This window comes from Oncorhynchus masou, chromosome 15 (genome assembly GCF_036934945.1).
Source record: "Oncorhynchus masou masou isolate Uvic2021 chromosome 15, UVic_Omas_1.1, whole genome shotgun sequence".
Taxonomy (NCBI): domain Eukaryota; kingdom Metazoa; phylum Chordata; class Actinopteri; order Salmoniformes; family Salmonidae; genus Oncorhynchus; species Oncorhynchus masou.
In genome coordinates, this window is record NC_088226.1 from 60,739,796 (window position 1) to 60,811,884 (window position 72,089).

A 72,089-nucleotide genomic window follows, 5' to 3' on the forward strand; every position below is an offset into this window, starting at 1 on the left:
GGCACAGATGCCATGGTTGCTCGCAAAAACTACAGTAGAAACAGCAGCTCATTTTATAGACAGAAGATGCTACACGGCAGACCAATCCAAAACTCATCTCTCGGCATGTCCAGCCCATTCATTATCTCAGTCAATCATGGCTAGCAGGAAGGTTATTTTTCTGTGGCTAAACCAACTAGGCTCGTAATTTATTTGTATTTACAGATGGCATACAAGTTTGTTATTAAGGCTCATGAAAGTTCAACTGTTCCAGAAGGCGTTTCTGCCAAAAAATGCATTTTGATAAAACATTTAAATAAAAGTGAAGTCATGACTTGTGACATACGCTTCGTTTCCTGAAACGAGTCACATATTGCATTAACAAACAGTTACATGATCTACAGCATGGTCAAGCAAGTTAATTTAGAACCATGGAGTTACCGCATGTAGAAAAAAACCCGGAGTTGCCTCCATTAACATCATTCCAGTACCATTTGAACTTCAACATTTCAACATCATCAAATCACTTGTGGTGAGTATAATACATGGACAACTTAAAGATAACAAAAACAATTTAGTTCAATCAACATAACCTAAATATCACGTGGCTGTCCATGGTAGTGATTTCTGTGTGTATGTGCGTAGAAAAACATGTTGACTCACTCTACTTGTAGAGGAATGCCAATACCATCCTCCTCACTTTCATGTTGCCAAAACAGTATATGACTGTCATACAGTAGCTTCTACGCTTTTAGTTTTTGTTGTCTTAGACTAGGCTACCTGACTAAAAGGCTGGTTAACTAGCCTAGCTTACTTTCATAGGGAACGATGAGCCAGCTAGCTAGTTAACATTGTACTACTACATCTAGCTACATATTGAACTTCCATCCTCTCAGGTAAGGAGCACAATCAAGGATTTTATGGTTGGATCAGAATCACCGTTAAAATCATTGGCCCGGAACAACAAGTCCAAATCCCTATCTCCATCCATGGCTTATTTAGGAAACGGATGATTTTAGAAAGTTAGCTAGCCACCGGAGGACAACGACACAACAAGATGCAACAATTCATGTTTTTTTCTGTTAATGACGTTTTGCTTTTGATGTCATGTGATTGGTGTGAAGCCAAATCCAAACAGGCTTCCCTTGACATTTTTTGGGGGGCGGACTAACACCATTCACAGTTGAGCTCATGCAGTTTAGCTCAATGCTGATTGGCTATTATTGTATTATTTTTTATCAAGAGAGGTCAAATGCTCACTGGCTTCCCTTGCTATTGAATTCAATGCAAAAATATCATACTCCTTTTAACCAGTGTCAGGTTCTAATTTTTCAGAGTAAATAACTCACAGACACTAGAGAAGCCTAACCAAGTTTAATTCTTCCCAAAGGCTCGTTACAGCTGTAATTCAGACAAAGACATGTTCCCATCATCACAAGTTTGCTCCATCTTAAGCAGAAATTGTGGCTATTGTTGTCTTTTGACAGTAAAAAAACGGGGATACTCAACTTTAGACACCCATTCTTCTCTCCAATCCTTACATCTTATGGTTCAAAATGAAGAGGGTAACAGGATAATAAACCATTATTTCTCCCTTCAGGGGATCTGATCTGACCTACTGACTTCAACCCCTCCTTTGCCTAATCCACAGATGTCCTCTCGTATCACCTATCGCAATCCCGTGACTCTCTCCCGTCCACCCAGCACATTCCACAGTGGCTGTGGAATGTGTCTTTCTACAGATCTCACTCCTTTTTATACTATGCGTCTGATCTATCATGTCTTTAATATCTCAATGTTCAAAGTTTACCCCGAATCCAACACCAGACAGCATCAGATAGATGGGCTCACTATGATGCTTTCTTCGGTGAGATACATTCAGCCACTTGCGAATTAAAAGACGATTATGAAACGCAGAGCGGTGAAAGGCAAATTATTTAATACATGTTAAATGTAAAGTTTGCTCCATCTTAAGCAGAAATTGTGGCTATTGTTGTCTTTTGACAGTAAAATATTATGTATTGTATTTCCGTATTGGGGTTTGTAGTGTTTGGGTTGGTAGTTTATTAGGGGTGTGTGTGTGTGTTAATTAGGTTGGCTGCCTGAGGCGGTTCTCAATCAGAGTCAGGTGCTTCTCGTTGTCGCTGATTGGGAACCGTATTTAGGTAGCCTGTTTTTCGCCTTGTATTTCGTGGGTGATTGTTCCTGTCTCTGTGTAGGTAGCACCAGTCAGGCTGTATTAGGTTTCGTTCTGTTTGTTGTTTTCTTGTATTTATTTAGTTATTCGTGTATAGTTCGTTCGTTTTGTCTTTATAATAAACATGAGTAACTTACACGCTGCATTTCGGTCCGACTCTCCTTCAACAACAAAAGAATGCCGTTACAGGCGGGTTGAATAAAGAGAAAACAATAACTTTTAAAAAAATCCATAAATGGATCATTCTTCTGCAATTTATATCTATAGGCTACATTGAAGTTTTTCCTTTAATTATTTTAGACTATTTGGCATTAGTCTGTAAGCCTAAACGTTAGGGCCTAACTGTACAAGCACCAAATAGCCTACACGTCAATAGCCAAATGCTTTTGAGAATGGGCAGAAAAAGAATTCCTTCCATCAATGGAGGCAAACAGGACAATGTCAACGTTTAATTCAATAAGAGAAATGCTTAAAAATTGAGAGTTGAAAATAAAGAGAAGGGACGGCCAGAAAAGTAATGTTTAGGAAAGATTTGGTTAAGTGGTAAAAGAGGATGATAGCAGTGACGGCTATGTTATGTGTGGTGATTGTGAAGCGCCATACAAATTCAACAGCCACAAGATGGGGACCTCAAATAGGCCTATGGCACATCAAGAGAACTGTACCCTACTGTTCAGAAGGGTTAAATGGAAACTGAAATCGGGACATTGACTCTATTCAGTCATTAGGTAGTATTGTTTTCTCTCACGTTCTGTACGCTTCTCATGTTTGTTCATCGTTATCGTTTCATTATTAAACTCCCCTACTGCACCTGCTTCCTGACTCCCAGTTTATATGTTACATTCATAAAGCTCTGTCATCTCTGCTTCTTTCACAGAGCAAAAATGTTTAGGGACCGGGGAGAAAATGCACAAAAAAAAGGGGGGAAACATATTATGAGCAAAATTTCCAAATGACATCTGTTTGACCAGTTGTCAGGAAATAGAAAGGTTTGGAAATTAACCAACATGTTTCTAATAAGATTTCAGTTCCACGCTTGGATTATTTTTTATGTGGTTGAAATAGGCTACAATCAGCTTTATGATGCTGATAAACATAAACTCAGCAAAAAAAGAAGGAACGTTCTCTCACTGTCAACTGCGTTTATTTTCAGCAAACTTAACGTGTAAATATTTGTATAAACATAACAAGATTCAACAACTGAGACATAAACTGAACAAGTTCCACAGACATCTGACTAACCGAAATGGAATAATGTGTCCCTGAACAAAGGGGGAGGGGGTCAAAATCATAAGTAACAGTCAGTATCTGGTGTGGCCACCAGCTGCATTAAGTACTGCAGTGCATCTCCTCCTCATGGACTGCACCAGATTTGCCAGTTCTTGCTGTGAGATGTTACCCCACTCTTCCACCAAGGCACCTGCAAGTTCCTGGACATTTCTGGGGGGAATGGCCCTAGCCCTCACCATCCGATCCAACAGGTCCCAGACGTGGTCAATGGGATTGAGATCTGAGCTCTTCGCTGGCCATGGCAGAACACTGACTTCCTGTCTTTCAGGAAATCACGCACAGAATGAGCAGTATGGCTGGTGGCATTGTCATGCTGGATGGTCATGTCAGGATGAGCCTGCAGGAACGGTAACACATGAGGGAGGAGGATGTCTTCCCTGTAACGCACAGCTTTGAGATTGCCTGCAATGACAACAAGCTCAGTCCAATGATGCTGTGACACACCGGCCCAGACCATGGTGGAGCCTCCACCTCCAAATTGATCCCGCTCCAGAGTACAAGCCTCGGTGTAATGCTCATTCATTCAACGATAAACACAAATCCGACCATCACCCCTGTTGAGACACTTTTTTCCAGTCCTGTCCAGCGACAGTGGGTTTGTGAGGACCTGACGTTGTTGCCGGTGATGTCTGGTGAGGACCTGGCTTACTACAACAGGCCTACAAGCCCTCAGTCCAGCCTCTCTCAGCCTATTGCGGACAGTCTGAGCACTGATGGAGGAATTGTGCGCTCCGGCCATCTCTGTCGGTACTTCCGGCGCCGACAGAGATGGCTGCCTCGCTTCGCATTCCTAGGAAGCTATGCAGTATTTTGTTTTTTTTACGTGTTATTTCTTACATTGGTACCCCAGGTAATCTTAGGTTTCATTACATACAGTCGGGAGGAACTACTGAATATAAGAGCAACGTCATCTCACCATCATTACGACCAGGAATATGACTCTCCCGAAGCGGATCCTGTGTTTTGCCTTCCACCCAGGACAATGGATCGGATCCCAGCCGGCGACCCAAAACAACGATGTCGTAAAAGGGGCAAACGAAGCGGTCTTCTGGTCAGGCTCCGGAGACGGGCACATTGCGCACCACTCCCTAGCATACTACTCGGCAATGTCCAGTCTCTTGACAACTAGGTAGATGAAATCCGAGCAAGGGTAGCATTCCAGAGAGACATCAGAGACTGTAACGTTCTTTGCTTCACGGAAACATGGCTCACTCGAGAGACTCTATCAGAGTCGGTGCAGCCAGCTGGTTTCCTCATGCATCGCACCGACAGGAACAAGCAACTTTCTACTAAGAAGAGGGGCGGGGCGTTTGCCTTATGATTAACAAGACGTGGTGTGATCATAACAACATGCAGGAACTCAAGTCCTTCTGTTCACCTGACTTCCTCACAATCAAATGTCGACCGCATTATCTACCAAGGAAATTCTCTTCGATTATAATCACAGCCGTATATATTCCCCCCCAAGCAGACACATCGATGAACAAACTTTATTTGACTCTATGTAAACTGGAAACCACATATCCTGAGGCTGCATTCATTGTAGCTGGGGATTTTAACAAGGCTCATCTGAAAACAAGACTCCCTAAATTCTATCAGCATATCGATTGTGTAGCAGGGCTGGTAAAACCCTGGATCATTGTTATTCTAACTTGATGGAAATTGATGTAAAAAATGTATCACTAGCCACTTTAAACAATGCCACTTAATATAATGTTTACATACCCTACATTACCCATCTCATATGTATATGTATATACTGTACTCTATATCATCTACTGCATCTTTAGGTAATACATGTATCACTAGCCACTTTAAACTATGCCACTTTGTTTACATAACCTACATTACTCATCTCATATGTATATACTGTACTTGATACCATCTACTGCGTCTTGTCTATGCCGTTCTGTACCATCACTCATTCATATATCTTTATGTACATATTCTTTATCCCTTTACACTTGTGTGTATAACGTAGTAGTTGTGGAATTGTTAGGTTAGATTACTCGTTGGTTATTACTGCATTGTCGGAACTAGAAGCACAAGCATTTCGCTACACTCGCATTAACATCTGCTAAATGTGACAAATAAAATTTGATTTGATTCCTTGTGTAACTCAGGCAGCTGTTGTTGCCATCCTGTACCTGTCCCGCAGGTGTGATGTTCGGATGTACCGATCCTGTGCAGGTGTTGTTACATGTTGCCTGCCACTGTGAGGACGATCAGCTGTCCGTCTTGTCTCCCTGTAGCACTGTTTTAGGCATCTCACTGTATGGACATTGCAATTTATTGCCCTGGCTACATCTGCAGTCCTCATGCCTCCTTGCAGCATGCCTAAAGCATGTTCACGCAGATGAGCAAGCAACCTGGGCATCTTTCTTTTGGTATTTTTCAGAGTCAGTAGAAAGGTCTCTTTAATGTCCTAAGTTTTCATAACTGTGACCTTAATTGCCTACCGTCTGTAAGCTGTTAGTGTCTTAACGACCGTTTCACAGGTGCATGTTCATTAATTGTTTATGGTTCATTGAACAAGCATGGGAATCAGTGTTTAAACCCTTTACAATGAAGTCATTGGTTTACATTGGTCAACATTGGTTTATGACTATACCACTCATCATGTGACATGTTGATAATGGGATATGTGGAAGGGTGAGCCGGTCAAGGATCGATTCAGACAAGGTGTTAAATTGTATGACAAGCGACAGTTTATTTAAGAGTAAAGATATCTGGTACAGCGTATACAGCGTTGGTCACAGTTGAGGTGTTGTCTTCTTGGATTGGTCTTGTTGAGCCGTTCGTCATCCTTCTGAGTCTCGTCGTGCCGTTCCCCGTCACACAATGTTCAGCTAAGAGGGAGATTATGTGTGTGTGCTTGTCTCTGCAAGTCAAGGCTGTGTGTCCTCCTCGCAATGTGTGGGTGTATGTGTTGTGCGCTCTTATCTGTGTGTCCTCGGCAGTTAGTGTGTGTATGTGTGTGTGCTCTTGCAGTCACGGGATGTTGTGGCCGAACTGACGGCTATCACCTGTGGCTAGGATGTATCCTGTTTCGACAGTGTTGTGGATGATTTAAATGAGTGTGTGTATGTGTAAGAGATATCCTGTATGAGGCCTACCATGATTTACTGTGAAAATACGTTGTTATGTGTTGTCTCAGTTATTGCAATGTAATAGCAGTAAGCTGGTAATTTGCATAAGAAATAGCACTTTCTTACAAATACCTGCTACCTGTAGTGTGTTTTGTATTTGCCATCTTTTTCGATCTTTCAAACTCTCTTCTTCAGACCTTAGTGAGTGAATGACATACATGTACATTCAATATGAAAATATATTCAGGTCAGTCTGGCTACAGTGAAACAAGTGATTTTAAGGATGTAAATTAAAAGTTTTTCTAACGTTCAAGAGTAATGGCATGGGAAAGTTCTGCAGGAGAACTTGGCACCAACTAGGCACCACCACCACATATCCACTAGTGATGAGAATTTCAGAATTTATACATACAGTGGGGGAAAAAAGTATTTAGTCAGCCAACAATTGTGCAAGTTATCCCACTTAAAAAGATGAGAGAGGCCTGTAATTTTCATCATAGGTACACTTCAACTATGACAGACAAAATGAGAAAAGTAAATCCAGAAAATCACATTGTAGGATTTTTAATGAATTTATTTGCAAATTATGGTGGAAAATAAATAATTGGTCAATAACAACAGAAGACAAAGTCTATATACAGTGAGTGCAAATTAGGTCAAATAAGGGAGTTAAGGCAATAAATAGGCCATGGTGGTGAAGTAATTACAATATGGCAATGAAATACTGGAATGGTATATGTGCAAAATATGGATGTGCAAGTAGAGATACTGTGGTGCAAAAGGAGCTAAATAAATAAAGTATGGGGATTAGGTAGATAGATGGGCTGTATACAGATGGGCTATGAACAGGTGCAGTGATCTGTGAGCTGGAATGACAATCAAATGGTACAGTTCAGTGGAATAATTTAAAGGAATATCTAACCTGAGCATCATCCACACCAAAAGTCCTCCAAGGTCCAGGGGACAAGATCCGAGCAATGTTTCTGTGAACACAGTGTATGTAAAAGTGAAGAAAAAGTACAATTCAACACCTTTTTATACTCCAGCAACATAGTTTTTAACACAGTTGGAACTGAATTAGCCCAAGTATTTTTCACACACATGTATGGGTGTTTCTGGACCAGAAAATGTATTTTCGACTGCAAACACACCATTTCTCACATCAATGCACTCACATGCCAAAGTTCTTTCCTTGGACTCTGTTTCAAAGCAATGTGTATGTTTTCTTCGTAAATGTGTTTTGAAGTTGTTCTTATTTCATAACTTCAGTTTGCAGTGTGGACAAGTTACAATGACTTTTCTTGACTTGCCATGTATGTTGGGAGAGACATGTATCTCAAATGTAAAATATTTTATTTTATTGTAATGAAACAGGCAGGGAGCAGGTCTCGAACCCTCGACCTTCTCGCCCGAGATCCGGCGCGCTATCGACTGTTCCGTAAAAGCATGCTCGAGCAGCAGAGTCGATTTCCGCGCTTATAAACCCAGGGTCGTTACATTATTTAACTCAGCAGGTCAATTAAGAACAAACCCGGAAGACGTTGGGCCAATTGTGCGCCGCCCTATGGGACACCCAATCACGGACAGTTGTGATACATCCTGGATTCTAACCAGGGTGCTTGTAAATGCCTAAAACCGCTGCCCCACTCGGGAGCCCACTAGTTTTATTGGTTGCATACAAGCGCAATGCTTGTTAGTATAGTCATAATATTTGGCTGTACTGAAAGACCAGTTGAAAAACGGGGAAGGTTTGGATCAAGCCACACATAGGCGGAAATCCTAGGGGGGACACGACCCCCCATCCTGGGAAAAATATGATTTTCCCCCCACAATATATCACTGTAAACATAACTATGTAATTTCAATAATATTAATAATACGCAATGAAGGCACTTGTGCTGATTATAGACACTTAATAGCGTGTTTTTATGTTTCAAAGGATTGCGTCCCCCCGCCCTTTGTCTCACAATGGTTTGATCCACTGCCAGTTCCTTATCTGGCAAGTAACAGAGAGTTCGTATCTTCTTTCTGAAAGGCTCCCAATGCACGTAGCTGACGTGAGGTTATTCCAGTCAATCGCGCCATAGCAATGTTTTTTTTTTATGTTGGCAGGGTTTACACACACACTAGCTGAATTTGCAGAGCTAGCGGGCAAACATGAACTATTAAACTAGCGAGTACCTTTTTAAGTTTATGTGGCGTCGTCAAAGATGGAATCACAGATACGGAATTGGTGCTCGCTAGCTTTGCAAATTCAGCTATTGTTGGAAGCCAGCCAATATGAAACAAACTATATTAAAATTACAAAAGGTAGCATATGTTGTGTAAATGGTGAACTCATACAGCTGTCAACTCTTGTCACTGCAATCCGTTTCACATTTGCTAGCGACCTTTTAGATCGAAGCCCATATAGAATGATAGAAGATAAGATGATATAAGCCCATCTCCTACTGTAAATAACCTACACACTGTGTGTGTTTGCGTAGATAGCCAGCCTGCCAGGTAGAGAAATGTCAGAAAAAAGTAAAAAGACAGACATCAGAGAATTTTTCAGTACACCAAAACGCAAAGCAAGAACCCTAGTAGCCTAAGACTAGTTGATAAACGTTTCACAATGATGTCATTAAGCAGATCAGGCAACAGAGGGCACACAGACAGCAGAGCTGGGGACAGATGGGCAGGGACAGACTGGCAGAGACAGGGAGTCTCAGGTAAGTTTGTTGAGTCTTTGTTTGGCAACATTATAAAAGGTTCTACCTTTTTTTTTACTTGTAAAATAGCGACATAATTGGAAAATGCCATGGATACCCCCACTCTCAACTTAAACTGGTGACTGAACTAAGATTTGTTTAAGGCAATTGTATTTCTGTTGTGATTAATTGTGCAGTTTTGGGTACTGGTAGTTAGGAGTACGGCAAACATCTTATTTATTTTCTAGGAGACAGACTGTGAGTCAGTGAGGGTGGTAAAGGGGAAAGAGCCAGGGAGAGAGACTTCAGAGGACAGTGTCACAGCCACGGCAGGACCAGGTGTCAACCTTGTTGCCTGCAGCACCAGTATAGGAGACAGTGTCACAGCCACGGCAGGACCAGGTGTCAACCTTGTTGCCAGCTGCACCAGTATAGGGGACAGTGTCGTGGCCACGGCAGGACCAGGTGTCAACCTTGTTGCCAGCTGCACCCGTATAGGAGACAGTGTCACAGCCACGGCAGGACCAGGTGTCAACCTTGTTGCCAGCTGCACCAGTATAGGGGACAGTGTCGTGGCCACGGCAGGACCAGGTGTCAACTTTGTTGCCTGCAGCACCAGTATAGGAGACAGTGTCACCGCCACGGCAGGACCAGGTGTCAACCTTGTTGCCAGCTGCACCCGTATAGGAGACAGTGTCACAGCCACGGCAGGACCAGGTGTCAACCTTGTTGCCAGCTGCACCCGTATAGGAGACAGTGTCACAGCCACGGCAGGACCAGGTGTCAACCTTGTTGCCTGCTGCACCCGTATAGGAGACAGTGTCACAGCCACGGCAGGACCAGGTGTCAACCTTGTTGCTAGCTGCACCAGTATAGGGGACAGTGGCACAGCATTGTCCAGTTACCTCAGTGATGGCACAAAACCATATAAGCCACACCCACAATTTATAGAACTGCAAACTCTTGCCAACAGAGTGTTGACGTTTCAAGAGAGATGGTTTCGCAATTTCCCCCGGCTACATTATAATCCATCAATAAAAGGAGTGTTGTTTTCACTGTAGCCAAGGGTTTTCAAGCCAGCCATCTTTTGGCCAAAGAGCAGATGCTGCCTTCATTAGTGCAGGATTTAGGAACTGTAGAAAAGCCATTGTAAAATTCACAGCACATCAAAACTGCCAAACCCACTGTGTAACTGTAACAGCACATCAGCTAAATCCAATCAGTGTCCAGTTATCCAGCGTGTGTGGTAAACAGCAGAAATGACAAAAGCTACCTTGCAATGTATGAGAAAGCACCAACACTGATTGAATCCATTGAGACACACTCAGGAAGATTTGCTGGCAAAGCAGTGGATCACTATAGGGCAGAATTTTTTAAAGTGCTGGATGGTGTGGAGGTTCATTTTGGCGACCGTTTTGACCAGGACAGTCTAAACATTCTGTAAAAGTTGGAAAGAGTGCTTCTCACGGGGGAGTTGGATGAGTCTCTAGATCAGTACCCTGAGCTGAACATAGATTCTCTTTCAGTGCAGTTGCCTCTCTTTTGCAACAAATACCCCGGTAGCAGCAGTTGAGAGGCAGCAGAGGTCCTCAGGAGGCTTCCACTGGAGGTGCGGGGGTTGGTTGACCAAGTTGAGGTGCTGATCAGAATTTTGTCTGTAATGTACATAAAGACAGGCTGGACAGTCTTGAAGGAAAATATCTGCCAGCAATTTGTTGGATCCATTGAAACCCTCAAACATAGGTTCAGTTCTTTTGTTCAGTGGTGTGTATAGCAGTGGTTCTCAACCTTTTTTGAGTACTGGAACCCCTGCATAATTTGAGGAAAGGCAGGCAAGGTTTTGATTGGTCCTCAGGGACCAAATTTACTGGAATCCTTGTTCTGCTCCTTGTTCTGCTAATACGTTCATTATACTTTTTTATTTCATGGACCCCTTGCAATTACACCAGGGACCCCTAGTGGTCCACCTACCCTGTTTGAGAACCCCTGGTGTATAGTATGATATTTGTTATTTTGTTTAGTTGTTTTTAGTACATGACAGTACACTTACTAATTATTTATTTTATTTTATTTAAAATTGCATACTTTGTGTGACATACTTGTCCATAGCTGTTGTTTGAAGAGTTGAGACACTGACTGAACAATAACTAAGTATTTCTGAAGGATATTTTGGTTGACTTGTTTGGGTTTTTCATTGAAGTAGTTATCTTGCTTTTAGAACTGTACTTATTCTGAGCGTTTTGTTCTTGTAAAGATGTTGTAATAGACTCAAACCAGTGGCACATATTTAATGACTATATAAATGAATCAGAAAAAGTTCAATAAAAAGGACAGTTCAGTGCGTAAACCAACTTTGTGATGGTTCTCAATGGAGATTCTTTGAGATGAGATCTCACCATGTTCATTGTATTTATGAAACCTGCACCCATACAGTGTATACAGTAGCATTACCCCCTACTGGCCTTGCTTGGTATTGCTGGTTGTAAATACAAATACCTACAAACATACTGGACTGATAAGGAACACTGCTATAATTATTATTATTATTATAATGATTTAAACAATTTAACAAGTTGGGACAACCCTTCATTTAACTACTGTACCTATCAATTATCCAGTAGTAGTAATTATGGTTCCTCAATATACATTTAACATATTACAACGTAGGCTATGTGTTACAGCACTACTTTTGGTGTCACCCTCAGGAATTGCTCTTGAGAAAATGTAATGTAATTGTCCCCTCCAAAGTTGATATCAGAGTTTCACCCTTGAAGCCACACCCACCAAATGGGAACAAACGTACCAAGAAAGAACGTTTTGGGGGAAACGTGTGGTTCAGTACAAACAGTTCCGCAACGTAGCAAACGTTGAAGCGAATTGAACGCACCTCAGAAAACAATTACCGTAGCAAACGTAGTTGGCGTGGTTGATGAAACGAGTCAAAGGAGCAATTTGAGGATTACGGGTTTTAACAGACAATGCGTTTTTAGGATAGGATAATCTGTAAATGCCTTTTCAGAAGAAGGTACCGTAGAAAACGTAGTTGGTGTGGCTGCTGAAGCTGGAGTAAAATGAGCAATTTGAGGATTACGGGTTTTAACGGACAAGGTGTCTTTAGAATAATCTGTAAGTACATTTTCTAAAACAATTTTAGGTCTATCTCTTACTAACATGAAGTAAATAGTTATCTGTCCCTGCTGGACAGCAGATAACTCAAACTACAGGCTAATATTTTCAGACTAAAGCAAGGCAATTCTGTAAGGCAGTGTTTATTTGACCGACTGAAAAGGAAGAAAGTAGGCTATATTAGGCTAAATGATCCTGCCTATGATATTGTGATTTATTAATACATTTTCGAATTCCAAAGCGCAGAGCAACTCTGACTAGCATGATACACACGTGACCCAGGGTGGTCCATCGTAGCTGACGAAACTCAACCCATCGTGAAGGAAGTTTCTGATTAACTTCAACGGAGTCGAGCAGAGAACAGGCTTTGTGGAATTAATCTCCGACTAAATAGATTCGCTCAAGGTCAATACTTAAAAAAAAAAGATTTAGTTCAGAAACGCATACCTTGAATCTCAGACGACAGGCCTAGGTCTCCAAATACTTATTGAGCATGCGCATTTTCGCTTTGTTGCCATCTTCGAGAAACATAAATGAGCATGCAGTCAATGGTATTTTATTAACTTTTGAAAACTTATAGATTTCAGCAAACAAAGGCACGCATCTACAGAGGACAAACATAGGTACAAGGTAAGCGTTTTATAATGTACATTAAAGTAGGCTATAGATCTTGGGTGAATGGAGTAGTCGCGCCCTTACAAAACATTGTAGTTTTGAAACTGCAGTATAACAAAAGTTATACAAAAGTTATACTGCACTATAACTGCAGTTACACTGCAAAATTACAACTGCGAAAAAAACGTTGTTTTGGACGAAGTATTTGCAGCATACTGTAGTTATATTGCACGCTGACTGCGATCTTTTTTTGTAAGGGCGTAACGTTAGCTGAACCCCACGAAGCCTGGGGCCTCATTTATCATTAACAGTGTTTACATTTTTGACGAAATTTTGACGTAAATGGAGATTTTAGGATTTTTGTGCGCCACAAATTATGGGGATTTAGAAAACTGTCACACACAACATAGCCTAGTATGTTTTTATTGATAAAACAGTGCCATGTTATATTTGTGCTTTGTGAACGAGCGCTAAAACCTGTGGAAGTTACTTACATAGAACAAAGACATGTATACATTAGACCACGAATTCAATAAAGGCTTTGAATAAAAAAAATATCAGTCCGCGGAACAACCAACTTCCTTAAAGAAAGCACAATGGCAAATTTCGGCAGGGGTGTGTGTAGAACGTTTCAGTGGTTTTTCCAAAATTGTTTTTCAATATTTTTTGATCTGTGAATGATTGGTTTCATCTCCTGGTTTCGAAATATGCGCCGACATTTAGAGGTGCTACATATAATATTTTAGCATTGTAGTTATATAAAAAATGTCTTTAATATATCTACAGTAGTAGAGGAATAATAGTGTTTAAATACATTTTCCCCCCAAATAATGCGTTTTAATGTTGCAGCCTTCTTATTGGTGAGCCGCCCGCTAACCGATTGTGCCACAGCTACATGCTGTGCCTATAGGGGATTTTCCATTACATGTGTTATGTATCTTAGAGTACTAAGAAGAATCAATATAGGCTTTACCGTATTTGTGTGTCTGGGTCATTAGGCTAAGGGAAGGTTCATTAGGCATTTCTTGTATCGTTGCTATGGTTACGCCACCAGTAGAATCTATGCTCGGAAGTCTGTGCCATTAAGAGGTGGGATATCCAAGTTAAGATGGGTGTAAACAAGGTAGAAGCAAGACGAAGAGATGAGCCAGCAGCATACCACCCCGCATCCTACTGCTGGCTTGCTTCTGAAGCTAAGCAGGGTTGGTCCTGGTCGGTCCCTAGATTGGAGACCAGATGCTGCTGGAAATGGTGTTGAAGGGCCAGTAGTAGGCACTCTTTCCTCAGGTCTAAAAAAAAATATCCGATTTCGGCTTGTTGCTTTGTAATAAAGTCTATTTGAATTCACAAGTTCCAGTATCTGAAAAATATTATTGGACCAATATTTCTACTACATGCCACAATTTGTTATGATGTGGTACTTCTACAAATCACTCAGCTCCAGTCAATTTGACAATAGATTTTCTGGCCACAAATATAACATGTAGCACCTTTTTTTTAAATGGGCTATGATGTTGAACACCTAATATTGTACAGCAATACTGTAGCCTACCCATACTGTCAAGGCTACCGATCTATTTACCTTTGAGAATGCTTGGCTATTGAATGAGTGATTTGATAAATGCTAGCCTACTATTTGTTGTGGGGTGGGAATAATTTATAACACTTATGTCAGAAAAGGAGAGATGTCCTGCAATAAGATTATTTAGGCCTATAAATGTCAAGGAAACATATTAGACGACATGCTGCTATCTCCTTACCAACGGCAAATGCATCTGTTTTATCATTAGGCCTACGTTTTTATTAGCCTACCATTATTAGAATTCCTGTGCATCAAACACCTCCCATTTCTCCAAATGAACAATATGCCTATATCAAATCAAAGTTTATCAAATCAAATTTATTTGTCACATACACATGGTTAGCAGATGTTAATGCGAGTGTAGCGAAATGCTTGTGTTTCTAGTTCCGACAATGCAGTAATAACCAACAAGTAATCTAACTAACAATTCCTAAACTACTGTCTTATACACAGTGTAAGGGGATAAAGAATATGTACATAAGGATATATGAATGAGTGATGGTACAGAGCAGCATAGGCAAGATACAGTAGATGGTATCGAGTACAGTATATACATATGAGATGAGTATGTAAACAAAGTGGCATAGTTAAAGTGGCTAGTGATACATGTATTACATAAGGATGCAGTCGATGATATAGAGTACAGTATATACGTATGCATATGAGATGAATAATGTAGGGTAAGTAACATTATATAAGGTAGCATTGTTTAAAGTGGCTAGTGATATATTTACATCATTTCCCATTATTAAAGTGGCTGGAGTTGAGTCAGTGTCAGTGTGTTGGCAGCAGCCACTCAATGTTAGTGGTGGCTGTTTAACATTCTGATGGCCTTGAGATAGAAGCTGTTTTTCAGTCTCTCGGTCCCTGCTTTGATGCACCTGTACTGACCTCGCCTTCTGGATGATAGCGGGGTGAACAGGCAGTGGCTCGGATGGTTGATGTCCTTGATGATCTTTATGGTCTTCCTGTAACATCGGGTGGTGTAGGTGTCCTGGAGGGCAGGTAGTTTGCCCCCGGTGATGCTTTGTGCAGACCTCACTACCCTCTGGAGAGCCTTACGGTTGAGGGCGGAGCAGTTGCCGTACCAGGCGGTGATACAGGCCGCCAGGATGCTCTCGATTGTGCATCTGTAGAAGTTTGTGAGTGCTTTTGGTGACAAGCCGAATTTCTTCAGCCTCCTGAGGTTGAAGAGGCGCTGCTGCGCCTTCACGATGCTGTCTGTGTGAGTGGACCAATTCAGTTTGTCTGTGATGTGTATGCCGAGGAACTTAAAACTTGCTACCCTCTCCACTACTGTTCCATCGATGTGGATAGGGGGGTGTTCCCTCTGCTGTTTCCTGAAGTCCACAATCATCTCCTTAGTTTTGTTGACGTTGAGTGTGAGGTTATTTTCCTGACACCACACTCCGAGGGCCCTCACCTCCTCCCTGTAGGCCGTCTCGTCGTTGTTGGTTATTTGTCACGTGCACCGAATACAACAGGTGTAGTAGACCTTACAGTGAAATGCTACCTTACTGGCCCTAACCAACAGTGCAATTTGAGTAAAAAAATGGGTATTGGGTGAATAATAAGTAAGGAACTAAAAAAACAGTAAAAAGACAGTGAATAATAACAGTAGTGAGGCTATATACAGGCACCGGTAAATCGGACTAATTGAGGCAGTATGTACATGAAGGTATGGTTAAAGTGACTACATATATGATAAACAGAGTAGCAGCAGTGTAAAGTGGGGGGGGCACAATACAAATAGTCCTGGTAGCCATTTGATTACCTGTTCAGGAGTCTTGTGGCTTGGGGTAAAATAAAAAGGCGTTTCCTGAGAGGGAATAGGCTTTGTCGTGTGCCCTCTCCACGACTGTCTTGGTGTGTTTGGACCATGTTTCTTTTTTGGTGATGTGGACACCAAAGAACTTGAAGCTCTCAACCTACTCCACTACAGCCCCGGTGATGAGAATGGGGGCATGCTGTGTCCTCCTTTTCCTGTAGTCCACAATCATCTCCTTAGTCTTGGTTACGTTGAGGGATAGTTTTTTATTCTGGCACCACCTGGCCAGGTCTTGACCTCCTCCCTATAGGCTGTCTCGTCATTGTCGGTGATCGGGCCTACCACTGTCTATATATTTGCAATACAGTTAATCAACCTTCTATACTGAACAAAAATATAAACGCAACCATTTCTAAGATTTTGCTGAGTTACAGTTCATATAAGGAAATCAGCCAATTGAAATAACCTTAACTTCTTATGTTATAGGGGATGCTTGCGTCCCACTTGGCCAAAGCCAGGAAAAATGCAGTGCAGCAAATTCAAATAAAATGATATAAAAATCTAACTTTCATAAATCACAAATGAAAATATACTCAATTAAAGCTACACTCGTTGTGAATCCAGCCAACATGTCATATTTTAAAAAGGCTTTTCGGCAAAAGCATAAGAAGCTATTATCTGATGATAGCACAACAGTAAACAAATTGGGTAGCATATTTCAACCCTGCAGGCGCTACACAAAACGCAGAAATAAAATATAAAACATGCCTTACCTTTGACATGCTTCTTTTGTTGGCACTCCCAATATGTCCCATAAACATCACAATTGGTCTCTTTGTTTGATTAATTCCGTCCATATATATCCAAAATGTCCATTTATTTGGCGCATTTGATCCAGAAAAAAACAGCTTCCAAATTGTGCAACGTCACTACAAACATTTCAAAAGTTGCCTGTAAACTTTGTCAAAACATTTCAAACCACTCGGCTACCCTGCCACCCCAAGACTGGTGACATCCAGTAAAAGCGGTAGGAACAGAAAACAAGTTCCTAAGAAATATAATTTCCCAATGAGAATTCACTGAACAGACAGAGACCTAAAAAAATCGGTTAGTCCTCTGGGTTTTGCCTGCTACATATGTTCTGTTATACTCACAGACATGATTCAAACAGTTTTAGAAACTTCAATGTTTTCTATCCAAATATGTATATTATTAGTATATCTTATATTCTTGGCATGAGTAGCAGGAAGTTGAAATTGGGCATGCTATTTATCCAAAAGTGAAAATGCTGCCCCCTATCCCAAAGAAGTTAAACGTTAACTTTTTTCATGGCACATATTGCACTTTTACTTTCTTCTCCAACACTTTGTTTTTGCATTATTTAAACCAAATTGAACATGTTTCATTATTTATTTGAGGCTAAATTGATTTAGTGTATTATATTAAGTTAAAATAAGTGTTCATTCAGTATTGTTGTAATTGTCATTATCACAAGTAAATAAATAAAAAAATTGGCAAATCGGTATCGGCTTTATTTGTTCCTCCAGTAATCGTTATCGGCGTTGAAAAATCATAACCGGTCAACCTCTAATTAGGAGCATAGGTTTGTTTTACTTTAGCACCATTAGACATGCATGTGCCTTGGGAGTCTGTTTATTTTTGGATCGTTGCTATGGTTACGCCACCAATAGAATCTATGCCCTAATGTCTGTGCCAATAAGAAAATGGAAACCAAGCTGAAGTGAGTGCAAGGCAAAAATATAATGGTGGCTAAAGGCCTGAGTCATTAACATAAAGAGGAGTTACTATGTGTGTGACGTAAGGATGAAAACTATAGAAAGTGTGTGCCGAGGCTGGAAAGTTGGTTGATCCATGAACCAGCTCGGCTTGTTACTTTGTAATAAATTCTATTTGTATTTACAAGTTCCGGTATCTGAGAAATGAAATAAAGCAAATATTTCTACAACACGTTGTAACTGACTAAAGTGGGCAAATGCCGTTGGCATGCTGGAGGAGTGTGCTCTTCATGAATGAATCCCGGTTTCAACTCTACTTGGCAGATGAGTGTGTATGACTTTATGTGGTGCGACCGGTTTGCGAACAGAGGTTGGGTTATGGATTAGACAGGCATAACCTACAGACCACGAACACAAGTGCAGTTTATTGATGGCAATTTGAATGCACAGAGATACTGTGACAAGATCCCGAGGCTCATTGTCGTGCCATTCATCAGCTGCTATCACCTCATGTTTCAGAATGATAAATGTCGCAAGGATCTGTTAAACAATTCCTGGAAGCTGAAAATGTCCTAGTTCTTCCATGGCCTACATACTCATCAGACATGTCACCCATTGAGCCTGTTTGGGGTGCTCTGGATCAATGTGTACGACAGTGTGTTGCAGTTCCCACCAATATTTCCAGACAACATTCCACAGGCCACAATCAACAGCCTGGTCAACTCTATGCAAAGGATATGTATGTGTCGTGCTGCATGAAGCAAATGGGGGTCACCAGATAGTGACTGGTTTTCAGATCCATATTCTCAGACACCGCCTTGCGTGTATGTCCTGCATGGCTGTGAGCTCCTCCCAGTGATGTGCTGGACAGTCGGCACCACCCTGTATAGGGCTTCCAGTTGAGGGTTGTGTACTTGCCATACCAGACGGATTTACAACCAGTCAGGATGCTCTCGATGGTGCAACTGTAAAAGTTCCTATGGATCTAATGGGCCATGCCACATTTTTTCAGCCTCTTCAGGCTTCTTTACGGCTGTGCTGGCATGAGAAGACCATGTTAAGTCCTAAGTGGTATGGACACAAGAAACTTGAAGCTCTTGACCCTCTCCACTGCGGCCCCGTGGATGGGGATGTGCACCCGCCCCTGTTTCCACGATTGGCACCTTGGTCTTACCTGTCGTTGCGGGAGAGGCTGTTGTCCTTGCACCACACTGCCAGGTCTCTGACCTCATCGCTGTTGGTGATCAGGCCTACCACTGTCGTGTCATCAGCAAACTTGTTGGAGTGGTGAGTGGAAACAGACATGGATGAACAGGGAGTACAGGGGGCTAAGCACACACCCCTTGGGGGGGGGGGGCAATGTTGAGGGTCAGAATGGCAGAGTTGTTGCCTACTCTTACTATCTGGCTTGTCAGAAAGTCCAGTTGCAGAGGGAGGTGTTGCAATGTATGTGGATCTATCTGTTGAGTCGGTATGCAAATTGGAGTGTGTACAGGGTGTCTGGGATGATAGAGTTCTGCCATGACCAGCCTTTCAAACCACTTCATTATTACAGATGTGTGCTACAAGGCGGTAGTCATTGTGGGAGGATGCCTCAAAGTTTTTGGGAACCGGAATGATGGTTGTCAGCTTGAAACATGGCATTACAGACTGGGACGAGGAGTGGTTGAAAATGCCTGTGAAGACGCCTGACAGCTGGTCTGCACATGCCCTGAGGACACGCCCTGGAACACCGTCCGGACTTTCTCACCGAGGCTGATGTGAGATCACCCTAACCTTATGCGTAATTCTCCTAACCTTGTGCGTAAGTTGACCTAGTTTCCCCTGCTAGTCAAAACCGTCAGACCTGCCCTGAAAGCAGTGAGTATCCACTGATAGTACAGTGTAGCCTAGCTGATGTGACTCACGTGGCACACAGCAAAGGGAGAGCTGTCTGGACAGTAGTTGTAAATGGGTATCTTTCCAGAGTTAGCGCACCTGATTCAACTTGTCTACTAATTATCAAGCCCTTGACTACTTGAATCAGGAGATCTTAAGGTAACTGCCAAAATAAAGGAAACACCGGAGTAATTGAGAGACAAAGTATATGCTTCCACACAGGTGTGGTTCCTGACTTAATTAAGCAATTAATTTGCTTAGGGTAATTTATAAAAATTCCAAGTTGCCCATTATTTTGGCCACCATGGCTAGAAGAGATCTGTGACTTTGAAAGAGGGGTCTGAAAGGAGCATAGAGGGCTTAAGGGGTGTGTGTGGCTGCATTTACACAGGGAGCCCAATTCTGATATTTCTCCGCCAATTGGTCTTTGGACGAGTCATATCAGATCTTTTCACAACAGATATTTTTCCGAGCTGAGCTGATTGGTAAAAAGACCAATAATATATATATTTTTTTTTAAAGTTCAGAATTGGGCAGCCTGTGTCTGTAACCAGGGCTGCATTCCAAACACTTAAAATACAAACCTTATTCTCTCAGCCCTCAAATTAAGTAGACACTTCTGATGACGTATCATGATGCCTGACTAGTGTTCACTTGCAGGGTGAGGGAGGAAGGAATTATTTTTAAATGGACCGCAATTGCACGGAAAGTCATCAGTCGTGCATCCCGCAATGATTGTGTTTTCAACAACCGGTAGCTTGTGGGTGCTTTTATATGCGCTACAGTAAATTATGATTGCATGTCTACTTATATTAGTTATATAATTATTAATGTATGGCTACTGTATGATAGCTAGCAAATGAATTAGCTAACTTACGTTAGATTGCCTAGCTGGAACTTCTGAAGAACTCAACAGCCTTGGTTTCTCATGACTGTCTCGCCTGGTTCACCAACTACTTTGCAGACAGAGTTCAGTGTGTCGAATCGGAGGGCCTATTGTCTGGACCTCTGGCAGTCTCTATGGGGGTACCACATGGTTCAATTCTCGGACCGACTCTTTTCTCTGTATATATCAATGATGTCGCTCTTGCTGCGGGTGATTCCCTGATCCACCTCAACACAGACAACCCCATTCTGTATACATCTGGCCCTTTTTTGGACACTGTGTTAACTAACCTCCAGATGAGCTTCAATGCCATACAACTCTCCTTCCGTGGCCTCCAACTGCTCTTAAACACTAGTAAAACCAAATACATGCTTTTCAACCGTTCGATGCCCGCACCCAGCATCACTACTCTGGACGGTTCTGACTTTGAATATGTGGACGACTACAAATACTTAGGTGTCTGGCTGGACTGTAAACTGTCCTTCCAGACTCATGTTAAACATCTCCAATCCGAAATTAAATCTAGAATCAGCTTCCTATTTCGCAACAAAGCCTCCTTCACTCACGCCGCCAAACACACCCTCGTAAAACTGACTATCCTACCGATCCTTGACTTAGGCAATGTCATTTACAAAATAACCTCCAACACTCTACTTAGACTACATCCAACTTGCTATCACAGTGCCATCTGTTTCGTCACCAAAGCCCCATATACCACCCAACACTGCGACATGTATGCTCTCGTCGGCTGGTCCTTGCTACATATTCGTCGTCAGACCCACTGGCTCCAGGTCATCTATACGTCTATGCTTGGTAAAGCTCCGCCTTATCTCGGCTCACTAGTCACGATAACAACACCCACCCGTAACACGCACTCCAACAGGTATATCTCACTGGTCATCCCCAAAGCCAACTCCTACTTTGGCTGCCTTTCCTTCCAGTTCTCTGCTGCCAATGACTGGAACGAATTGCAAAAATCGCTGAGGCTGGAGACTTATATTTCCCCCATTAACTTTAAACATTAGCTATCAGAGCAGCTTACCGTTCGCTGCAGCTGTACATAGGCCATCCAATCTACTTACCTCACCCCCATATTGTTTTTATTTACCTTTCTGCTCTTTTGCATACCAGTATTTCTACTTTTTATTTATTTTTATTTATTGGTGGTTTTCCACCACCATCAACAAAACATCAAATTATGGAATTTCTTGTGGAAAAATGGTGTCACATCCCCCCAATAGAGTTCTAAACACCTGTAGAACCTGTCCTAAGGTGCATTGAAGCTGTTCTGATGCCCTATTATACACTGTTAGCGTTTCCTTTATTTTTGCAGTTACCTGTAGTTCATGGCTACAACCAAACTTTGAAATGTCTGGGGTCTCCCAGGAGAGGTTTGAAAACCGCTGACCTATGACAGCTAACCGAAGTTTATTAGATATGAGGGACTGATCTGATAACACACCATGAATGACTGAGTAGGTTTACATGCACACTAATTTTGGCAATAAACAGATTATGCAATAGTCATAAATACCTTACTCGGCTTAAATTCAAAATCGAAGTAGGTGTACGCCGATTAAAAACACTTGGTTTTCTTAGCAATCATTCTAATCATTAGGACATGTAAACTAGGGATGTTAATGGTCCACCGTTAATCAGTTAGCTGCCGAAAAATTAATTTGACCGGTCACGCTTATCATTTTATAGGTTAATTTGCATAATTGTGTGGAATTACATTTGTGCATGTGTATTTTCATTAGTTGTCATGCATTTTATTTGTCACATGTGCGCAGCATACAGAGCCTAGTTTGAGGAGTGGAATAGCCTACCACCTGTCAGACAGCAATAGAGTATCTCCTCAAAAAGTCTGTAGGCTACTGGAGTGAAGCCTGCTTTTGTAATCCGTCATTGCACAACAAATAACAATTTGAAATACAATCATGTGTTAACTTTGGCCACAAAACAAAAAAATTATATTTTTATTCATCTGTTTGTAGCGCGCGCCTCTCATTTGCCAATCGGATGCATAGGCATGCCTACCATTGACTATCAGGGTGTCATCCAGGTAGAATAAGGAATTCCCAAGGGCAGGTGCAATGTTTTGAACTGTGCTAGAGGTGTTACTGCAGACCCGGGTTCATTCCCGGGCTGTGCCACAACCTGCCGTGGCCGGGAGTCCCATATGACGGTGCACAATTGGCCCAGCGTCGTCCGGGTTAGGGGAGGATTTGGCCGGGTGAGCTTTACTTGGCTCATTGTGCCCTAGCGACTCCATCGTGCATGATGACCGTTAACGGTTGACACAACAGTGCTAGGCCTGATCACTGACAACGGCAAGACAGCCTGTAGGGAGGAGTTCAGAGACCTAGCCATGCGGTGCCAGGAAAACAACCTCTCCTTCAATGTGATCAAGACTAAGGAGATGATTGTGGACTACAGGAAAAAGAGGACCGAGCACACCCCCATTCTCATCGACGAGGCTGCAGTGGAGCAGGTTGAGAGCTTCAAGTTCCTTGGTGTCCACATCACCAACAAACTAACATGGTCCAAGCACACCAAGACAGTTGTGAAGAGGACACGACCAAACCTATTCACCCTCATGAGACTGAAAAGATTTGGCATGGGTCCTCAGATCCTCAAAAGGTTCTACAGCTGTACCGTCAAGAGCATCCTGACTGGTGTCATCACTGCCTGGTATGGCAACTGCCTGGCCTCCGACCGCAAGGCACTTACAGAGGATGGTACATACGGCCTAATACATCACTGGGGAGACAGGCTTCCTGCCATCCAGGACCACTATAGCAGAAAAAGGCCCAAGAAATTGACAAAGACACCACCCACCCCAGTCATAGACTGTTCTTTCTGCTACCACACGGCAAGCGGTACCGGAGCACCAAGTCTAGGTCCAAGAGTCTTCTAAACAGCTTCTACCCCCAAGCCATAAAACTCCTGAACATCTAATCAAATGGCCACCCAGAATATTTGCACTGCCCCCCTTCTTTTACACCAATGCTACTCTCTTGTCATCTATGCATTGTCACTTTAATAACTCTACCTACATGTACATACTATCTTAAATAATCGGTGCCCCCCGACTCTGTACAGGTATCCCCCTGTATATAGTCTCGCTATCGTTATTTTACTGTTGCTCTTTAATTACTTGTTACTTTAATTTCTTATTCATATTTTTTTTAAACGGCATTGTTGGTTAGGGGCTCTTTTTAAGTAAGCATTTCACTGTAAGGTGACTAATGTGACAAATAAAGTTTGATTTGATTTGTGGCTGGCCTGGTTCCTCCAGGCTGACCTCGGTCATCAGCTGAACGATGTTTCCTCCAGCTGGCTTCCGGGTGAAGCTGGCCTGTGTTAACCCGCCGAACCACGCTCCTTATGTTTCGTGGGACGTATGACTTTGCCTCCTAAGCCTGTTTTGGGAGTTGCAGCGATGAGACAAGATCAAAATTGGGGATAAAAAGGGGGGTTAAAATATGTATATATTTTTTTTATATATACTGAAATAAAATGGTGTTTTTTGCGAATTGCATTTTGGGAAATATTTATTAGCTGCTTCATAACAGGAGTTGCATGTTCACTAATAGGCGATTTAGCCTTTTGTTCCATGTTTCCAGTCCTTGTATGCATGCATAGTATCAGAGGAAGAGACAAAGTAAGAGGTTTCACTCTCACCAAAAGTTCAATGTGATTCTTTGGGCTGAATTTGGGCATAAACTTGCCGCCTACCTTCCTGCCTTCCTTCCTGCCTTGGGACAACTCCCATCGTTATGGCGGAAACATAAGCATCTCGTCATTATATACACCTCTTTCATAGTATTTTTCTGTTGGTCACGTCATTTTACTGTTAGGAAAAAACGTTACCGTTTATTGACCGGTTAATGAGGCTCAGTTAGTCTGCAGCAAAATTGACAGACATTTGCATCCCCAATGTAAAGACCTTAATCTGCGTTCCGGTGGTGTATTTGATCTGTGCATGTGCTAGCACCAGCCGAGCGAGCCTCCCTCTAGCGTGATTGATGTGTGTTTGGAACAACTGAATGTATGCGTCTTTGAAGTAGGTTTCACATACAAGCTTTATATGTTCGAATTCAAATGTGCTTCCCAAAAATAACATTTAAGCTCTGATAGAACGTTTATTTTGATTGGCAATTTTCTGCATTGTAAACAGAATTATAAGGGACATCTTCTTGTAAAGCATGTCAAAGTTTTAATCAAACTATTATATTAATCTGACTAGCCACAATAATCACACTATTGTGTGCATTTAACCACACTCACTGACTGATGGAAAACAATGAATTGTGATTGATGCTACTAGCCTATAATAGTGATAACTAAGGATGGGCATTTGACATTATTTTACTATTTTGAATAATATGAGATTTTTTTCGGCTATATGGATAGTCGTTCCATTAAATGAATAATACTCTTGACCAATCAGAATGATGCAAATGCACATGAGGTAAACAGCGGATGGGCTCCTTCTCTCCTGTGTTTTTCCCCCCGCTAAGAGTAACAGTGAAAGAAGTCTGATTCAGTGATGGGTGGGAAACTGTACCCAAACCGATGCACATGTTCCATTCCATCTTGTGATCTAATATCCCTCTTATTAATGGCTCCCCCAACTAACTTTTGTCGTGGAAAATCGGTTCAAATATAACGCTTACAAGAACTTGTGAAATCAAATAGGCTTTCAATACAAAGTATAGCAAGCCGGAGTGGTCCGCGGAACACACACCGCTTCCCGGAGCCCCGGCTCCTGTATTTATGCACATATAGCATAGCAGATTATAATGGTGACAAGACCCTTGCTTTGTTACATTCCTCTATTCTATAGGCCTATGCTTTGGCCCTGCACTTAGCTTAATGCGTTCTTTTGTATGTGTGATCTTATCTAGGATCAGCAGACTTTGTCTCCTCTGTCTTTAGTGTGTCCAGCTGTACTAGGCGCCTATGTGTCACCTTCTCTTCGTGTGGTTATCTAGGATCAGCAGACTGTGTCTCCTTTCCTATATAATAGACAATGCATTTACCAGAATGGCAAATGCACTCTTAAGTGTATCTTTTTCTTGTGTTACAGTATCAAGTTCCTCCCTATATGTACATCTTTCTCCCACACTTTCTAGAGGGGCACGCACCCCTCGTGTTTGCCCAATCTATCAGTCGTTGGTTCACTTCCTCATTTCTTCCTGCGAATGCTTGTTAACGTAATTTAATTATGCCAATGTGCTTTCATTAATTGAAAACCCTTAATCTATTTTATGAGAATATGTAAGATTCTTGTTTGCATAAAACAGACGCAGACCTGTCTTTTCATAATAGGTAACAGAATTTATTCTCGGAGCGCGCTGCCACTTAACCACGAACAACAGTTTATATACAGATCATGACGTCATTTCATTGATTTAACAGAATCCCCTCCTCTCGACCGGGACAAAGTGAGGTGAAAAGATCATTCTAACTTACTAACACACTCCCAGGTAACTTTTGACCCCTCAACATTATCGATCACCACTGAGCTGACAGGTCTAATTAACAGAGAACTTAGGAATGCACTCACTGTCTTATCTAAAAACCCCAGAGCTAGTTTCTGTAGGTTCAACGCAAGGTTAACGACCTTGTGTTTACAAAGTCCCCAACCCATTAGTTTCTTCCTAGTTGGAATGGTGTTCATTAACTTGAATTACTCCTTGTCCGTGTCACACAATCCCTTCTTATGAACTCATATTGTTAATCAGATATAAAACACAGTATAAGTTTACTTAGTTACAATTCTATTTAAAATGGGGATATTGTTTATTCATTTATTCATAATAATTCCAACAATGCTGGAGCTACTCCCAACATTCCGGGCGAGGGATAATGCCCCCCTGTCCATCTATGAAAGTGGGGGATCCCTGACTCTTTTAGATTGCCATGGGCTGAAATACAATGATATCTCGCCCAGGCTTATTCGCGGGGGGTTTAACCCATTGGTCATAATAATGTTGTGCTGTTTTTCCTTTTTTCCTATGGAACATATTGTTTGGTTCTTGTCCCCAGTTCCATAGGGGAGCTTCAGCACACATTTCCTGCACCATCTCTAGACTAGGTTGATAATTTTCCTGCAAACTTCGAAGGTCTAGAGTGGTCCATGGGGTTGACCTAGGGTAGGCCATTCCCGGGTTTGAACTATTATGGGTCGTAAGACATACCCACCCTGTGGTAGAATATTTACTTGTTTTTTCTCCGGCTCTTGCGGAGTGGGGGATGTCATATCCTCACACTCCATACTCCATTCTGTGGAATCTATCCATAGGGCCGCTAATGAATCCTGGGTAGTTCAGTTCTGTTTTTCGCATACGGTAAAGTAATGCCACTGCTCCCTCCTAATATTCTGTTGTCCCATGAGGAGGCATTACCTGTGTGCAAATACAGTACTACATCTGTTAACCATTTAGTCTGAGGGTTTCCTGAGTTCCGTGCTCTATGGTTCATATTTCTTCGTATTCTATATTTTGCTTTGGTCTCGCTGCCTTTAACACATAACGCGTTCAATGTCTCTGTGATTTCCTGTTTTTGTGCCTCAGCTGATGTGTCCGTTGAGGTATTCACACTAGGCCTGTTTCCTGTGCTACTGTTTCCTGAAGCACTTGTGGTAACGGTCGTGCTTGCAGTTGGTGTGGTTAAATTAGTCATACTGCTCGTGTTATATTCCGAGACAGCTGGGCTCTAGGCTGTCATGGTAATAGACAGAGTTTTTGATGTCGGAGGCCAGTTCGTGGTGTTCATTGTGGCTTTAGGGCTGTGGCACTCCACCTCCGTCCATGGCTGACCATGAGTAGCTTGATCGTAGATAAATGTAATCTCAGTAGCAACGTAACAATCTCCCAGTTGCCCTTATATTGGCCATTTTCACAGGTTTGATTAACTAACACCACTCCTTGGGTTATGTTTTCTAGCCATCCTTGCAGGGTGTTAGTTATTGATTTCCATAGTACCACTAGATTGCTATTATCGTTCCAGGTATCGTTCCAGTTGGTATTATTCCATTTTTGTTTTAACTTTACCGATGGATATCCCGGACAATCTGTCCTATTTATTGGGGTGATGTATTGGTATTCCCCATCTTTTGGTAAAGGCTCTATACGTGGGGATGCTACTCTGGCATCTTTCTTGTTCTATTTCTATGCCTTTTTAATACTTCTCTTTCTTGTTTCTCATGAATAACCCCTAGGGTTAATCCAAATACTATAGCGCTTGGCACTATGATTATGGTGGAAAGAATACTTACCCACCAACACCATCCTACCTTACACTCCCTATGCCCGGTTCTATATTCCCCCAGCCTCATGCTTCCCTGTGGAGACAGAGTAGGAGTACATTCGTTTGTTATTTTTGGGGGACCTAGTATGGCCTGTGTCCCTTTGCCTTGATGTACCCTCTCCAGGGTCTTGCATGTCAGTGGTTGTTTTTCTTTTTAATAGGTTTATAAATTGTCTCAGTTTCCCCTGTGGCTCAGGAGGGGCAGTTTCATTTCTACCCCTTCCCTCTCCAGGAACTGTCTTCCTGTCCACCAGCATATGGCAGGAATATACACAGTCCAATTTGGTCTTTGGCAATATACAACTGCCACCCCAACTTGACCATGTGCCTCTTCCTTTTGTCTCCTTGCACCGGCTCAGTGTCTTCCACTTCCATGAACCTTGTAACACAAGGCACCACGCTCTGCCGTCCTTGGGTAGGCGGAGGGAGTCTGGAAGTTCATCTAGGAATTTTTGGGTTGCTTGAGAATTTATAGCACAACCTTTGATTTTTGGTTGGGGTCTGAGCAGATTATTTGTTGCGATTGCAAACGTAATAAAATGGTGGACCGATAGTCCAGGATTATGAGGACAAACATTAAGATCCACAACATTTATTCCACGGGACAAAACTAGGTCCAGAGTATGACTGTGGCAGTGAGTAGGTCCGGAGACATGTTGGACAAAACCCACTGAGTCGATGATGGCTCCGAAAGCCTTTTTGAGTGAGTCACAGAAAAGTCCACAGACCATCTGCCATGACCATAAGGTCTGATAGGAACTCAGTGAGGAATATGATATATATGGCCCAGGAGGCCTGTAAACAGTAGATATAAAAAGTGACTCAGTAAGTTGCATAGATTTCATGACTAGAAGCTCAAAAGACGAAAACGTCTTCTTTTTTTTTTGTAAATTGAAATGTTCTATCGTAAATGTTAGCAACACCTCTGCCTTTGTGGTATGCACGGGGAATATGGTCACTAGTGTAACCAGGAGGTGAGGCCCCATTTAACACAGTAAATTCATCAGGCTCCATCAGGCCTATCTAACTCTAACTCTTTCAAAAATGGCAGGAATGGAGGAGGTCTTTATTCTAGTGAGATTGCAAAGGCGAACACCGCCATGTTTAGTTTTGCCCAAACTAGATTGAGGCACAGACACTGTGTCAATGGGGATAGCTGAGCTGACTACACTGACTGTGCTAGTGGCAGGCTCCACTAAGCTGGCAGGCTGGCTCTCATTGTAGAGCCAGGGGAGTTAGAGCCCTGTCTATGTTCATAGATAAGATGAGAGGACCCCTCCAGTTAGGATGGTCCTGTTTGTGGGTCAGTCCCAGAAAGAGGGCCAATTATCTACAAATTCTATCTTTTGGGAGGGGCAGATCGCTCTGGCCCCCCTCCCAGATGTTTCCTTACTCTTCAACTATTGTTGGCTGTTGAGTTCCACCACCTTCTCGGCCAAGTTTCACAAGAACTAGCTTTGCTTAACAGGAACTGAGACCCAACTGTTGCTCTTTTACATACTTCCTTAACCTGTAGTGACACCCCATCCCGTGAACGGGACCGTTGTCATCATCTGACACTAATTAGCATAACGCAACGGACATAAATCTTCCTAGAAAATCTTCCTATTTATGAAAATCACAAGTGAAATATATTGGAACACAGCTTAGTCTTTTGTTAATCACCCTGTCATCTCAGATTTTCAAAATATGCTTTACAGCCAATGCTAGACAAGCATTTGTGTAAGTTTATCATAGCCTAGCATAGCATTATGCCTTGCTAGCAGCAGGCAACCTTGTCACAGAAATCAGAAAAGCAATCAAATTAAATCGTTTACCTTTGAACTTCGGATGTTTTCAATCACGAGACTCCCAGACTCATTTTTTCCCAAAATATTATTTTTGTAGGCGAAATAGCTCCGTTTGTTCTTCACGTTTGGCTGAGAAATCGCCTGGAAATTGCGGTCACCACAACGCCGAAAAATATTCCAAATTAGCTCCATTGTATCGACAGAAACATGGCGAACGTTGTTTAGAATCCATCCTCAAGGTGTTTTTCTAATATCTATTCGATAATATATCCGTCTGGACAATTCGTTTTTCACTAGGACCGATTGGAATAATGGCTACCTCTGTATTTTACACGAGAATCTCTCTCGGAGCCACCATGTGACCACTTATGCAATGTGGCTGCCTACGGCTATTCTTCAACAGAAATGCGTAAAACTACGTCACAATGCTGTAGACACCTTGGGGAATACGTAAAAAGCGTAAGTTCGTTGATGGTACATTCACAGCTGAATAGGGAGTCATTGGATGGAATGCAGCGCTTTCAAAACCTGGGGCACTTGGATTTTTCTCAGCCTTTCGCCTGCAACATCAGTGCTGTTATAATCACAGACTATATCTTTACAGTTTTGGAAACATTAGTGTTTTCTATCCAAACTGTCAATTATATGCATATTCTTGCATCTTTTCCTGACAAAATATTCTGTTTAAAACGGGAACGTTTTTTTTTTTTTTTTATGAAAATACTGCCCCCTAACACCAAGAGGTTCATCTTAATATACAGAACTAAAATTGTCTGACCTGAAACCGACACTTTCTGTACTTACACTTTTTGCTAAAATAACACACACAAGCTCCAACAACCTAACACATACTCATGAGCTAATTTATACAATAAAAAGGTGCGCAAGTCATAGTCTCCATCATAGGAAACAATACAGCACAGATTGAAAATGTACCGTAAATAAAGAAAATTAAGCTCTGTGATAAATCCATCTCCTGTGACAAACTCATGTTTTATGAGAGACATGACATAGTCATGAGAATGTAGTGATGAATGTATCATTAATTATGTCAATGTATAACCTTGAGTTCGAGAGAGGGTTCAATTTATAGTAGCTGTTTTATCTTGACGTGACGCTTGTACTTCTACTGGACTCAAGTCTCCTTCTTTACCTTGAGTACATCTGATGATTTTTGTCTTCAGTTCCCATCAGTGCATTCTCACGGGGAGTAAACCAATGTACCGTTCCAGACACCTCAACCTCGGATGTGTGTATGAGTTTATCTGTTGCTTACCCTAAGTCATGGGTGTAGTGCTGATGCAATGTGCCCACATCTTGGGTGTCTCCAGTCGAGCGACCCACCTCCGTTTAGATTAGTGGTGAAAAAATAGCAGCTAGCCTACCGATCACTTCTATGCTTTCAAAGAATATGATGGCTTTCTGGCACCAGATTGCCGTACCCTAAATTTTTACTATTGGATTCGAGCTATATTTGTTACTGTGTGTTTTGTTGGGCTAATCCTGGTTTTTCATTTCAGAAATGGTTACGTTCTGCCATACCACATGGCAGAAGGTGAGACTGAGAAGCCAAGGAGAATGCAGACCTCTACCTGGCCCCAAAGTGGACCGGATCGATCAGTCACTGGACAATCCTCAAGTCCTCAAGTCACCAGTGGTCAGCTGAGTGGGAATGGGAATCCGAGCACCTGTTCTCATCAATATGGGATGGTCAGACCATCGGTGGCGTATACACTAGGTAGGGAAGTCGGACCAGTGGTCCCATATACTCAAGGTGGTGAATGCTTACCGCACAGCAGTCAAGTAACCAGTGTAGGTTACTTGAGTAGACAGACCCAGAATCAACAGGCACCCACAAAAGAGCAGACCCTAATGGCCACTAGTCCCCTTTTGACATCACTCTTGACTAACAATGCAGCTGCACAATCAACTGGTGTTACATCACAAAGTGGATACCATCACACCCTGCCTGGAAGGGTTAACGATGCTTTTCAAACCACTTTCCAGCAGGGGCATAGGTCTTTGGGTGTTAATGGTAACAATTCACAGAGGTTGGTACAGGATGGTCAGGGTGCAACCATTCACTGCCCCTCTGATATTAATGCATCACTGAATACAAATTGTATTTATCTCCAAAGCCCAGCAAGTGGCAGTCAGCAGCTGGTACTTGGCAGACAAGAGGGGACCTCCAGTGGTACCTCTGCTGCTCTTGCAATGGGTAGGAGTCCCAATCATGTCAATCATCAATGGACTGTAGTAAGTGGAAAAGATTCAAGTAGGATGGCGGTTCAAGCTCTTCATCAGGGATATCCACAAACACCAAACTCTTTGCAAATTGCACAGGTGACAAGTAGTGTGCCATCAATGACATCTCCACAGTCTCCCACAGCATATAAACAACTGTATTTGATTCTAAATCAAAACAATAACAACAGGACTGAGATGAACAGGGTTCAACATGGCACACCTGTCCAAACTGACCCATCAAACCACAGTCAAATGTATCCCTTCCAACCTCTCACGGACAGCAACAACCAGGTCAATCTACCAAATGCTACAGTGGGGCAGTCAATGCCAATGCATAACATTAGCCAGAATCCTCAATACAATGTTATGCATAACCCTTCTCTTGATAATTTTCAAAGATATCGCCCTGCAGGCCTTACCAACCCACCACAACAGAACAGACTTGTGTCAAATTGTGCAAATATGAACAGTCAGGCAGGGGCCATTAAAAATAATGCACGCCACGCCCCATATCCTAGGCCCCATATCGAAGGCGTATCCAACCTACATTACAAGGCAGATGTTCTGGTGTCCAACACTGGACCATTTTCATCTGTGCCAAACAATAGTATACGGTCTTCAGTCGAGCACACCCGTGAGTCCGCTCCTCCACCATACCCAGGCCAGCACTCACATGGACCCGTGCTGAACAAGACTGGACATGTGGTTGGGGCAGGAGCACATTCTCTGCAATACATACCAAACCGAGGCTCAGCCCATACTCTACATTACAAGCCAAAAAACACCTATGTTCTGATATCCAACACTGGACCATCTTCATCTGTGCTAAACCATGGTATGCAGTTTTCAGGCCAGAAAAACTGTGAGTCTGTGCCACCGTCATACCCCATAAGACAGGGCTATTACGTAACGGTAACAGAGGACAAAAGTGGAAATGGATTTAGAGCAGAAGAGGTTATTTTGATAGGAGATAAACCCAAAGAAAGTGCTCTGGTACGGCAAGGATCATCTGCAAGTAATGCCCCCCCTGTTCCTACGGTGCAGAAGGCCATCGCCGTTGTACAACCACTATCGCAGTGTATGCAGACAAACACATCTCTCAACGTGGCTGATGGAATGCCCTTGACTACCCAAGGTATGTCGTTATCAACTAGTGGTGAAAATGTGAGCAACCCTGGGGAAGAATCTTGTGACCAGAGTCCATCACAAGCCCAAACAACCCTTACTGTATCTGCTTCTTTGACAAATGAATTTGGACAAAAGGTCCCCAAGGTCAGACCAGAAGCTACATTAGAATTGGGTGCTGGAGGAACAGTGACTCAGCATTCAGAAACTTCAGTTGTTGAACTGGCCAAGACATATTCATATTTTGAGTCTGAACCGTCACTATCGAACTGCTTACATGTAGAGAAAGTGGATTCTCAACCATTATCTAATTTGAAATGTCAAGCCGCTCAGAGAAAAGAGTTAGCTGGCACAGAAATGACCACTCATGTGCATGTGAACCGATTGAGTGAGGAAACAAATGAAAAAGTAGTTTCAGATGAGGACATTTTTGAATTGTCCTCAGTTCCTGTAATCAAATGGAGACTTGGTAAATTGAAGGAGTTGGTAGACACTGTGCAACATCCAAAATGCTCGGAGACACTGGTTGAAAGCAAGCTACTAAGCCTCTATTGGGATGGAGATGGGCAGAAGCTTATAGATGCTGTAAGATCTGGTATCTTCCAGAATATAATGCGAGAGGTTAGATCTGTGTGTGGCAAAGATATGTCATCACAGTCTGTCATATTTTCACAAGTCAGGCGCAAAAACTGGGCTCAAGTTGAAGAGAAGTGTGTCATTCTTAAACATGATTCTGTTTACCCTGTGGTCCCGGGTCAAGAGTCCTCATGGCTGAACACCAATAAGCAGCTTGATGACATAGACAGGGAGTTTGGATTCCCTTCGTCACTAATATATCACCAACAGACTTTTCGAAGAGGAGATGAACAACCAAAACGGAATTGTACCGAAAATGAAAATTCTGTAGAAAATGAAGACTCTGCCAGTGACATGCAGACTGAGGTGATTCAGACAGAGAGACCAGCACCCTCTGAATCTGATCCTAAAGAAATTCAAGGGTCAAGTTTGGCACACAGCTCTACACACACCCTCTCACCAGTTAAGAAAAAAAGTGAAAACACCATTTTATGTGACCCATTTTCCTCCTTGGAGATCAACGTTCTCACACCAGAAGAGGCTATGCGGTTTTTCAATGGCCAGCTACTGCAAGACAAAGTGGGAGAAGACCAGTTGAAATTGCCAGTGGATGTGGAGCTGAATGAGTTGAAAGATTACTCCGTGGAGGATAAATCATCTGAGAGAGTAGATGTAAAGTTGACGACTGTAAAATATGAAGTGGATGTCCAATCGGAAGATTACTGTTGTCTCTCACGTTGGAAGGCAGTGTTCAGTGGGTCCACCAATTCTGTGTCCTGCAAATGCCAGTACAAGACTGAATTGGGTTTGACAAAGGCCACTGTGAATGCAAAGATGTTTGTCGAGGGAACTGTAGCTGTTGAACCGAGCACCACAAATGCAGAACAAAGGGAAAGCCTGGATTTATGGAAATCAAATGGCACAGCAGAAAGAAAGAGGGAAGGGAATCCTGGTAAAAATGGGAATCCCCAATCAGGGAAATCTACAGGCATTGAATGCCAAACTATTTTCTTGTCTGATACTGAATCTGAGACTGATCGCCCATACACTAATGGGGCGAAGAGTTTGCCATTGTCAGAACCCCCATCACTGTGCCTGCCCAGCAAGTGCCCAAACATTGTTGAAGTTGAAATTGAAGATGTCTTCTCGAGCTATGAAGACTTTCTCAAAGTATCCACCCCAATGTCTGAGCTAGTGTGGGACAATGTACAGCCAAAGCAGCAACTACCAGGTCCACACCAGAAACAAATGGAATGTGTACAAACACTTTGTGTCTCTTTGGAAGAAAGGAATCTTGGGGGTAGTGAAGTCATTCCTACAGTTACCATTCCTAATTCTAATCTGCTACGCCAACCAGCAGAGAAAATCAGTTTTCTAACATCACTCTCCTTGGCACAAAGATGTCACAAGCATCTATCACCTAAATTAAATTGTAGCTGGAAGGTTAAACAAAAAGGGGTTGGACACAAGAGATGTGTTGAAGGTCCTCATTCTGTCCCAAGAAAGCGAAGGAAAATAAGGCAAGGTTTGGGTCCCTTCATTCAACTTGTTCCTGAGGTCAACTTGACTGACACAGATGACGATTTGGAGTTCCCCAATACACGTGCTTCTAAGTCTTTGGAAGGAAATGGTCGCAATCTCCAGAAGCCAGCAGAACCTGGAATTGGGACCAAGATTTCAAGGGTCACAACAGTAAGTCTGGCCTTGTTTGGTTCCTTGCCCCAGAGGACAAATGGGACTGTAGTAACTGGCCATCGCAAGGACCATAATTCTTCTCGACCTAGACCTTTTGCAGACAAAGCTCCAGCACCTCCTTTAACCCTCAGTGTAAATGTCAAGTCCTGGAGGATCGAGCCCTCCGAGACCTGCCCGCCAGTGGAAAGCCCAGTCAGACAACGGCTCTTCAATGAGTGGGAGAACAGTTTTGTGCCAACAAAGAAGACAAAGTCCAGGGGCAGACCAAGACTACGAAACAGAAGAGGCTTTGCTCCGAAGATTGTTTGTGCTGAAGTTGCCAAAAAGACTGTTACTGTCACAGATGGTAGTGCATTATCCTCTGAAAGACGAGCCACACCAGAAAGAACCGTAAGGGTCAAGCAGACTTTACGGCACTTTGAAAGAGAGAGAATCTTAAATGGCTTGAAACTCAGACTGAAGAAATCTAGGATCAAGGCAGTGCCATCCAGCAAACCTGTTTCAGTGGAAAAAAGTACAATTAAGATCAGGAGCCCTGCTCTTTTGCCCCTTGAGGAGAACAGTGTTCTGAGGTTCAGTGTGCTGCCAGAGTCGTTCAACTTCAAAGATGGACAAGAACCCATGGACACTCGGACACAGACTGGTTCAATGAAGGGTAAGGAGTACCAAAACATATATCCTTGCTCTGTCTTACATAGGGCTGGGCGGTATAGCATATTTGACTGGGTCCCGGTATTGATGCAAGGACCAGTTTGGGTTTTAACTTTACATTCTAAAACTATATTTCAGTGTTTGGTTTGTTAAATGTGATATGCAACTCTGGCGTGTGAAGTGTCTTTTTCTTTTTTTTTACTCCGTTTGATTGTTTAGCAACACAACCGATGCATGCGTAACTGTAAAACATTTGTTTAGTTGTTGACATGTAAACTATATTTCTTCAATGTTTATTGAAACATCTTCAAGGAATACCTAGGATAGGATAAAGTAATCCTTCTCACCCCCCCCCCCCCTTAAATGATTTAGATGCACTATTGTAAAGTGGCTGTTCCACTGGATGTCAGAAGGTGAATTCACCAATTTGTAAGTCGCTCTGGATAAGAGCTTCTGCTAAATGACTTAAATGTAATGTAAATGTAAAACAAATACATTTGCTCAATGAGCACTTGTCTCTCAAATACATTGTTACAGTTGTTGGTAAGCTAGCTAGTGATATTTTTGCCATATTAGCATTGACATGAAATCAGTCAAAACACCTCAAGACATTTGTATCAAGAAAAATATTATACTAACTGAAACAAGTCCTTTACGATTCCCCACATGACAGTTTCTTGTATTGTTGGTAGATATCTGGCTATCCAGAATCACAACAACTCAGACTTCTGTCCCATTTGATGCGTGCGGATCTTTTTCGTGATGTCAGCTAACCCATCTTTAGGCGAAGCATGATTTCGAGCAAGCTACATGATGTAAGAGAATACACACATAACGTTGTATAGGGTCCCCTAGGAAACACTGAACAACACGTTCCTATCCTGTCAAAATAATTCCTCCCTGGCTTATTAATTTGTTGACAATGTAACAATGCATTCAAAGTGATGCCCTCTATATTCCAACTACTGAATTACAATAATCATTATACTTCCACGATTTCAACACTTCACCAATAAACTACTGTAGGCCTAGATTTTTTTTCTCCCTTATCTATCATGCAGCCCTACGGGACAGTGTGAAAATGATACAAAAAGTGAAGGAATGCAGAACATTATTTTTTTTGGTTGAAGTTGTTTTATACTGTTCAATCAGAATCTAGAATGCCACATTGAAATCACATAATGTATGTGTTGCCACCCTAGGCTCCTGAATATTTAGAACTTGTATTATTCAAAAACATAAAATGCTGTCATATCGTCAAAAATGTGAACAATATTGTTATATGAGATGTTGGCCATATCGCCCAGCCCTAGTCTTACTCCAATTATGGTTACTCCAATTACGATTACCTGTAATTAGACATTTATACCTACCCTTTTCATATTGAAACACTTTTTCCCATAAGAAATGGCTGGTGCTGGTGCTGTTGCTGAGACGACTGAGAGTACTAAAACAATAGTCCGGAAATCCCAAGGTAATAGCATGCTCTATCCAACCACATGTTGAAAATGTATGTATTATGGCTTCCAACATTGCTTGTTTTTTGTAAGGAAAGTGTTTTTTTTTTGTACACTACTGTTCAAAAGTTTGGGATTACTTAGAAATGTCCTTGTTTTTGAAAGAAAAGCACAAAAATATATATATTTTAAAATAACATAAAATTGATCAGATATACAGTGTTAGACATTGTTAATGTTGTAAATTACTATTGTAGCTGGAAACGCTGATTTTTAATGGAATATCGACATAGGCGTACAGAGGCCCATTATCTGCAACTATCATTCCTGTGTTCCAATGGCATGTTTTCTTGATAAACTTGTATTAGCTAATTGATCATTAGAAAACCCATTTGCAATTATGATAGCACAAATGAAAACTGTTGTGCTGATTTAACCTCTCTGGGATGTGTGGGACGGTGTCCCACCTGGCCAAAAGCCAGGGAAAATGCAGAGCGCCAAATTCAGATAAATTACTATAAAAATTAAAGTTTCATTAAATCACACATGCAAGAGAGCAAATTAAAGCTACACTTGTTGTGAATCCAGCCAACATGTCAGATTTCAAAAAGGCTTTTCGGCGAAAGCAAACGATGCTATTATCTGAGGATAGCACCTCCGTAAACAAGAGAGAAACCATATTTCAACCCTGCAGGCGCGACACAAGACGCAGAAATAAAAATATAATTCATGCCTTACCTTTGACCAGCTTTTTTTGTTGGCACTCCAATATTTGGGGCGGCAGGGTAGCCTAGTGGTTAGAGCGTTGGACTAGTAACCGGAAGGTTTCAAGTTCAAATCCCCGAGCTGACAAAGTACAAATCTGTCGTTCTGCCCCTGAACAGGCAGTTAACCCACTGTTCCCATGCCGTCATTGAAAATAAGAATTTGCTCTTAAATAGCACCCGCAAAACACCAGTCTCAACGTCAACAGTGAAGAAGCAATCCTGGGATGCTGGCCTTCAAGGCAGAGTTGCAAATTTAAAAAAACATACCTCAGACTGGCCAATAAAAGATTAAGATGGGCAAAAGAACACAGACACTGGACAGAGGAACTCTGCCTAGAAGGCCAGCATCCAGGAGTCGCCTCTTCACTGTTTACTTTGAGACCAGTATTTTGTGGGTATTATTTAATGAAGCTGCCAGTTGACGACTTGTGAGGCGTCTTTTTCTCAAACTAGACACTCTAATGTTCTTGCTCAGTTGTGCACCTGGCCACCCACTCCTCTTTCTATACTGGTTAGAGCCAGTTTGGGCTTCTCGGTGAAGGGAGCCTTGTTCCAGATCTTCAGTTTCTTGGTAATTTCTCGCATGGAATAGCCTTGATTTCTCAGAACAAGTATAGACTGACGAGTTTCCGAAGAAAATGCTTTGTTTCTGGCCATTTTGAGCCTGTAATTGAACCCACAAATGCTGATGCTCAAGATATTCAACTAGTCTAAAGATGGCCAGTTTTATTGCATCTTTAATCAGCACAACAGTTTTCAGCTGTACTAACATAATTGCAAAAGGGTTTTCTAATGAACAATTAGCCTTTTTTTTTAATGATAAACTTGGATTAGCTAACACAATGTGCCATTGGAACACAGGCGTGGGACGGAGTGTTCCAATGATGATTGGTGATGGTGATGGTTGCACATAATGGGCCTCTGTACACCTATGTAAATAATCCATTGAAAATCAGTTTCCAGCTACAATAGTCATTTACAACATTAACAATGTCTACACTGTATTTCTGATCAATTTGATGTTATTTTAATGCTCAAAATGTGCCTTTCTTTCAAAAACAAGGACATTTATAAGTGACCCCCAACTTTTGAACGGTAGTGTATCTATGCAGTTCCCGATCTCTATTTATTCCTTTCTGTCAAATGTGAGGTGTTTTTTGTTGTTTTATTTATTGTAACAAATGAACTATTACACTCCCAGTAGGTTTATGGTCTGCTGGCCCTCAGAAGAGATATTGTCCTCTCACCTCTTCGCCCACTAAAATCCCCAAGTCTTCCGCCACTGCCTTCCAGGAGTTTCAGAGGAAATTCAAGCGGCTATCCCAAGACTAGTTTGTATTGCCTCCAGTTAAGGAATGGAGGAGTGGAGTGAGGACTGTTGACAATCTGATTCTTGTAACTTGTTTCCCATGGAAATATAGTCTGTGTACAATTTCATTTTGTTTTGTTTATGATAACCTTTTTCATAACAAAATTGTTATTTTCGAATGCAGAATTTGACCTTATTGTGGTAAGGTTGGGCAGTTCATAATATGGTTATTTTTTTATCGTAGTTATTGTTTATATTCTTAAATGACTGAGCCAATATATCTGACAGTATCCTCCTCTACCTCAGGCCTGACGGTCAACATTGCAAGACTTTGTCATTAAAAAAAACATTAAATGAAGTTGTGTGGCCAATTGGATGGCTATTTTCTTGTCACTGTCATTTCAGACTTTTTAAAACAAAGTTTGGGGTTAACAATATTTTACGCAATCCTCATGTTTGTTTGCATGGATCACATAATTTGGACTATGTAAAATGTACTGCAGTTTATTTGAATTTGTAGGCTACATAATTTCACTTCTTGACTCTTACCTTCTACATTCTCATATCTTATCAATAGTTTCATTCTCAATAGTTATTTTGCTGGAATTCAAACCGATTCCTTTTGTTGACACAGGACTGTATGGTTCAAGATACCGAGACAGCTTAAACAATGTTGCATTGCAGTAGTTAGACCTTTTTGTATTCTGGTTCTGTATTTTAGTATTAAACTTTTATACTTCGTAGTTATAGATTCACATTTGTGACAGACAACTGAGCGTGTGGCAGACAAAAACAATCAACACTGTCAGGGAACGTGAGTCATTAGTAACCTGGTGCATTGATGTATATATATTTTTTGTAAACTTTTTTTTGTACCTAGTGTTATTTCTTTATGTTGATTTATTTTGTCATTTGTTTCTAAATAAATATTTTACATACTTACATTGATATTTATCTCTAGAGCATCCTTCACTTGGATATTCTTGTTGACTTTAGAGTGCACTTGCAGGCTGGGTACATTCTATTGCCAGAGCCAGGTGTGTCTATTGGTTAGGGGTGAATGCTAATCCAGAGCAATTAGCACTAGTCTGTGACACTTGGGTGTCAATTGGTTAGGCTCCCAGAGTTGTTCTGGATTCCAAACAAAAGTTGTTCTCACATAAAACCCTTTGAATTCTTAGGATGTTTTTTTGATGGCCTCTTTCAAACCACTTTTGTTTACCTCCACCTTTGTTCAGACACTCAGAATGTGGAGGTCGTTGCAGAATGTCCAGAACACTCTAGCTCTGTGTTCTAGCTCCAACAATGCAGCAACATCTAGCAATACAATAACACACATCTCTTGTTTTTTAACTTTTGGATTAAGATTTATCAGAAGAGCAAGGTCAGAGTCTGGAATATAAATGTACAGTATATGTATGTGAATGTTGTGTATAGACAGTATATGGATAGAACATGTGTGTACAGCAGTAGTTTATATTGCATTAGCCAGAATACACTATATACAGTTGAAGTCGGAAGTTTACATACGCCTTATCCAAATACATTTAAACTCAGTTTTTCACAATTCCTGACTTTTAATCCAAGTAAGAATTCCCTGTCCTAGGTCAGTTAGGATCACCACTTTATTTTATGAATGTGAAATAGTCGAGACTTTATTTCAGCTTCTATTTCTTTCATCACATTCCCAGTGGGTCAGAAGTTTACACACACTCAATTAGTATTTGGTAGCATTGCCTTTAAATTGTTTAACTTGGGTCAAATGTTTCGAGTAGCCTTCCACAAGCTTCCCACAATAAGTTGGGTGAATTTTGGCCCATTCCTCCTGACAGAGCTGGTGTCAGGTTTTAGGCCTCCTTACTCACGCACACTTTTTCAATTCTGCCCACAAATGTTCTATAGGATTGAGGTCAGGGCTTTGTGATGGCCACTCCAATACCTTGACTTTGTTGTCCTTAAGCCATTTTGCCACAACTTTGGAAGTATGGTTGGGGTCATTGTCCATTTGAAAGACCCATTTGCGACCCAAGCTTTAACTTCCTGACTGATGTCTTGATGTTGCTTCAATATATCCACATAATTTCCCTTTCTCATGACGCTATCTATTTTGTAAAGTGCACCAGTCCCTCCTGCAGGAAAGCACCCAAACAACATGATGCTGCCACCCCCGTGCTTCACGGTTGGACTGGTGTTCTTCGGCTTGCAAGCCTCCCCCTTTTTCCTCCAAACATAACGGTCATTATGGCCAAACAGTTCTATTTTTGTTTCATCAGACCAGAGTGCATTTCTCCAAAAAGTAGGATCTTTGTCCCCATGTGCAGTTGCAAACCGTAGTCTGGATTTTTTTATGGCGGTTTTGGAGCAGTGGCTTCTTTGCTGAGCGGTCTTTCAGGTTATGTATATATAGGAACTGTTTTACCGTGGCTATATATACTTTGGTACCTGTTTCCTCCAGCATCTTCACAAGATCCTTTGCTGTTGTTCTGGGATTCATTTGCACTTTTCGCACAAAGGTACATTCATCTCTAGGAGACAGAACGCGGCTGCGTGGTCCCACTGTGTTTATACCTGCATACTATTGTTTGTACAGATGAACGTGGTACCTTCAGGCATTTGGAAGAAAATGTCTGAGGTCTTGGCTGATTTCTTTTGATTTTCCCATTATGTCAAGCAACGAGGCACTGAGTTTGAAGGTAGGCCTTGAAATACATCCACAGGTACACCTCAAATGATGTCAATTAGCCTATCAGAATCTTCTAAAGCCATGACATTTTCTGGAATATTCCAAGCTGTTTAAAAGGCACAGTCAACTTTGTGTATGTAAACTTCTGACATTGAATTATAAATGAAATAAATCTATAAATAATTGTTGGAAAAATTACTAGTGTCATGCACAAAGTAGATGCCCTAGCCGACTTGCCAAAACTATAGTTTGTTAACAAAAAAATTGTGGAGTGGTTAAACTATTTTTAATGACTCCAACCTAAGTGCATGTAAACTTCCGACTTCAACTTGTACATAGATTGGGTAGAACAGTATGTAGTGGACATTTTGTGTCCTGTATCTGCAAATGTGTGATATTTAGCGTGTTGTTTCCCGACTGTTAGGATGCTCTGTGACTCTGCTCTCAGGGAGGGAACTGATAGAAGAGCAGAAAGAATGGGACCCATTTGTACTTTTGCCCAACGCCTAGAAGCTGTGTACAAGGTCATTATCAGTTTATTGCACCCTAAGAGCAGAGGCCTAGTTTGTAAATGAGTATAAAGAGTGCTGAAGGGGAAGCACCCCATCAGAGCTTCTGACAGACTTGTGCTTTAAGTATTGTTTGTTGTAACCTCTCCGGCCGATATTGTGGGAGATAATTCGATGCCACTAATTGCATTTGCTATTTCTGAGAAGAGATCATGTCAATCGTTACATTGGTTAAATGTAGAAATTGTCATCTAGTGCATATGCTGTTTGAGCAAAACCCATGCCAATGATTACACTAGCTAATGTACATGACTACATTAGCAAATGCCCATAACTACATTTGTCACATCTGGACATACTAATGTCAGATGAACATGGAGACAGGATGGTAACAAAATGACCAATACGTGAAACATATGTATACAAAAAAAGACATTTATTGTATTACATAAAGGGTCCTGCCACCATTATAATTGAACACGAAGCAGATGTGGGTGTTAATGGGCGTGAACAAGCAAGAGCTGGGACTAAAAGATAATGGTGGCGTCCGGACAAGGGGAGTTATTTCATTTACATATGGGGAGTACCCATATGCGTTATGTAAGGATGTAATGCTCGAAAAGCAAAGCTCTGTGCTGAGGAAGGTGGTTGTTCCATGGAATTGCACGACTTTGCTACTTTGTAATAAAGTCTAAATTGAATTCAAAAGTTCCAGTAAAAGGTGTAGCATGAGTCAATATTCCACAACAATAAATATCTGTTCATTCAACTTAGACTTGGAGTCCTTAGTAGTAGTTTCGACAAGTATTTAAACATTAAATTGACAGTACATAGGGCAGCAGTCTCTAAGGTTCAGGCAGGGTACGAGGCGGAGGCCAGCGAGTGATGAGTCTGATGGCCTGGAGATTGAAGCTGTTTATCAGTCTCTTGGTCCCAGCTTTGATGCGCCAGTAATGTCTTCGCCTTCTCGATAGTAGCTGGGTGAACAGGGCTTGGCTCGGGTGGCAGAGGTCCTTGATAGCATTTGCCTGCCAAGAGTACTTACAAACCGAGTGCAAACCATGGAGAATGATAGAGGCCAATAGTGTCCAATGGGCAGTGCCATTGAGAGTGTTACGATTCCCTTTTGCCCGGCAGTCTAGGGGGGGATCGAGACCCGTAACATAACTCATGCAAAGTGTTATAGTGACAAAGTAACGGTGAGAACGAAATAACCACAGACAACTAATATCTACCGTCAAACACTCAGGGTTTATTTGCAAACACACGGTAAGGGGGGGCTGGACCCAAGGAAAGAAACAAATATCCAAAAACACCCCTAAGCTAGACTAGCCTACTACTATACAGCTAACTAACTACCCAAAAATACAGTGGGTGGTCCGGCCAGTTCTTCCTAGTGTTCTTAGACAAAGTAGTCCTACGGGTAGTGTATGCCCATGGGCAACTTGTCTTGGTTCCCCCTTTTCCCACCATCAAACACCATAACACAAACAATACTCACAGGCGGGGACAAAATGATTTGGAGATGCTAAAACAAAGAAGAGGACTACCGAGAGATTGTATGACAGAGATATTGACAGAGATCGAGCTCCTGAGAAAACAACTGATTGGGGTTTTAAACCAAGGGAAAGGAAATGTGATAGGTTAAGGGAAAAGGAGGTGAGTCTTCTGATTGATGACTGCATGTTGACTGATTGGGGAATGATGATTGCCACCTGTGAGGAGGGGAGAAGGAGAGAAAAGAAATACACACACACACACACACACACAGAATACCTGTATCCGTAACAGAGAGCTTCCACCATTTTAATGTAGTCAACTGGATTGGACTTCCAACTTCATTGGCTGATCCCTCCTGGTGACCCTGTTGGCATCAGAAGGGATCAGCCAATCGTGAAGAAGAAAAATTGACTATTTCAAAATGGAGATAGCATGGGCAGCGCCATTGAGGCAGTCACAGACGCTATAATGGCACAGATACAATGATGGTGCAAACAGATTTTACAAATCGCACAAAAATGTCAGTCGCGCGCTAAATGATCGCTAGACGAACAAGAGATTCACATTCGGTGCGATGTGTGTGATCCTTAACGACAGATAGGTTAGTCTCAGCTAGGGACTGAACTCAACCAAGTCTATATGGGCCTTTACAGTGTGGTGAGCAATTCTCCAAGTCTAATACTCTAGCTACGCTGCCCCTTTCAACCTACTCACTCTTCGGTAAGGGCTTCCACTTTGTGTACTAAGGATTATCTTACCTGGCTGGGGTCTAGATTCAACCCAATACGGACTCTAACCAATAATTTATTACAATCAGTTCCAGGCGTAGGTCCCTTTACTCCAGAAATGTCCATCTCTGACTGAACCCTATAGGGGTGCTGAATCACCCCCTGAAAAATCAGAATACATTTTTCTAAAACTTTTTTTTCTTTCTCACAAAAGTAGTGCACTAGGCCTTTACTAGTCCTGCATTATCAGACAGATATACCTGTCTGTAGTGAATGCAAAATAATTACAATTCTGCATCCCAAACATCTTCCAGCCCCTGAACCGATGACTCATTATGGTTAACTACATTATATTACTCAATCACAAGTCAATATCTTTATTTAGCCTTTATTTAACTAGGCAAGTCAATTTCAACATTTTATTTTATAACAATTCTGCTTCAATCTAGTATCTTTCTTCATTTATCCCCTTCTCTCGCTTCTGACGTTAATGTTCACCGTTTTCTGTGTGTGCATAAGGGCAGTCAGCTGGCCTTATAATGCAGGCCAAATTGACTTTCTTCAACATTGTGTGAGCTGTTCCTTTTGTCCTGTGGTAGTAAAGACATTAGTGGGTTTTTTGTAACTGAGCTAGAGGTCACTTGCATCAGCCCTGACAGAACAGACTTGTATCACCTAACAATCATTACTATTCATTATCCTTAAACATCCCAGCTTCAGTCTGCTCCATTTACTATCAGACCTTCAGAGTATCCACTCCCCCAACGCTGCTGTTGCCTCCCCTGCAGAACAAATCAATCACAGCTGCTTCCTGCCACAGACCGAGCAACAGAATACAGTACACCCATGTATTAAACAGCAGAAACACACAGCTCTAATTGAATACTCCCAGATGGCATATTCTCAATGCAATTATTCAGTTTGCATCTCAGCTACAGATCACTCCTCATTACTTCACTACAGATCTGACTGGATGGGGAAACAAATGGATTTACACAACCCACGCGGTTACAGCCCTGCTACACTGTTCGTATGGCAGACAGACTCGATGCATGCAAGAATACAGACCTGATAATACTGTATAACACATTTTACATATCAAATATTTATTTTATTACTGTTTGGCATTGTTTTGTATAGCCCATTTATTTTTTCCTATGGTGTAGGCTTTACCATGAGTTTGTAATTTTGTAAAAATGTAATAAAAAAAATAGAAAATAACAGATAATTGAACCCATTGTGTCGTGAATGATGCCATGTGAGATTAAATGGATAATAACATGAGTGAACGGGTGCTGATGCCTATTCATCAACAAAAAAATATTGAGCACATGGAAAGATTCATTAGGTTTTTTACTTTGTTGGCATGAAAGCCAAGGCACATGAAATTGACTTTATCCAAAGTCACCATTTGATTTAATATTGCACGCTATCTACACTGTACAAAACATTAGGGACACCTGGTCTTTCCATGACATGACCAGGTAAATACAGGTGAAAGACATGGTCCCCTATTGATGTCACTTGTTAAATCCACTTCAAATCAGTGAATATGAACGAGAGGAGACTGGTTAAAGGAGACAATTGAGACATGGATTGTGAATGTGTGCCATTCTGAGGGTGAATGGGTAAGACCAAATATTTAAGTGCCTTTGAATGGGGTATGGTAGTAGATGGCAGGCACACCGGTTTATGCAAGAACTGCAACATTGCTGGGTTTTTCACGCTCAACAGTTTCCCGGGGTATCAAGATTGGTTCACCAACCAAAGGACATCCAGCAAACTTGACACAAGTGTGGGAAGCATTGGAGTCAACATGGGCCAGCATCCCTGTGCTTTTGTAGAGTCCATTCCCCGATGAATTGAGGCTGTTCTGAGGGCAAAAGTGGAGGGCACAACTCAATATTACAAAGGTGTCTAATGTTTTGTGCACTCAGTGTATTTTGATTACATAAGTATTCAACCTCCTGAGTGAATACATGTTAGAATCACCTTTGGCAGTGATTACAGCTGAGTCTTTACAGGTAAGTCTAAGAGATTTCCACACCAGGATTGCACAATATTTTCACCTTATTCTTTTAAATAATTATTCCAACTGTCAAGTTGGTTGTTGATCATTGCTAGATAGCCATTTAAGTCTTGCCATATTTTCAAGCTGACTTAAGTCAAAACTGTTAACGAGGCCACTTAGGAACATTCAATGTCGTCTTGGTAAGCAACTTCAGTTTGCGCTTCTCGGTGAATGAAGTAGTACACAGCGTTGTACGATATCTTCAGTGTCTTGGCAATTTCTCGCATGGAATAGCCTTCATTTCTCAGAACAAGAATAGACTACGAGTTTCAGAAGAAAGTGTTTTGTTTCTGGCCATTTTAAGCCTGTAATCGAACCCACAAATGCTGATGCTCCAGATACGCAATGAGTCTAAAGATGGCCAGATTTATTGCTTCTTCAGTTAGCACAAAAGTTTTCAGCTGTACTAACATACTTGCAAAAGGGTTCTGTTGATGAAACAGTTACTAGAGGAGTGAGACCAAGTTGAGACGCTGGCCCTGGTGGATAAGGTATGATATAAGGCAGTTTATTAAGAGGTAAAGATATCTGACAAAGCGTGCACGGACTCAAATCAAATTTTATTTGTCACATACACATGGTTAGCAGATGTTAATGCGAGTGTAGCGAAACGCTTGTGCTTCTAGTTCCGACAATGCAGTAATAACCAACAAGTAATCTAACTAACAATTCCTAAACTACTGTCTTATACACAGTGTAAGGGGATAAAGAATATGTACATAAGGATATATGAATGAGTGATGGTACAGAGCAGCATAGGCAAGATACAGTAGATGGTATCGAGTACAGTATATACATATGAGATGAGTATGTAAACAAAGTGGCATAGTTAAAGTGGCTAGTGGTACATGTCGATGATCTAGAGTACAGTATATACGTATGCATATGAGATAAATAATGTAGGGTAAGTAACATTATATAAGGTAGCATTGTTTAAAGTGGCTAGTGATATATTGATATATTTACATCATTTCCCATCAATTCCCATTATTAAAGTGGCTGGAGTTGAGTCAGTGTCAGTGTGTTGGCAGCAGCCACTCAATGTTAGTGGTAGTCTGATGGCCTTGAGATAGAAGCTGTTTTTCAGTCTCTCGGTCCCAGCTTTGATGCACCTGTACTGACCTCGCCTTCTGGATAATAGCGGGGTGAACAGGCAGTGGCTAGGATGGTTGATGTCCTTGATGATCTTTATGGTCTTCCTGTAACATCGGGTGGTGTAGGTGTCCTGGAGGGCAGGTAGTTTGCCCCCGGTGATGCTTTGTGCAGACCTCACTACCCTCTGGAGAGCCTTACGGTTGAGGGCGGAGCAGTTGCCGTACCAGGCGGTGATACAGGCCGCCAGGATGCTCTCGATTGTGCATCTGTAGAAGTTTGTGAGTGCTTTTGGTGACAAGCCGAATTTCTTTAGCCTCCTGAGGTTGAAGAGGCGCTGCTGCGCCTTCTTCACGATGCTGTCTGTGTGAGTGGACCAATTCAGTTTGTCTGTGATGTGTATGCCGAGGAACTTAAAACTTGCTACCCTCTCCACTACTGTTCCATCGATGTGGATAGGGGGGTGTTCCCTCTGCTGTTTCCTGAAGTCCACAATCATCTCCTTAGTTTTGTTGACGTTGAGTGTGAGGTTATTTTCCTGACACCACACTCCGAGGGCCCTCACCTCCTCCCTGTAGGCCGTCTCGTCGTTGTTGGTAATCAAGCCTACCACTGTTGTGTCGTCCGCAAACTTGATGATTGCGGTTCCCTCTTGCGGTTCCCTCATGTTCTGAGGGAACCGTCAGAAAGAGCCCCGAGACATTGTGCATTGACATTTTATACAATAAATTATGTAGGTTGAGTCTAGGAGGCTCCTCTCGTCTGATTGGTCCTCGGGTTCAGCTCCTTCCTCGGTATTGCTGGTGTCCTTCTCCTATTGGATCTGGTGTAAGTCCCTTGTCCTTGAATGCTCGGCAAAAGTAAGAAGTTGTGTGTGTGTGTTGTGCAAGTTGTTTTGACATGTCAGTGTGTGTCTTTCGGTCACAAGATGTTGCAGCCTAATCTTGTGTTGCAAACCCTTGTGATTATGGCGTTTTCTGTTTTTCACTTGGGGCTCTGCATCTTGGTGTGTGACTATGTGTGTGTGTGTGTGTGTGTGTGTGTGTGCTCACTTGATACCGTGCAATGCCTAATCTATATTGGCTCACCCCGTTTCAGTGTGTTGGCCAAACACTGACCAAACATTTTAGTGAGACTCAGTAAACAACTTAAGTAACACCAGATGTGTTCCACCAACGCCCCACTTAATAAGCGTATGATTAACTTCTATGTTGCAACTAGCAAGCTTATAATGTTAGCATGATATATTTATTACAGTTCTCTAATGATCAATTAGTATTTTAAACTGATAAAATTGGATTAGCTAACACAACGTGCCATTGGAACACAGGAGTGATGGGAGCTGATAATGGGCCTCTGTATGCAGTCATTTACAACATTTACAATGTCTACACTGCATTTCTGATCCATTTTATGTCCTTTTAATGAACAAAAATGTGCCTTTCTTTCAAAAACAAGGAAATCTCTAAGTGACCCCAAACTTTTGAACGGTAGTGTATATATACAGTACCAGTCAAAGGTTTGGACACACCTCCTCATTCAAGGGTTTTTCTTTTTTACTATTTTCTACATTGAGAACCACTTCAGACAGCCATAGACTAAGCTAGAAAATCCCACTAAGCCACAATCCCAAAATCCCAAAACCTATGAAAAACCCCAAGACAAAACACACCACATGCAAAAACCCATGTCACACCCTGGCCTGACCAAATAAAGAAAGAAAACACAAAACACTAAGACCAGGGCGTGATATAGGCCACCAAAACATTGTCGGATGAAACCAAGGTCCGACGGGAGCCAGGATGAAAGGTGAGTCTCGAGGAATGTGCCCATTCCAGGACCGGCGCATGGCAGAGTCCGGGACAGACATCGGGTTAGCCGGACCCAACCCCCCCCCTGGTTTGGGAACACTGCGCCTTGCGGACCAGACTCTATTCACCAGATGATACCAGTCGCTAGACAGGAATTTTGGAGGATGGTCTCGGGGTAGTAGTAGCGGGGCTGTACAGATGTGAAAGTGCATCAGGCTTCAGACATTATTGAGCCCTGGATGGTAGGAGATAGTGAAATGGAAACGAGTGAATAACAGGGCCCATCTCGCCTGCCTGGAGTTGAGGCGCTTGGCGGTTCGGAGATATTCCAGGTTCTTACGGTCCGTCCACACCAAGAATAGATGTTCCGCCCATGAAGCTGGTTGAGAGAATCCCAAGAGTGTGCAAAGCTGTCATCAAGGCAAAGGGTGGCTACTTTGAAGAATCTCAAATATATTTTAATTTGTTTAACACTTTTTGGTTACTACATGATTCCATATGTGTTATTTCATAGTGTTGATTATCGATGTACAGTTTATCGACTATGAGAGCTACGCGTTTCCCTTTAAGCCTATTTACCTTGAAGAGTGGGTACTTTGCACCATTCTCCAATTTCCTTAGGGAACTGAACATGCATTCCTATTTTCGTGCCAACAAGTCTTTTGCCCAGGCTTTTAAACATGATTGATTTATTTTTAATTTTTAAAATGCAAATTTGGCAATGATTGGGCGCTCGTATCGCTGTCTTCTCTTTCCGAAACGGTGTACACATTTGAGTTTGATTTTGTCGACAGTATCGCCTGGGATCTGTAGCTCTTAAAGAAAGGAATTCTTTCTCGCATGGATCTAGTCTGTATTCCAAATAAGGCTTCTCTCAGAAACATATTCTCCTTTTTAAGTTCTTTAACATCTGTTTCAATAGTATTGACTGTAGCTTATAGCTTGTTTGTTTCTTTCTCCATTTTCACAGCTTTCGTCACTCATTTAGAGGCACTCCTTTATTTCTTTACTGAATAGTTCCAGTAAACCCAATTGATCATTTATTGATTTTAGCAGGTCTGTTTCCACTCTTACCGTACCAGGTGGTGAAAAGCAGAAATCATCAGTGTCTGTCAAGCAATCTCGTAGTTTTCACTTGGAGTTTGGCTCTCCATTTTGTCCCTGGTTCCTCTCCGACATGTATTGGCCTTGACTGCGCTCGTAATATTTATCAATAAACTTCCCTAGCCTTATAGGTTTTGTGCTCATTGTCCCACTTGAATGTTATTGCCCACAATTAAATAGATCTGTGTAGGGCTACTATTTAGTCAGTTTTAGAGATATTGAATATTGCGATTGCACATGAGACATTCTGCATTGCCATTTTCAGTCCACAATCTCTCTCATGCCACCTTCAGAATGGGCTTTCTAACAGGAAATAGGCTTCCACATCAGTATCCATATCAAATTATACCATGCCAGTTTGGAGAAGATTTGCGCGTTGTCCATTTGACACGACATTACCGCATGATAGGCCTCAGAGCCAGAACAACCTTGTCCACTGCCGTTGAATAATAGATATATGGTCAGACACATCCAACCTTTTTTAAAAGACCGATATATTTATTTACTAGAAAGCATTGAAAACATGCATTGTATAAAATAAAGTCCACACATCATTTTAGCTCTCTACATTAGCACTCTACACCTCTGTGCATCTAGCAGATCAGCTGGTCCAACATCAAAGGACAGTGTTACGCACGCCTCTATGAAGAGGGAACGCAACACCCTGCTACAACTAAACTCTCCGTGAAGTGAAAAAGGTATGGACTGTAGGTGCAAGAAAGAATGACAACAGGCAGAATGTGGTACCGTTTACAAGGACTTTATTCCTTTACACGGTAATATGAGGAAAAGGGGCTGGACGGAACCAAAGCAAAGAAAGTAAATCTCAAAGCCCCCCCTCTCCTATCTTACCTGCCTAACCAATACTTACCTAATTTAGCACCACCTGGTGCCCTAACCAAAATACAGGGGGTGGTCCGCCCAGGTCTTACCTATTGTGCCTAGACAGTGAATATGCATGCCCGCGGGCCTCTTGCCTAAGCACTACCTCGGTGCCTTCCCCCCTGGGAACAAATGAAACAGCAGAACAAATAATTTTTCAAACAAACTAAGGACATCAAATAAGCTCTACCTGAGCAACAAACTCACTGAACACACCAACATAGTAAAAAATCTCTCTCTCTCTCTCTCTCTCTCTCTCTCTCTCTCTCTCTCTCTCTCTCTCTCTCTCTCTCTCTCTCTCTCTCTCTCTCTCTCTCTCTCTCTCTCTCTCTCTCTCTCTCTCTCTCTCTCTCTCTCTCTCTCTCTCTCTCTCTCTCTCTCTCTCTCTCTCTCTCTCTCTCTCTCTCTCTCTCTCTCTCTCTCTCTCTCTCTCTCTCTCTCTCTCTCTCTCTCTCTCTCTCTCTCTCTCTCTCTCTCTCTCTCTCTCTCTCTCTCTCTCTCTCTCTCTCTCTCTCTCTCTCTCTCTCTCTCTCTCTCTCTCTCTCTCTCTCTCTCTCTCTCTCTCTCTCTCTCTCTCTCTCTCTCTCTCTCTCTCTCTCTCTCTCTCTCTCTCTCTCTCTCTCTCTCTCTCTCTCTCTCTCTCTCTCTCTCTCTCTCTCTCTCTCTCTCTCTCTCTCTCTCTCTCTCTCTCTCTCTCTCTCTCTCTCTCTCTCTCTCTCTCTCTCTCTCTCTCTCTCTCTCTCTCTCTCTCTCTCTCTCTCTCTCTCTCTCTCTCTCTCTCTCTCTCTCTCTCTCTCTCTCTCTCTCTCTCTCTCTCTCTCTCTCTCTCTCTCTCTCTCTCTCTCTCTCTCTCTCTCTCTCTCTCTCTCTCTCTCTCTCTCTCTCTCTCTCTCTCTCTCTCTCTCTCTCTCTCTCTCTCTCCTTTATTTAACCAGGTAGAAAAGTTGGAACAAGTTCTCATTTGCAACTGTGACCTGGCCAAGATAAAGCATAGCAGTTCGACACATACAACAACACAGTTGTTACACATGGAGTAAAACAAACATACAGTCAATAATACAGTAGAAAAAGTCTATATACAGTGTGTGCAAATGAGGTAATATAGGAGAGGTAAGGCAATAAATAGGCCATGGTGGCAAAGTAATTACAATATAGCAATTAAACACTGGAATGGTAGGATGTACAGAAGATGAATGTGCAAGTTGAGATACTGGGGTGCAAAGGAGCAAGATAAATAAATTAATAAATACAGTATGGGGATGAGAAAGATTGTATGGGTTATTTACAGATGAGCTATGTGAGCTGCTCTGACAGCTGGTGCTTAAAGCTAGTGAGGGAGGTAAGAGTCTCCAGCTTCAGAGATCTTTGCAGTTCGTTCCATTCATTGGCAGCAGAGAACTGGAAGGAGAGGCAGCCAAAGAAAGAATTGGTTTTGGGGGTGACCAGAGAGATATACCTGCTGGAGCGCGTGCTACAGGTGGGTGCTGCTATGGTGACCAGTGAGCTGAGATAAGGCGGGGCTTTACCTAGCAGGGTCTTGTAGATGACCTGGAGCCAGTGGGTTTGGTGACGAGTATTAAGCGAGAGCCAGTCAACGAGAGTGTACAGGTCGCAGTATATGGGGCATTGGTGACAAAATGGATGGCACTTTGATAGACTGCATCCAGTTTGTTGAGTAGAGTGTTGGAGGCTATTTTGTAAATGACATGGCCAAAATCGAGGATCGGTAGGATGGTTAGTTTTACGAGGGTATGTTTGGCAGCATGAGTGAAGGATGCTTTGTTGTAAAACAGGAAGACGATTCTAGATTTAATTTGGGATTGGAGATGCAGTTGTAGTTGTCCACATATTCCAAGTCAGAACAGAGTAGTGATGCTGGACGGGTGGGCAGGTGCGGTCGGGCCACGATCGGTTGAAGAGCATGCATTTAGTTTTACTTGCATTTAAGAGCAGTTGGAGGCCACGGAAAGAGAGTTGTATGGCATTGAAGCTCGTCTGGAGGTTAGTTAACACAGTGTCCAAAGAAGGACCAGAAGTATACAGAATGGTTTAGTCTGCGTAGAGGTGGATCAGAGATGCACCAGCAGCAAGAGCAACATCATTGATGTATACAGAGGAGAGTCGGCCCGAGAATTGAACCCTGTGGCCCCCCATAGATACTGCCAGAGGTCCGGACAACAGGCCCTCCTATTTGACACACTGAACTCTATCAGAGAAGTAGTTGGTGAACCAGGCGAGGCAGTCATTTGAGAAACCAAGGCTGTTGAGTCTGCCGATAAGAATGTGGTGATTGACAGAGTCGAAAGCCTTGGCCAGGTCGATGAATACGGCTGCTGTGGGAACTCATGTAATATAAATAGGTGCAGCTGCTAGGCGGAAGTAGCAAGGACTTAAGTACATTGGCCAGAGGAAGAGAAGGTAACACCCAATACATTTGCTATTTCTGAGTAGGGTAACATGCCAAAGATTACATTAAGCTAAACGAAAATGAGTACATTAGCCAAGACCATAAGTACATTTATGACAGCTGGACATACTAATGTCAGAAGGACACAGGAAAGAGGATAGTAGCAAAATGACCGACAGGTGAAACATAAGCATGCAATAAATGTATTATTTTTGTATGACATAAAGGGGTCCCGACACCATTATAATCTAACCGGAAGCAGATATGGGCGTTATTGGGCGTGAACAAGCAAAGAACTCAAACTAAAAGATAATGGTGGCAGAAGGACTGAGGGGAGTAACTTCATTCACATATGTGATGTACCCATATGCTGTATGTGTATAAAAGCAGAGCCCGTACTCGGGGAGGTTGGTTGTTCCGCGGCCCAGCACTGCTTTGCTACTTTGTATTAAAGTCTATATTGAATTCACAAGTTCTTGTAAGAGTGTTATATTTCTGAGGCAATATTCCACGCCACTGCACAGTATTGTCTCTATCGATGACGGTTATGATATCAAGGTCATCGAAGACCTTAGAAAGGCAGTGTAGGATAGATATAGGTCTGTAGCAGTTTGGGTCTAGTGTCACCCCCTTTGAAGAGGGGGATGACCGCGGCAGTTTTACAATCTTTGGGAATCTCCGACGATACAAAAGAGAGGTTGAACAGGCTAGTAATAGGGGTTGCAACAATTTCGGCAGATCATTTTAGAAAGAGAGGGTCCAGATTGTCTAGCCCGGCTGATTTGTAGGGGTTCAGATTTTTCCGCTATTTCAGAAAATCAGCTGTCTGGATTTGGGTGAAGGAGACATGACGGAGGCTTGGGCAATTTACTGTAGGAGGTGCAGGGCTGTTGCCTGGGGTAGGGGTAGTCAGGTGGAAAGCATGGCCAGCCGTAGAAAAATGCTTATTGAAATTCTCAAATATTGTGGATTTATCTGTGGTGACATTGTTTCCTAACCTCAGTGCAGTGGGCAGCTTTTTCAAATTTCTGTTTGAAAAAGCTAGCCTTAGCTTTCCTAACTGCCTGTGTATATTAGTTCCTAACTTCCCTGAAAAGTTGCATATCACTGGGGCTATTCAATGCTAATGCAATACGCTACAGGGTGTTTTTGTGTTGGTCAAGGGCAGTCAGGTCTGGAGTGAACCAAGGGCTATATCTGTTCCTGGTTCTACATTTTTTTTGAAAACACTTTTAAAGAATAACCAGGCATCCTCTACTGACGGGATGAGGTCAATATCCTTCCAGGATACCCGGGCCAAGTCGATTAGAAAGGCCTGCTCGCTGAAGTGTGTTTTAGGGAGCGCTTGACAGTGATCAGGGGTGGTCGTTTGGCCGCAGACCCATTACGGATGCTGGCAATGAGGCAGTGATCGCTGAGATCTTGGTTGAAGAGAGCAGACGTGTATTTTGAGGGCGCGTTGGTTAGGATGATATCTATGAGTCCCAGTTTAGGACACCTAGCAGCACGAGCTCTGAAGATAGGTGGGGGCAATCAATTCACATATGGTGTCCAGGGCACAACTGGGGGCTGTGCCAATACATCTGTCATGGTTTTCCCTGTTGGGTGAGGGTCATAAAACCCCCTTTCCCTTTCTTCCCTCCACTGGTTTATGACCCCCCATAAATACCTTTCCCCCTTCTCTCCACGTTTGAAAATAGTTTGTTACGACAGAGAGAGACTTTGCAATACAGTAACATCAAAAGTTTGGGAATGGAACAATATTTCTGGAATCCAACCAGTTGAAAATATCCATTGGTACTTAGAGAATATGATGTCTGATCAGTTGTTGCCTGGGACGTTATTACTGATGACAGGACAACGTAAATTGTATCTTGGAAAGTCTACACATTCTAGTTATCAGATTCACATGGAATTGTTGTACAATTTAAATGTTTAAATATGAAACTATTTGTGAAAAGATTCAATGTTAATTTTAGCTTTCTAAATGAGAGAATTGTTTTCATCAGTAAACTATGCTCACTCAGTGACCACACCCAAGTGAACAGACATTGGAAAGGGATGAAACACGCCCTTCCCTTCCCCAGTATAAAAGCCCCCGTGACCCAATTCACGTCAGACTAAGCAAACCCAGCATGACCTGTGGTTGCGTATGGTTAAATATCCACTCTACATAGCGAAATTTACTGACCGAGACAGGGAGTTTTTACTAGGATTAAATGTCAGGAAATTGTGAAAAAGTTAGTTTAAATGTATTTGGCTAAGGTGTATGTAAACTTCCGACTTCAACTCTATATATATCTTGCATTTTCCTTTTCCGATTAGGCAGTTATTAGAATGCATAAGATTCTGTATTTACGGTAGCATAGCTTCACAAGGTCTGATAAAGACCCAATCCCCTTTGTCCCTCAGTCCTCCTGCTCTTTCATTCAAACTCAACCCCCTTTTTTTGTGTAACCAGCTGTCATATCAGTTTCGTCTGCAAGGGATTTTTTCTTTCATGACATGATTAGTAATCGATGTATGATCCATAATGTGTACATGTAATTCTGTGTGATTATTTAGGTATTTCGTAAATAAATAATTAAGCCAATTTTTGTATTGTTGATTCAACTTGTTAGCCAGGGTTCGTGAAGACATTTACGACGTTCAGATGAGACTGAATAATTGACTGCTATTGATATAAAAGATCTTCAGAGCTTTAAGAGTTTGTTCGGAAGACAGCAGCTCTATAAACACTCTTCCGTGGTGCCCCAGGTTATTAACGAGTGAATTGATGCATGGTTGAATTCAATCACGTAATCAATCAAATGTTAGGTAATCGATTTGATAAAATAGCCTGTCATATAATTTAATCAGTCAGACACGACACATCCAACTGGTAATTACGACTTCACAACAACTAAATTCCCACTTCCCACTTCGTTTAAAGAAAGCAGTATTACTATGAGTGGACCAAGTGGGAATTTCTTTCATAGAGGTCTATGAGAGTGTCGAATTATGTCAGGCTTTTTTGATCTAATAGAAGTTTCGTAATGTTAAAAGTGTTACAAATGTACTAATATAAGTGAATGCACTTGTCATTCCGGCAACTTTGAGAAAAACTACTTAGTTCTGCCTGTTGTTCACACATGTATTTGCCCTCTCATTGACCAGAATGGTCCCACCTGATCTTACCCCCTCCGGCCTGCCTTCTATCTCTTTTCCAACAGCACAACAACCCTAAGCACACAGCCAAGACATCACAGGAGTCTCTAAATGTCTTTGAGCGGCCCAGCCAGAGCCCGGACTTGAACCCAATCAAACATATCTGGAGAGACCTGAAAATAGCTGTGCAGCGATGCTCCACATCCATCCTGACAGCTTGAGAGGATCTGCAGAGAAGAATGGGAGAAACTCCCCAAATACAGGTGTGCCAAGCTTGTAGGGTCATGCCCAAGAAAACTAGAGGCTGTAATTGCTGCCAAAGGTGCTTCAACATAGTACTGAGTAAAGGGTTTAAATACTTATGTAAATGTGACGTTTCATTATATATATATACACATTTGCAAACATTCTAAAAAACTTTTTTGCGTGGTCGTTATGGGGTATTGTGTGTAGATTGATGAGGCAAAACATTTTTTAAATCAATTTTAGAATAAGGCTGTAACGTTACAAAATGTGGAAAAAGTCTAGGGGTCTGAATACTTTCCGAATGCACTATATGCACTGTATGTTTCCGCACCATGCTGCCTTGTTGACAACATGACTGAGTGGCACAGATTACTGTTCCATTTGAGAAGGGCACTCCCTCTCTGCTTTGGATGATGGTGCAGAGATGGCAGAAGCAGTGGAACAGAGACACTAAGGGCAGGCATCTATTCCAAGTACAGAGAAAAGTTGGAGAGGGGAGGACGGCAGGAAGAGACAGAAGAGAGGTCATCTTAACAAGACTAGGGATGGGACACAGTTGAATAAGACATTAAATGTGATAGGAAACCATCCAACAGGACGGTATGATTACTGCCAGGAAACAGAGACAGTGGAACATGTACGGATACAGTGTGGGCAGTGAGGGAAAGAGGGAGACAGATCTGTGGGGGAGAAATCAGAAGTAGCTAAGTAACATAATTAAGGTCTCATTTGCTAATTATGTTTTAATTACTGTTGATATGTCTCCCGTCAGACTCTGGTGTTGGTGACTGCACTTCCTCCCTCATATGGGCCTCAGTCACCTCAGTCACCCTGAGAGGGGAGAAGTCAGAATTGTCTATCACATGTCCCTGTTGCTGTGTAGAACATCAGAAAGAAACTAGGGCAAAGGAGGTCAGAAGGGAGCATTGTTTCCATGCATGAATGTGTCTTTACCTGTTGCAAAACATGTAAAAATATGGCGTGAGTAATGGGGAATCAATCACTTGTCTCCACAATGTCTGTGCGTCAGTCACCCCCTCCTTGGGACTTGGGGGAGATTGTTCTTTCCACTTGTTCTCTTTTTAGCAGGGTGGAGACTAAGTAACTACAAATGTCCTTTTAAATTCTTAGTACTGAACAAAACAACAAGTTCTTTATATTTGGGGCCAAGGTCTGGCACAAGATGTGTGGGGTTATTGTTTGGAACCATTGTACGTTGTCTATCCTGAGAGAGTATATAACCCAGAGGCTCACTCCACTCAGTGGGCTCTCACTCCATTCACTTTGTGGGTGGTATGACCAGCTCCCTTATCGATACTACCAAAAATGGTAGTGAGAGAAAGTCCAGTCAAAAGTAATGGGACTAGGTGAAACTGGGCTGACATTCTGAAAAATTTCTCATTGATGAAAAGTCTGATCTCAATAAAAGTTTCTGTTCCCAAAACTAGAATCTGTTACAGTACACTAAGTTTTATAGACTTGACGCAACACATGCTACAATGGGCCAATAGTTTCTCATTAGCTCATGCTTGGCTTTGCTCAACTCTTTGCTTGTTCCACCTACTATGCTTAATTTGCTCCCACTGTAAATGACACTGATGACCTATCTTGGGTTAGTTATAAATATCTTTGCTGCTTACGTGGGGTGTGTCTGAAAGTGGGTGTGTCAACAGAAGTGGGAGGCTCAACAGTGATAGGCGTTACACCAGAGCTCTGTAATTGGTTAGACGGTTTTGATTGAGTGTGCTGTTTTTCACTTAACACGTTTTTATTGGTCAGTTCCCGACCGTGTGAAACAAAACTGGGAGAGCTAAAAGCCACTGTATTAATAGAGAATCATACTGTGTCACTTGAATGTTAACAAAACACACAACACCTCACTTGTGAAAATAAAAATAATTTTCACGTCGGTTATTAGTCTACCAGATTTTTTATTTATTACCAGTAAATCTTTATTATTAGTTCTATACTTCATTATGACGTCGGTTCGGGCTATCATCTGATGATGACAATAAAATGGTGTTTTGTGAATAAAGCTCATTATAATTACTCTTATGTATTTGGGCAGCAAACAGCCTACCGATTTTTTATTCACCAATAAATCTATGTTTGATTATTATAACTCATGGCATCTATTTGGTTATCATCAGATGATGACAATAAAATAGCGTTTGGCTAAATATAATTAATCTTGTCAAATTAGGCAGCAAACCAGCTTAGAATGAAGTGTATTCAAGGACAAGGGTTAACTAGCATGCCTCACATCAGAAAACCACTGTACACAACAGACAATGGCAAATTAACTTAATGACTTCTACATAAAGTTTGACTGACATTACTTCTCTGCCAAGTGTGTTAACATGCTCAACACCATTCTTATTGACGGCCATGACACCAATTTAGAATTGAACCCTAGAGAGGCCACACAAGTCTTTAAGTAAACTGGCAACAGGTCCTGATGGCGTCTCTGCTTTGTGCAGAGGAACTTACACAAGCCTGGGTCCCTGTCTTTCAGAGCTCTGTACATTCATCACCCCTCTTCCCCAAAAGCTTTCTCCCAAAGAAAATAAAGACTGTAGAGACCTGTGTACGCTTCAGTCAGACTTAGCACACTGTTGGACCCATTTCAGTTGCTTACAAATACAAACGTGGCACTGACGAAGCAATCCTCCGTTTTAACAATTGGCGTCGGATGAACAGCATACCACCCTGAATCCCACTGCCGGCTTTCTTCTGAAGGTAAGCAGGGTTGGTCTTGGTCAGTCCCTTTATGGGAGATCAGATGCTGCTGGAAGTGGTGTTGGAGGGCCAGTAGGAGGCACTCTTTCCTTGGGTCTAAAGAAATATCCCAATACCCCAGGGTAGTGACACTGGGATGGGATGTTAAATGGGTGTCCTGACTCTCTGTGGTCACTAAAGATCCCATGGCACTTATCGTAAGAGTAGGGGTGTTACCACTGGTGTCCTGGCTAAATTCACAATCTGTCCCTCATACCATCACGGTCACCTAATCATCCCCAGTTTACAATTGGCTCATTCATCCCCCTCCTCTCCCCTGTAACTATTCCCCGGGTTGCTGTAAATGAGAACGTCTTCTCAGTCAACTTACCTGTTAAAATATGGTAAAAAATAATAAAAAAGGTAAGCTAGTTTCCTACCAATACCTCCTGTGCCCCATGTTTTTTTTGAAGTTGCTAAAAAAAAGTATCTGTAGGAGTGAAGTTTCAATTAGTTTATGTGAAACCATTGTTGGTGGGAGGGGTACCCCGAAATAGAGTCTGGTCATCATAAGGGTGCAGACTAGTAGTAGTAGTAGTTTTGAATTTCGGGGAAGGACTGTGACTAGGACATACCCGGCACAGGTCTAAAGAGGGTCTCCGGGTGGGGGCCTAGGTGCTCGGGTGAGGGCATTACAGTCGGGTTGTATGGTCTGGGGTGGAAATTCACTATACAGAGTCGCACCATAATGTGCTGTTGTTTGAGGGTCGTTCAATGCAGGAGGGTCATATTAGATGATCGATTCAGGTAGGGGTACATCCCTATCAGAGAATAAATGTGCGGTTGTTTAAAATATATATATTTTACCTTTATTTAACTAGGCAAGTTATTTCCAATGACGGCCTAGGAACAATGCTAACTGCCTTGTTCAGGGGTAGAATGACAAATATTTACCTTGCCGGCTCAGGGATTTGATCTTGCAACCGTTTCGGTTACTAGTCCTTAGCTCTAACCACTAGGCTACCTGCTGCCCCGTGTTTGGTGCAAAGACAGGGTTCAAAGGAAGGGAATACTGGAGTGGAGACTTGTACTTAATGTCGGTGAAAACAATGACTGTGTGCTGGTTTTCATGGGTTAGAGCTGTATTTGATGCAAGTATCTACAGGTGAATATACACTTCCATTCAAAGGTTTGTGGTCACGTAGTGTTAATAAAGGTTATTGGCACGTAGTGTTAGCTAATCCAAGTTTATTATTTTAAAAGGCTAATTGATCATTAGAAAACCCTTTTGCAATTATGTTAGCAAAGCTGAAAACTGTTGTCCTGATTAAAGAAGCAATAAAACTGGTCTTCTTTAGACTAGTTGAGTGTCTGGAGCATCAGCATTTGTGGGCTGGATTACAGGCTCAAAATGGCCAGAAACAAAGAACTTTCTTCTTAAACTCATCAGTCTATTCTCGTTCTGAGAAATCAAGACTATTCCATGCGAGAAATTGCCAAGACATGGAAGATCTCGTACAACGCGGTGTACTACTCCCTTCACAGAACAGCGCAAACTGGCTTTAACCAGAATAGAAAGAGGAGTGGGAGGCCCTGGTGCACAACTGAGCAAGAGGACAAGTACATTAGAGTGTCCAGTTTGAGAAACAGACGTCTCAAGTCTTCAGCTGGCAGCTTCATTAAATAGTATACGCAAAACACCAGCCTCAACATCAACAGTGAAGAAGCGACTCCGGGAGGCTGGCATTCTAGGCAGGTGAAGCTGGTTGAGAGAATGCTAAGAGTGTGCAAAGCTGTCATCAAGTTAAAAGGTGGCTATTTGAAGAATCTCAAATATAAAATATATTAATTTGTTTAACACTTTTTTGGTTAATACATGATTCCATATGTGTTATTTCATAGTTTTGATGTCTTCACTATTATTCTACAATGTATAAAATAGTAAAGAATAAAGAAAAAACCTTGAATGACTAGGTGTTCTAAAATGTTTGACCGGTAGTGTATATATATATATATATATATATATATATACAGTGCCTTGCGAAAGTATTCGGCCCCCTTGAAGTTTGCGACCTTTTGCCACATTTCAGGCTTCAAACATAAAGATATAAAACTGTATTTTTTGTGAAGAATCAACAACAAGTGGGACACAATCATGAAGTGGAACGACATTTATTGGATATTTCAAACTTTTTTAACAAATCAAAAACTGAAAAATTGGGCGTGCAAAATTATTCAGCCCCTTTACTTTCAGTGCAGCAAACTCTCTCCAGAAGTTCAGTGAGGATCTCTGAATGATCCAATGTTGACCTAAATGACTAATGATGATAAATACAATCCACCTGTGTGTAATCAAGTCTCCGTATAAATGCACCTGCACTGTGATAGTCTCAGAGGTCCGTTAAAAGCGCAGAGAGCATCATGAAGAACAAGGAACACACCAGGCAGGTCCGAGATACTGTTGTGAAGAAGTTTAAAGCCGGATTTGGATACAAAAAGATTTCCCAAGCTTTAAACATCCCAAGGAGCACTGTGCAAGCGATAATACAGACTGGGTATAAAAACTCCACAGATCGGTGGGCACAAACAGTAAACAAGTTGGGTGAGGATGCTGATGAGGAGTGCAAAAGCATGTATAGGAGTTGTCACCATAAGTTTCCAGTATTTCCAGTTATAGGAAAAGACGTCCCTGAGGATATATAGAGGGAGGTAGTTATGGGATTTTTGCACCAGGGGTGAAAACACGTAGTCAAAAGTGGGCTCCGATGCTATGGAGCAAATGGTTATCTCTGAAACAAAACACTCTGGTACAGAAACATAACCATGCCCGCAGTGCATGGACAGACATAATTGCAGCAGCGGTGCGGGCAGAGTCAGGGCTAGAACAAGTGGGGGGCAGAGTCAGGGCTAGAACAAGTGGGGGGGGCAGAGTCAGGGCTAGAACAAGTGGGGGGCAGAGTCAGGGCTAGAACAAGTGGGGGGCAGAGTCAGGGCTAGAACAAGTGGGGGGCAGAGTCAGGGCTAGAACAAGTGGGGGGGGCAGAGTCAGGGCTAGAACAAGTGGGGGGCAGAGTCAGGGCTAGAACAAATGGGGGGCAGAGTCAGGGCTAGAACAAGTGGGGGGCAGAGTCAGGGCTAGAACAAGTGGGGGGCAGAGTCAGGGCTAGAACAAGTGGGGGGGCAGAGTCAGGGCTAGAACAAGTGGGGGGCAGAGTCAGGGCTAGAACAAGTGGGGGGCAGAGTCAGGGCTAGAACAAGTGGGGGGCAGAGTCAGGGCTAGAACAAGTGGGGGGCAGAGTCAGGGCTAGAACAAGTGGGGGGCAGAGTCAGGGCTAGAACAAGTGGGGGGGCAGAGTCAGGGCTAGAACAAGTGGGGGGCAGAGTCAGGGCTAGAACAAGTGGGGGGCAGAGTCAGGGCTAGAACAAGTGGGGGGTAGAGTTGTTTTAAATGGGAGTCCCAAATGGACGCAAGACAGCCCTAGGGGGGAAGATCAAAGGCTGAGGCCATCTGCCCCAATAACCATAAAAGATAAGCTGGTGAAGCAAATGTACCCCATCTAACAACACGGCAGAAAAGGCCATGCTATTACGTTCAGATTCTCAGACAGCCCATGAAGAGGATCTTGACATCCTCTTGAGAAACCTAACAAAAGTTGGTCTGAAGGCGTCCCATGAAAAGGCACAAGTTGCGCTCTCTCTCAATGCAAGAAAACTGATGGTTGGCCGAAAAGACGCAATCCAGCGACTGCCAATTCCAACAACAATTAGAGGGGTTAAGAAAACACAGGGACTATTCGGTTATGTCCACAGTTTTACACCGTCATTCTCATTAATGGCTACACCATTAAATGCTTTGATGGTAGGGGACATGACCCGGTAGAGTGGACACCAGTGTGACGATGCATTCCCCAGCACAGGGAATTCCAGACGTAAATAGAGAGTTTGAGATGTTTGTACATAAGGATAGACATTGTAATGCAGTCATCACACAAAAACATGCAGTTTGTGCGGGACAACCATGTACAATGGTGGGGGACAGAGAGAGTTGCTGGAAATGCAGGAAGCCACTCCTGGTAGAGTTAAATGGCAGTGGTTAGAGAGGGGAGCAGAGGTGACGTCGGAAGGCCTGTGGCGTCATAAAAAGGAGGGTCAGCTGGTGATTCCACCAGCTATCTTAGGGACACTAGCAGAGCTATATCATGGGATAACTCATGATGGCCCTTCCAACATGACGCATAAATTCAAACAGACCTTGTGGGTGCCCAAAGCTCGAGCAGTGTTTAAGGATTTCACAAGGAGGTGTGTTGTATGTAGTCAATGTAATGCAGCGCCCGCAGTACCCACACCACACAAACATATTCCTCTTCCTGAAGGGCCATTTTGCAACTGGCAAATACATTTCATAGGGCCAGTATCGGTAAGCCAGGGAAAGAAATACGCACGGGTGTGTGTTGACACATTCACAAAGTGGGTAGAGGCATTTCCGACGACTGCGGCCACTGCAGGGAATGAATGTGGCGAAGGCCCTATTGAAGGATATCATTCCCAGATGGGGGGGGTGCCTCAATCTGTAGATTCAGACAGAGGGACTAATTTGATCTCAGTGGTGGTATAGGCCGTGTGTAAGGCTTTAAAGATGAAACAATCCTTCCACACTCCATATGTGGGGCGGCAGGGAAGAAGCTGTATTCCCAGAGAAAAATCTTGCTGTCACAATCGTCGTCAAGGAAATGATCGGACCAAGGTGCAGCGTGGTAAGCGTACAATCCTTTATGTTAAATGTCGCCAACAAAGCTCTGTAAGGCTATACATGCCACTAACAAAGACAACAACCCACAAATGAGAAAAGGAAAAAAGTCTGCCTAAGTATGATTCCCAATCAGAGACAACGATAGACAGCTGTCCCTGATTGAGAATCAATCCCGGCCAAAAACAAAGAACCAGAAAGCATAGACTTTCCCAACCGGGTCACACCCTGACCAAACAACCATAGAGAATAAAAGGATCTCTACGGTCAGGGCGTGACACTTGCAGTAGTGGTGGCAGCCCATCTGTTGCAGGGGACAATGAGGAAGCATGTGACCCAGAGATATTTTTTTCTTTTGGAAAAGTTTTATTGGCACAATTCCTTTAAAAACGGCTCATACATTTTTTTTACATCATTTATACACATAAAAACGGCAGCAAAGCATAAAACACAGCATTTGAAAGTAACATTTAAATTTGTTAAAAAGTACATGTTGTTAAAACTAATGAAAACAACCATGAATAAAAGTACTTTCCTTGTAAAAACATCAAATCTGTAAAAGCCATTTAAAATGTGTACTAATGATCTAACAAAGGTAAAACATTTTTAAGACATGAAAACCATGTTAAAAAGCCACTTTGTTAAAAGGCTGTCTTCAGTCCCTTGTACAGGAGCGGGTGAGTCTTTATCAAGCTCACCTCATCCTGCTCTTCTGAATAGATCATCGTCCCGTCCTTCGGGGCCCAGGGGGGATCACTCCCCTAGGCGCATCGCCCTAGGCGCCGCAGCGCTGTCAGGCCGTGGCCGCCGGGACCTAGGGTGTTGTGGGGGACCCTTCGCTTGGGCTACCATGGCCACTGCCTGGGGGGTGGTGTCTACGTTTTTCGCTACCAGCAGGTTACGGGAGGACCACAGTGCTTCCTTCAGGCACGTGAGGGTGGGCCAGAGCTTGGTGAAGGTCTTTGATGGAATGGGCCTTCGGCCCACCCCATACAGCACGAGCTGAGGTGTTAGGTCCTCCCCTGCTGGCAGACACGAGGTGATCAGGGGGCCTGCTTCCTTCCACAGGTCCCTGGCGGCTCTGCACTCCCAGAGCATGTGCCTCACCGACTCTTCTTGGCCGCAGCCTGGTCGGGGGCACGCGGATATCCTCGCCATGCCCCGTGAGTGCATAACGGCTCTGACCGGAAGGATCTCGTGGGCGACCATCCAGGACAGGTCCCGATGCCGATTCAGGAGAGCAGGATGGGCCACGTTGCGCCAAACCGTTGTGGGCTCACCTATAGTGAGCCCGCACACTGGACACACTGGTTCCCGATCCTGCACAAGAGAGAGAAGAGAGCGGTGTTTTGTTAAAACCGTGACTGTTTCTTTTTCCAGTTTAAAATGTCTTAAAAACTTCTGGAGCTGGACGTAGGGCGGGGGTAGCAGGAAAGAGACTGGGGCTCGCAGGTCGACATATGTACAACTGGACACTCTCTCAACCCCACTGCTCTCTCCTTCATGTCAAAGGGCAGATAATCAATTGACATACCTCCCAGAGAACTGGGACCAAGTCACGGTGACAGAAATTTGTAGAGGGATTGCGGAAAAACAACCTTGAGGCCCTAAAACCTATGTCACACATAGGGTTTTCACAGGGGGGTGGGGTATGGTTCAGGGGTAGCAGGAGATTGTGTCAGTCTGGTTCCTCAAGCTGTGTTCAGAGATGTAGTTTATAAATGTATCTGCAAAGAAGCTTATGATAATCAATAGAATTTAGGATTAATTTAACTCATGAGTGTTTTTTCTTTTTGTTGAATGTTTTCACATTTTCTCTATCTATCAAGTCTGTTTCTATCACACTCTCAGGTCTGGAGAAGAAAGAAGAAGAAGAAAGTCGACAGCAGGCGTTTGAATTGATTGCTTAGTGATATTAAACAATAAGAAATGTTTATGGTTTAATATTGGGGACTGATGGATTCTGTTAAAATGTAACATGTTTCAAGTTAAACTGTAGTTTGTTTGTATCCTGTTGAGTGAATGATTACTGTGAGTATTAATGCCATGAAACTGTGCATGCTAATTTTGAAAGGTTGACCGAATCAGATAAGAGGAAATTGCCCAGGATCAGAGAGCAGGGTCAGGCCCAGGACAATGAAGATGGATGGGGTGTGATTCTGACATCTAGCTAAACAAAGAGAGGACCATGGACATTCCACAGGGGAGAGATGGGAAACTCATTCAAATCAAATCAAAGTTTATTTGTCACTTGTGCCGAATACAACAGTGAAATGCTTACTTACAGGTTCTAACCAATAGTGCGGGAAAAAAAGTTATATGTGTGTGTGTGTGTGTGTGTGTGTGTGTGTGTGTGTGTGTGTGTGTGTGTGTGTGTGTGTGTGTGTGTGTGTGTGTGTGTGTGTGTGTGTGTGTGTGTGTGTGTGTGTGTAAGTAAAGAAATAAAACAACAGTAAAAAGACGTTTAAAAATAAAAGTAGCAAGGCTCTGTACAGACACCGGTTAGTCAGGCTTATTTTTACGCTACTGCTTATTGAGGTACATGTAGATATGGTTAAAATGACTATGCATATATGATGAACAGAGAGGAGCAGTAGCGTAAAAAGAGGGGTTGGCGGGTGGTGCGACACAATGCAGATGGCCCGGTTAGCTAATGTGCGGGAGCACTGGTTGGTCGGGCCAATTGAGGTAGTACATACATGAATGTATAGTTAAAGTGACTATGCATATAAGATAAACAGAGAGTAGCATTGGGGTTATAAAATGTATAGCTGGGGAGGTGACACCTACAAGAGGGTGGTGACCAAAAGGAGGGAAGAGTATAAGATGTGTTGTGAACTTTCTAAATGTATGCTCTCAACTAACGGTATCCTTGGTAATAAACACTTGAAACTTGTCTTGAGCTTTTGGTCTCAATTCCTTATTGCTAAGAGGTTGCAATAGCATTTTTCTTTTTAACATCAGCAAAGTTAATCTAATCCTGCAACATCTGGAGAACCTGTGCACATTACTCAGGTACACTTACAAATGTTCTAGGGTCCAACGCCTTTATTTTCCGCAGAGTTTCAGGATTTTTGGAGTAAAACAGAAGGTCATGCACACTCCTACTCTACCAGGCTGTCATAGAGAGCATTATATTCTACGGCATTTCAGCCTGGTTTGGCAACTTCTTAGTTACCTTAAAATCAATTGCCTGGTCCAGACAGCCATGAAGGTGATGGGTGAGGTCTTTGAACCAACAATCCTGAGACAGGACAAGAAAATAAATGTCAGACCCCTCCCATGTACTCCACCCAGAGTTTCAGCTTCTCGCCTCAGTCAGAAGCAACAGGGTTCCTCAGTGTAATCTGAACAGATATAAGCACTCCTTCAACCCCCTGTCAGTGAAACAACTAAACAGCAGTGTGTAGGGGAAGACCATGAGCAATGTGATATACAATGAGTGTACAAAACATGAATAACACCTTCGTAATATTAAGTTGCACCCAATTCTGCCCTCAGAACAGCGTCAATTCATCGGGGCATGGACTCCACAAGATGTCAAAAGCGTTCCATAGGGATGCTGGCCCATGTTGACTCCAATGCTTTCCACAGTTGTGTCAAGTAGGTTGGATGTCCTTTGGGTGGTGGACCATTCTTGATACACACTGGAAACTGTTGAGCGTGAAAAACCCAGCGTCGTTGCAGTTATTGACACAAACCGGTGCACCTGGCATCTAGTACCATACCCCATTCAAAGGCACTTATAGATTTTGTCTAGCAGCTGCCCATTCACCCTCTGAATGGCACACATACACAATCCATGTCTCAATTGTCTCTTGGTTTAAAAATCATTCTTTAACCTGTCTACACCTTTTCATCTACACTGATTGAAGTGACATCAATAAGAAATCACAGCTTTCACCTAGTCTTTGTCAGGGAAAGAGCAGGTATCCTCAATGTTTTATATATACACATATATATATATACATACACATATATACATATATATACACGTCTCCTGATGTACTGGCCTGTCTCCTGGTAGCGCCTCCATGCTCTGGACACTACGCTGACAGACACAACAAACCTTCTTGCCACATCTCGCATTGATGTGCCATCCTGGATGAGCTGCACTACCTATATATACAGTGCCTTGCGAAAGTATTCGGCCCCCTTGAACTTTGCGACCTTTTGCCACATTTCAGGCTTCAAACATAAAGAACATTTACTTCAAACATTTATTGGATATTTCAAACTATTTTAACAAATCAAAAACTGAAAAATTGGGCGTGCAAAATTATTCAGCCCCCTTAAGTTAATACTTTGTAGCGCCACCTTTTGCTGCGATTACAGCTGTAAGTCGCTTGGGGTATGTCTCTATCAGTTTTGCACATCGAGAGACTGAAAAGTTTTCCCATTCCTCCTTGCAAAACAGCTCGAGCTCAGTGAGGTTGGATGGAGAGCATTTGTGAACAGCAGTTTTCAGTTCTTTCCACAGATTCTCGATTGGATTCAGGTCTGGACTTGGCCATTCTAACACCTGGATATGTTTATTTTTGAACCATTCCATTGTAGATTTTGCTTTATGTTTTGGATCATTGTCTTGTTGGAAGACAAATCTCCGTCCCAGTCTCAGGTCTTTTGCAGACTCCATCAGGTTTTCTTCCAGAATGGTCCTGTATTTGGCTCCATCCATCTTCCCATCAATTTTAACCATCTTCCCTGTCCCTGCTGAAGAAAGGCAGGCCCAAACCATGATGCTGCCACCACCATGTTTGACAGTGGTGATGGTGTGTTCAGGGTGATGAGCTGTGTTGCTTTTACGCCAAACATAATGTTTTGCATTGTTGCCAAAAAGTTCAATTTTGGTTTCATCTGACCAGAGCACCTTCTTCCACATGATTGGTGTGTCTCCCAGGTGGCTTGTGGCAAACTTTAAACGACACTTTTTATGGATATCTTTAAGAAATGGCTTTCTTCTTGCCACTCTTCCATAAAGGCCAGATTTGTGCAATATACGACTGATTGTTGTCCTATGGACAGAGTCTCCCACCTCAGCTGTAGATCTCTGCAGTTCATCCAGAGTGATCATGGGCCTCTTGGCTGCATCTCTGATCAGTCTTCTCCTTGTATGAGCTGAAAGTTTAGAGGGACGGCCAGGTCTTGGTAGATTTGCAGTGGTCTGATACTCCTTCCATTTCAATATTATCGCTTGCACAGTGCTCCTTGAGATGTTTAAAGCTTGGGAAATCTTTTTGTATCCAAATCCGGCTTTAAACTTCTTCACAACAGTATCTCGGACCTGCCTGGTGTGTTCCTTGTTCTTCATGATGCTCTCTGCGCTTTTAACGGACCTCTGAGACTATCACAGTGCAGGTGCATTTATACGGAGACTTGATTACACACAGGTGGATTGTATTTATCATCATTAGTCATTTAGGTCAACATTGGATCATTCAGAGATCCTCACTGAACTTCTGGAGAGAGTTTGCTGCACTGAAAGTAAAGGGGCTGAATAATTTTGCACGCCCAATGTTTCAGTTTTTGATTTATTAAAAAAGTTTGAAATATCCAATAAATGTCGTTCCACTTCATGATTGTGTCCCACTTGTTGTTGATTCTTCACAAAAAAATACAGTTTTATATCTTTATGTTTGAAGCCTGAAATGTGGCAAAAGGTCGCAAAGTTCAAGGGGGCCGAATACTTTCGCAAGGCACTGTATATATATATATATATATATATATACACACTGCTCAAAAAAATAAAGGGAACACTAAAATAACATCCTAGATCTAAATGAATGAAATAATCTTATTAACTACTTTTTTCTTTAAATAGTTGAAAGTGCTGACAACAAAATCACACAAAAATTATCAATAGAAATCAAATTTATCAAGCCATGGAGGGCTGGATTTGGAGTCACACTCAAATTTAAAGTGGAAAACCACACTACAGGCTGATCCAACTTTGATGTAATGTCCTTAAAACAGGTCACAATGAGGCCCAGTAGTGTGTGTGGCCTCCACATGCCTGTATGACCTCCCTACAATGCCTGGGCATGCTCCTGATGAGGTGGCGGATGGTCTCCTGAGGGTTCTCCTCCCAGACCTGGACTAAAGCATCCGCCAACTCCTGGACAGTCTGTGGTGCAACGTGGCGTTGGTGGATGGAGCGAGACATGATGTCCCAGATGTGTTCAATTGGATTCAGGTCTGGGGAACGGGCGGGCCAGTCCATAGCATCAATTCCTTCCTCTTCCAGGAACTGCTGACACACTCCAGCCACATGAGATCTAGCATTGTCTTGCATTAGGAGGAACCCAGGGCCAACCACACCAGTATATGTTCTCACAAGGGGTCTGAGGATCTCATCTCGGTACCTAATGGCAGTCAGGCTACCTCTGGCGAGCACATCGAGGGCTGTGCGGTCCCCCAAAGAAATGCCACCACACACCATGACTGACCCACCACCAAACCGGTCATGTTGGAGGATGTTGCAGGCAGCAGAACATTCTCCACGGCGTCTCCAGACTGTCACGTCTGTCACATGTGCTCAGTGTGAACCTGCTTTCATCTGTGAAGAGCACAGGGCGCCAGGTGCGAATTTGCCAATCTTGGTGTTCTCTGGCAAATGCCAAACGTCCTGCACAGTGTTGGGCTGTAAGCACAACCCCCAACTGTGGACGTCG

The 72,089-nt window shown here is 42.4% G+C and overlaps 1 long non-coding RNA gene across 6 annotated transcripts; it reads left to right on the top strand.

Moving 5' to 3' along the window:
• Positions 1–12,092: 12,092 nt before the first annotated feature.
• Positions 12,093–40,721, top strand: LOC135556582 (uncharacterized). 6 transcript variants are annotated; one of them, XR_010458015.1, is made up of 5 exons: positions 12,093–12,371; positions 12,952–13,001; positions 31,467–36,244; positions 37,646–37,714; positions 39,666–40,721. It is a non-coding gene; the product is annotated as an uncharacterized LOC135556582 (long non-coding RNA). The 6 variants fall into 6 exon arrangements; XR_010458019.1 differs by having other exon boundaries at positions 12,952–12,994; XR_010458017.1 differs by lacking the exon at positions 12,093–12,371 and adding an exon at positions 12,661–12,776.
• The last annotated feature ends 31,368 nt before the right edge of the window (positions 40,722–72,089 follow it).